The sequence below is a fragment of the Diplotaxodon limnothrissa genome, linkage group LG7 (assembly GCF_057381915.1).
Source record: "Diplotaxodon limnothrissa isolate DT_005_m linkage group LG7, D_limnothrissa_male_GT1.1, whole genome shotgun sequence".
NCBI classification, from domain to species: Eukaryota; Metazoa; Chordata; class Actinopteri; order Cichliformes; family Cichlidae; genus Diplotaxodon; species Diplotaxodon limnothrissa.
The window spans coordinates 4,890,476-4,960,764 of NC_140602.1; the positions used below are offsets into that span (position 1 = coordinate 4,890,476).

At 40.4% G+C, this 70,289-nt stretch overlaps 6 protein-coding genes across 7 annotated transcripts in view; 3 read left to right on the plus strand and 3 right to left on the minus strand.

The window, feature by feature from the left end:
• Positions 1-1,283: 1,283 nt before the first annotated feature.
• slc41a2a (solute carrier family 41 member 2a) lies at positions 1,284-27,979 on the minus strand. The gene is made up of 10 exons (XM_085357243.1): positions 27,629-27,979; positions 27,432-27,539; positions 17,207-17,278; positions 16,916-17,060; positions 10,263-10,409; positions 9,896-10,043; positions 9,585-9,664; positions 1,779-1,910; positions 1,552-1,700; positions 1,284-1,460 (listed from the first exon to the last, which is right to left on the minus strand). Exons 1-10 carry the CDS (start codon positions 27,977-27,979, stop codon positions 1,284-1,286), a joined length of 1,509 nt encoding a protein of 502 aa, XP_085213369.1.
• Positions 27,980-29,145: 1,166 nt separating this feature from the next.
• On the plus strand, positions 29,146-45,032 carry washc4 (WASH complex subunit 4). Its single transcript, XM_085359030.1, has 33 exons — positions 29,146-29,276; positions 30,082-30,221; positions 30,323-30,376; positions 30,482-30,547; positions 30,747-30,792; positions 30,903-30,970; positions 31,055-31,137; positions 31,419-31,461; positions 31,548-31,651; positions 33,391-33,511; positions 33,604-33,727; positions 33,823-33,950; positions 34,069-34,229; positions 34,303-34,429; positions 35,419-35,544; positions 35,633-35,740; positions 37,071-37,217; positions 37,834-37,913; positions 39,294-39,399; positions 39,886-40,002; positions 40,085-40,253; positions 40,801-40,955; positions 41,041-41,115; positions 41,195-41,299; positions 41,392-41,526; positions 41,679-41,787; positions 41,874-41,940; positions 42,093-42,179; positions 43,209-43,356; positions 43,452-43,548; positions 43,658-43,854; positions 43,972-44,068; positions 44,206-45,032. Exons 1-33 carry the CDS (start codon positions 29,216-29,218, stop codon positions 44,268-44,270), a joined length of 3,516 nt encoding a protein of 1,171 aa, XP_085215156.1. The 5' UTR covers positions 29,146-29,215; the 3' UTR covers positions 44,271-45,032.
• A 784-nt stretch (positions 45,033-45,816) lies between these two features.
• Positions 45,817-57,575, minus strand: cnot2 (CCR4-NOT transcription complex, subunit 2). The gene is made up of 15 exons (XM_085357244.1): positions 57,532-57,575; positions 54,448-54,576; positions 54,281-54,353; positions 53,966-54,113; positions 53,703-53,885; positions 52,436-52,512; positions 51,878-52,003; positions 51,567-51,691; positions 51,322-51,439; positions 50,827-50,983; positions 50,164-50,225; positions 49,641-49,690; positions 49,452-49,552; positions 46,837-46,981; positions 45,817-46,754 (listed from the first exon to the last, which is right to left on the minus strand). The coding sequence occupies exons 2-15, from the start codon at positions 54,562-54,564 to the stop codon at positions 46,668-46,670; spliced, it is 1,569 nt and encodes a 522-aa protein (XP_085213370.1). The 5' UTR covers positions 54,565-54,576; positions 57,532-57,575; the 3' UTR covers positions 45,817-46,667.
• Positions 57,576-59,681: 2,106 nt separating this feature from the next.
• lrrc10 (leucine rich repeat containing 10) lies at positions 59,682-60,551 on the plus strand. The gene has a single exon (XM_085357245.1). The coding sequence runs from the start codon at positions 59,682-59,684 to the stop codon at positions 60,549-60,551; it is 870 nt and encodes a 289-aa protein (XP_085213371.1).
• Positions 60,552-63,736: 3,185 nt separating this feature from the next.
• Positions 63,737-65,401, minus strand: LOC146627611 (seipin-like). The gene has a single exon (XM_085357246.1). It carries the CDS (start codon positions 65,220-65,222, stop codon positions 63,957-63,959), a length of 1,266 nt encoding a protein of 421 aa, XP_085213372.1. The 5' UTR covers positions 65,223-65,401; the 3' UTR covers positions 63,737-63,956.
• A 92-nt stretch (positions 65,402-65,493) lies between these two features.
• Positions 65,494-70,289, plus strand: part of fnbp4 (formin binding protein 4) — a 6,914-nt gene continuing 2,118 nt past the window's right edge. The window contains exons 1-12 of one of the 2 annotated variants that reach the window (XM_085357247.1): positions 65,494-65,693; positions 66,142-66,213; positions 66,332-66,462; positions 66,740-66,914; positions 67,326-67,473; positions 67,566-67,668; positions 67,774-68,118; positions 68,198-68,390; positions 68,484-68,623; positions 68,704-68,808; positions 69,148-69,281; positions 70,277-70,289. The exon at positions 70,277-70,289 is cut by the window's right edge and continues 148 nt beyond it. In XM_085357247.1, the coding sequence (XP_085213373.1) occupies positions 65,570-65,693; positions 66,142-66,213; positions 66,332-66,462; positions 66,740-66,914; positions 67,326-67,473; positions 67,566-67,668; positions 67,774-68,118; positions 68,198-68,390; positions 68,484-68,623; positions 68,704-68,808; positions 69,148-69,281; positions 70,277-70,289 (1,683 nt within the window). In that variant the 5' untranslated portion in view covers positions 65,494-65,569. The remainder of the gene's footprint in view (positions 65,694-66,141; positions 66,214-66,331; positions 66,463-66,739; positions 66,915-67,325; positions 67,474-67,565; positions 67,669-67,773; positions 68,119-68,197; positions 68,391-68,483; positions 68,624-68,703; positions 68,809-69,147; positions 69,282-70,276) is intronic. The other variant, XM_085357248.1, reaches the window with a different exon arrangement.

The following is a 70,289-nucleotide window of genomic DNA, read 5'->3' on the forward strand; positions in this document are numbered from 1 at the left end:
CAGCGTGTTAGTACGAGCTCGGGAGCAGCTTGGGAGAACAAGAAAACAGAGACTGCTTTAGGTTGCCTTCCCAATCGACTCAAAGGTTTATTTAGTACATAACAGCTTATATAGAGAAAAAAAAGGTTCGTGTGTCAGCAAGTTCCGGTACAGACCAAATAAGGAAACGTCTTCCTGCCTTGTGAGCAAAGAAGTATCCTGTGTGTAGTTTATCAGTTCAGCTACAATTTATGATCATCCCAGCAAAATACACTCCTAGACATAGAATACAGAGTTCTTTCATTAGTGAATTCTGAAACAAACCACCTGGCCTTTAACGAGCCTTTTTCTAAGAGATAAAGAAAAAGGGAGGATGGGAGTAAGGAAGTGGTCTCGTCTCTGTGGTGTTTTCGACCTTGGGGTACCAGCCTGTGAGTCTTACACATCAATTCTTGGGTCAGAGAGAAAGAGAAAAACAACTATTAAATGGGCCTTATTGAGTAACTCTTTTCTGTATAATATCACAATAAAACAATATCCTGTAAATGCTACCATGGTATCAAAATATCACAACAGTAGACAAAGAAAGATTAAGAAGAATTTGTTTAACATTCAGTAGCTTCATTACTAGAGCCCCCAGATAGGTTTACAGCTGCTACATAGTACGTTATTGTGTTGTTACTAAGCTGGACTGTTCTGCCTTTTCTGTGTTCATTCATCAGCCTTTCTATTATCTCAAAACTATCTGAAACGGAAAGACAAGAGACACAGTAGCTGGTTTCTACCACTTAATGTACTTTTTCAGACATAGCAAAATACACTGAATACAAATTTGCAACATTATAAAAAAAGATTTAAAATGCAATACATCTGAATAGGCCTCCACATAATGTTTCATTGCACTTTCATTTCTGTACTAAGAGAAATTACAGGGGGAAAAAAAACATATTGTGACAACACACACACACACACACACACACACACAGTGAAGCACAAGATGAAAAAAATTGCACTCTCGCTGTCATGGTTTGTCTGTTTTCGTGACGTCCTGACTTTGTAAGTACATGATGGTTTGCAGTGGATTAGACAGACACAAAGATGTGAAATGTGCAAAAATTAAGAGTATTTGTATGTGTCCTGTAGGTGTGTTTCTTGTGTTTTAAATAAACACCTTAAGGCAGAAAACTGTGTTACTTGTTCATAAAGGTGAAGGCACATTTGTGTGTTGCAAATCTTCAGTATTACTTGCATTTTGCCTTTTAAAATAATAAGCACTATAAGGGTTTTGTTTTCTCATTTTGAATCTACACACTGCCTGGATCACCAATGCACCACAGCATGAGAAAAGCAATTGAAAGTAGAGCAGTCCCTAGAAGATTTCCAAGGGCTGTGAGGTAAGGTATTGAGTAACTGTCGGGGTCTTTACCCCTCCTCCACAAACAGTGAACCAAACAGTCAGCCATGCAGAGCAGAATTAACACCTAAAAAAAACAAAGAATGAGACATAAGATCACAGCAGACTAAGTTGCTCTATGCAAAGAGAAATAGCCTGTCAGTGCACATTTGACTTACCTGAATCAAAGATGCAAACAAGAAGGCGATGGTGAAGAGAGGACTTGGCAAAGTGTGGCCTCCTTTGATCAGGTGAATAACATGTAAGAAGATCAACTGACCAGGGATCACCAGGAGAAGCAGAATCTTAGCAGATCGATGGTTTGCTCCTGCCCAACAAAGGTGAACGTCAGATTGTGTTGGCAAACTGTGTTTATTATGTAAATTGTTTCAAATTTGATTTTTACCTGAACCAAAGAATGTGTGCCAAGGGTTGGAACAGCTCTGTCGACCCTCAGGCAACTGCCCCAGTGAGTATTTCAAATGCAGATGAGTTGAAATACGACTAGATTGTATGGAAACGAGATTTCCGCCAACACCTCATGAGAAAAGAAAAGGAGCATTTAAGCCAGCTTTTGTGCAAGTAAAGAATAAAGAATATGAACAAAAAAGGAGAACATTCAACTGGTGACCAACCTAATGTATGTATGCACTGTCAGGAAAAAAATAAAAATAAATATATATATATATATTATTTTTTTATTTTATATACATAACGTTGCACTTTTGCTGTAACAAACAAATTTCCCACCTGTTGGACTAATAAAGGTCATCTTATCTTATCTTATATTGTGTGCTGTGACAAAACAAGGGAAACTGTGCCACAATTAGCATGAGAGTCAAAAACTTTTTTTTTTTTAAATTCATTTCAGGCACAACAAAATACATATATTGAACATAAAGTGCACAAAACAAAAAACAAAAATTACCTGAAAAGGAGTGGGACGAAGAAAACTTATTAAATCCCACCCCTATACTCACTCATCAACAAAAACAATAAGCTTCCCACAGCTACGCCCATCGTTACAACCAAACAAACCATCAACAGCCGCGGGCACATGCAAGCATCTCAACGGCAGCTCGCAAACAACAATTAGAACCATCATAACTAAATACAGAATATATAATAATTATAAATTGCGTTACCACAGGTAACAGGCAATAATAATTACATAGTGACAAACACACATACATACATACATACATATATATCTACACACACATGTAGTAGTAGTATTTATTTATTGTCATTGTCAAGAACAATGAAATTGCGTTTGGGGCTTCCATACAACCCAAAAAAAGAAGAAAATAATAAATACCCCTTAAAACCCAAGTGTACATATTTAACCCAGTGTGACTCCAATGCAATAAGACAATCCTTAGCAATAATGTTCGTAGAAATTCAGACAAAGACCTGAGAAACATGACAAAATACAACAATGCAACCCATTCAATATTATTGTACTGTGAGATATGATATCAGATATGATAGTTATCTATTTACGAAAGAGGGGGGGGGGGGGGCAGGAGGGGGAAGAGAATAAAGATATGATGCACCAATGCAGACCAGTTCATTGCTATTAAGAAGTTGGATATGGTTATTGTCCGTGAGAGGGGGGCAGAGAGTTCAGGAGCCTCACAGCCTGTGGATACAGGCTGTTGGCCAGTCTGGATGTTCTGGCCTGTATAGACCTGTACCTTCTCCCTGAGGGCAGCAGATGGAAAAGGTGGCGCGCAGGGTGATGTTGGTCCCGCAGGATACTGTGCACCCTCCTCAGACAGCGAGTGGGGAAGATATTACTGATCTCTGGCAGACTTGTTCCAATAATTCTGCCAGCTTCTTTCACCACCCGCTGGAGTGCTTGCTGATCGGCCTTGGTGCAGCTGGGGAACCACACTAGAAATCCATACGTCAGAACGCTGCTGATGGCACAGTTGTAGAAGTTCAACATCAGAGATCTGGGAATGTGTGCGCTCCGCAGTCTCCTCAGGTAGTAGAGGCGCTGTTGGGCCTTCCGTGCAACTGAGGTGATATGGTTGCCCCAGGACAGGTCCTCGGTCACAGTTACCCCCAAGAATTTAAAACTGCTCACCCTCTCCACCGCCTCACTGCCAATGAAGAGAGGCAGATGGTTGTTATGACCCCTCTTCCGGAAATCTACAATGATCTCCTTGGTCTTTTTGGTGTTTAAGACCAAGTTATTGTCGTGGCACCATGACTCTAGTTGTTGCACCTCTGTCCTATAGTTTGTCTCATCATTGTTGGATATAAGTCCGAGCACTGTAGTGTCATCTGCAAACTTAACAATGAGATTGGACGCGCAGGAGGAAATACAGTCATGGGTGAAGAGAGTGTATAGCAGAGGGCTCAGAACACACCCCTGAGGGGCACCGGTGTTGACCACAAGGGTGGAAGAGGTGTTCTTACCCACTCTGACACTCTGTCTACGGTTAGTGAGGAAGTCCACAATCCAGTTGCACAGAGAGGAGTTAAGTCCCAGTTGGTGGAGTTTGGGACGGAGTTTGTATGGCCGGATATACAAACTCCGTCCCAAACTCCACCAACTATATATATGTACATACATACGCACACTTTTTTTTTTTTTTTTTTGGAATCCATACCAGCAATGGTAAGAGAACAGACATTACAGAGCACACTAAACCATCATTGAGTATACTGTGACCAGACCAACTGTTTGTAGAGGAATTTAAATCTATGAATGTTTTTGCATTGTTTCAGTTGTAAACTCAGACTATTCCAGATTTTCACACCACATACAGACACACAAAAACCTTTACGGGTTGTTCGAGTTCTGGGTAATTTGAATTCCCCGAAGCCTCTCACATTATAAACCCTTTCTCGAATTTCAAATATAATTTGTAAATTTGTAGGTAGAAGTTTATTAAAGGCTTTGTATAAGATTATAGATGTATTGTAATTAACCAGATCCTGACTTTGCCTGAAGAAAGAGTTTGTGAGTATGATCTAGATAACCAGCCTTGTGAATAATACGCAGTGCTCGTTTCTGTACTGTGACTAATGGATTAGTTGTATTTTTATATGTGTTTCTAAGAATTGTACTGTCCCAAAATCAGACTTCTGGTCATGTTTCAGAGCTACAAATACCATAAAATGTGACACAAACAAAAGGAAAAAAATAGCATTTCCACCATAAGCTTCCTAAGAGAAAAACACAAAATGCTACTTTGCTGAAGGGAAAGTGGGAAGTAAAAATCCTCATTAATATTTTGACTAGTGTTTCATTGAATGAGAAATATTATGTGTGAAAAGTACCATAATTATTTACTCCACTATTTTCAGTTACTGTGTGTATTAAAATACATGTGTACAACTCAATTTGACCAAAGGACAGTTAACTTGTTAAAAAAATTCTAAAGCACTGGAATATCACATATATGGTACTAATAGATCATTTATTTTACATCACATGTATTTGTCTCACAACACAGAATGTTTTGAGAACTTTTTGAGCTTGAGTGATCTGTATCTATCTAAGACGAAGACTCTGTGTGGGTGTTGATGTTGTACTTAGACTCCACATGTAGCTTGGGAAATGGATTGTACCCATGCTGCTCAAGGGGTTTTTCATGGCAGAAGGATGGGCTGAATGGTTGCAATACACAAGGCCATGTGGCCTCATAAAAGGTTTATCAGAGCAAGAGCCACATTGGAGATACATTAGAGATAAGAAATAGGAAGAGAACAGTGAAGTATCTGCTCCATAGGTTGATTCTGTTCATCTGGACGTAGCGTTTTCAGTGGGAGAAAGATTTTGTCACTCATCCAAGTGACTTCTTCAGTCTCAGCTGACTGCAGGTTTCCCCAACCTTATAAACAGTACATTGCACCACTGAAGGAACAATGGGCTGGGAGGTCAGTTCCTTCATCATAATTATGCAAATTCTCATGACCATTGATCAACAACCACTGATCAATGGCCATGAGTACCATTCACAGAGAGTTGGGGAATGGCTGCAATCACAGCATTGTAAGATGGCGAAAGATGTACCCTTAGGCCCCCTCCTCGATTCAGAAATGGTCTTTCCCTTTTCACGTAAATGGCCTCCTGGACTCGGCGCTCAAACCTCCCTGTGCACGATGTGTACATCCTCATCATTGAAAGAGTGTCCACTGGCCTGTAGGTGTAAATAGACTGCAGAGTCCTGGCCTGACGAGGTAGCTCTTCTGTTTTGTGCCATCCGCTTCTCCAGAGGTTGTTTTATTTCTCTGATATATAAATCCTGGCAATCCTCCTGGCACTTAACAGCGCACACTATGCTCCTCTGTTTGTGTCAGCGGACCTGATCCTTGGGGTGGACCGATTTTTGGCACAGTGTGTTTTGGGTTTTAAAAGCCACAGAGACACGTATTTACTTACCTGGGTGATTGAGAATGCATCAAGATGTAAAGTATCAGATTTTCTGAACATCTGTCAGGGCAAGGAAATCACAGATTGGGCAACCTTGGTAGAAGCCGTGGAGCTGTTGATGTTGCTGGTCCGCATATTGATTTTGTTCAAGTCTGTTTGGTACAGCTTTTTGGTCCAGGAGTTCCTTTTGTTTATTTTCTCAACACATTATTAAAATTGTATTTCAGTAAATTATTTTCATGATTAAATTAGCATTTTTTTTTAATTCAGTTTAGTGAATACAGGACTGTGTGGTCATAAAATGATTTCAATCTTCCATTAAGTTAAGCCCCTTATCTACAAGTAGAACACTGCACTGTGCTTCATCATAAATACTTATGAATAAGATAAAAAATAAATAAACTTCATGCCAATGGAAATACAAGTGTTTTCTAATAGTGTTCCCTAAATCTATGGAGGAGCAAACCTAACAAAACTTAAAAGAAAGAAACAAATGAATAAACAAAGAAGCAAAGAAATATGAAAAGAATCAGGGTGATTATGCATGTAAAAGTGGAAAAGCCCTTGCACAGAATTCTAAAGAACTTCACATATTTTTGGTGTCAAAGACTTGTTGCCTACAACAAGTAAGGACTATGCATATTCATGTATTCATGTTTTGAAAAGCAAATTGCTTTTAAGATAAAAGATCCCAGTTGTAGGATTGACTGTGCAAATTACAGCTAAAGGAGAGAAGTCTTCCCCAGATCGCTCTCTGATTATCAGATTCTTATCCAGGTCGTCACACTTTCAGATCTTTAATAGGCCTTAAACTGTGGCGACAAGATAAAGTCCCAGCTGTGAGTGTGGAGTCCTTTTGAAATTTAACAGTCAGAGCGTCTGTGTAGACAGTGACGTGTGTTCGCAAGATAGTTTCATCACTGGGACCCGAGTAAACTAAGTTTTTGCATCTTTTTTAAATGCTACAGCTCTGTTCTAGGATGCCCTCTGGACCCAGTGGAGGTGGTGAGTGACAGGAGAACGGCGGCTAAGCTGTCATCCCTGATGGACAACATCTCCCACCCCATGCAGCAGACTGTGACAGCACTGAGCAGCTCCTTCAGTGGGAGACTGCGGCACCCACGGTGTGGGACGGAGAGATTTCGCAGGTCTTTCCTCCCCACTGCTGTCAGACTCCATAATAAAGACTTTAACTGAACAAACACACACATCCACACATGTGCAATAACACTAAGTGCAATAATCCTTTCTGTCATCGTTGTATTTTTACTCAGTTGTATATAGTATTTGTATTTGTATTCTATTTTTATCTTATTGTATATTTATTTTATTTTATTCTACTGTATATAGTATTTTATTCTATTCTGTACAGTTGTGTACTGTATTTATTCTTATTGTATTCTAATTTTTGCCTCATAACTTTTGCACTGTCCACTTCCTGCTGTGACAAAACAAATTTCCCACGTGTGGGACTAATAAAGGTTATCTTATCTTATCTTATCCACTGCGATTGGTTGATAGAGTTGTTGTTGTTGTGTCTTTCAATAATGACATATAAAGTATCTTAATCTTACAGGGAATGGCTGTCAGCTGGTCATGTGAGACATGGTTTACCCAACATTTTATAGATTTTGATCATTTTGTTTAAAGGTGCAAGTTGCATGCAGTTTAAACATTTGGATCCCTTTGCAGGATTTGACTTAACCAATAGCTTGAGCCAAGAGCTTTGGTTAAATTCCAGGTCACGTTGTTAATTGTCTAGACTAAACCTACAGTTGTAGTTGGAAGTTTACATACATTCATTGGGGGTCTTTCAACTCTCTTTTTCCAGGGTGGTATGATTTTACACCATACATCTGTAACGTATTTAAAAACAAGAATTAGGTGCACAGGTTTGAACTTGTCACGGCTGCCGAGGCGAGCCGTGTGGAGTTAGAAGAAGGACCCAAGATGCAGGCAGTGGATGAGATGCCGGTGAGTTTATTTACACAGTGGTGAGAAGGCAAAACAGGCAAGAGGGAAGACAAAACTAAAGACCTGAACTGGGAAAGCTAAATGACAAACCTGAGATGAAACAAAAAAGGGAAGAGAGGCAGAGAGACGAGCAGGACACCGAGGACCACAGACTGACGCGGAGTTACACAGACGAACCGGCAACAGGCAGGAGAACACACAGGGCTTAAATACACACACCAGTAATCAGGGGATGAGAGACAGGAGGGCAACACAGCTGGGAGGAATCTGGGCTGACGGGACAGGGGAAACGTAAACTGATCACACTCACATACGACACGGACCTTCACAATAAAACAGGAAACTCAGATACATGGAACCAGACAAGACATTGAACTAAACAGACAGATTCACAAACAGATGGGGAGACACCATAGACAGACAGATACAGACGCAGACTCAGAGGCAGATCGAAAATAACACAGAACTTAAACAATCATCATCTAGAAAATGATAACAAACTAAAAGCGCTGGGTCACCGACCCAGGACCATGACAGAACTTATTTTGGATTTTCCCTAATCCAGCAGTCCCCAACCCCTGGGGACCACTTTATCATTTTTTATCGTTATTTTGTAATTGTTTTTATCGTTAACTTGGTTTCCCTGGGTCTTTTCCCATGTGGTATGAATACATCTCTTTTTTTGATACCGATACTGGTTTTGTTTGTATTTTTTTGTATTAGTGCGCGACACCTTAAAGGCCAGTCCGTGAAAATATGGTCGGACATAGACCGGCCTGTGGCGCAACTTTACTTTACTTATTTGCCATTGTAAAAATGTCTTTTAGTGACTCTATCAACTAATGGAAAGGGATAAAAGTGGCCTTTTAACAAGACACAAAAATAGTAACAAAAAGAACTATAAAAACTAGCAATTAAAAAAAACTACATACAAACAAAAGGAAGAAATAGCGTACAAAGAACGGGAATATATGCAAAGATTGGCTTGTTGCTATCTATCAGCAATACAGAACCACAAATGATTTTTCAACTCATATTACTGGTCATATTATTTTACAAGCAGAAATATAATACTTCTTTCACTGGAAGAGGTTTGAGTTCCAGGTAATACGGATGCATACGCAAACATCCTGGGCGAACCAGCACAAAACTGTCCTCGGAGAGTAAAAGGAACACTGCTGAAGAATATACAGCAATGCATATTAACTTATCTATCTTGGCTGACATTTTAACTTCCTCATAATAAATTTTTAGGGCCTGGCTTCAGCTCACTAAATCACCTCAAGTCGCAAATTTTGACACAAAGCTGTGGTGGTCCAGCTTTTCAGATCCAATTAATATCAAATCACTCATAAAGATCTTTTGGAAAAGAGTAGAATTCTTAGAACAGAGTTTATTAAACATTGTCATATGAACAGCAGAACAGTACATTTTGCAGCAAAAATAACACGTAGAAAGCAAGCAAAGCAAACTAAAGTGAAGCAACCTTGGGGTGTACAGCCTTAAAGCACATCTGGCAAAGACATACCAAAGGACAGACAGGAAAAAGGCAGCAGTCTGGGGTATATCGACCTTCCTCTTATATAGGATCAGCATTGGGTACCCTTTCATTCTTTGTTCTTTCTTTTCATCTTCAACTTATGATACATAACTTTCTGACCCTACCCCATTATTTCTCAAGGACCGGTCTTACAGCAGGATTATTTTTTTCACATGTTCGCTAAGAATAGAAATTATGATTATGCGAGCATTACCAAATTATGTACAAAATGTAGAATTGTCCATACATTACATCAATATGTTGTTATGATCTCAAATACAAGAACACAAATAAAGAGAACAACTCACCATTTATGACAGGGGCATAAACTATAATCCCTGCCAAGTTTGGATCTAATACAGTCTTGTCCAGAATAACTCCTCCAATACTAGAAGAAAGACAATCAAAATAATACCAGTAAGAGGTATGTGAGGGTATTCATAATATTTTTCTATTATCTTTTTCTAACATAAAGCAAACGAGTTAATGGTATCAAATGATCAAATTGTTATTATAGAAATTATCCATATGATGACTTACTGTTTGTTTGCTTTATTTAAAAATTCACACTAGAGAACACCATCAGGAAATCTGAACATGTGAAAGCAGCAGAGAGTACCTGCTGATGAGCATTGCTATAATGATGGGTTCCCAGCCTGTGTGCAGCAAGATTTCACTGGCTGGATGTTTGGATGAGGCAGCCACCCAGGCAGGAATCAGGCATAAAAACGATAGATTTACCAGATACAACACATATGGATAAAGTTCTGTCAAAAAGAAAAAAGAGATTATTTTGCCTTTTATTTTCTATCAGGATTTAGTTGAAAAAGTAAAGGCTGTGATCTTGGTGGACTTGGGTGAACTGGTGTCATTTGTTGGCCAAAAGTAAAAAATACATGACTTCTAGCACTTGCACCAAATATACAGCATTACTCTTCACTGTTTGTACATTCAAACCAGACCATGTTATGGCCCTTATCTCTCACCTATAAAGGAGTAGAACCACTGACTGAAGCATGCCAACAAGGCAAGAGTGATGAGATCTCCAAAGCTGGCTGCTATCGGTGTGGCCACATTGTCAGGGTTGATTCCTATCCGCTTGGAGCCAATGATCACTCCCACCATAACGATACCTTGAAGAAGTTAAAGACAAGCTAAAAGTGTTCAGTGTTCATTCTGCTTGAGCATTTGACCTTAAAAGATTTTCATTCAAATATTTCAGCTTTAATAGAATAAAGTAATATAGAGTCAAGAATGAATGGAAAGCAAGGGCCAGAGTTCATTCAGTTGTAACCAAAAACACATTTTAATGGGGAAAATTAGGAAAATTTTTTATCATTTTGTAGTATTCAGGTCACTGCTAGAACACTACGCCCAATAAATAATAGTAGTAATTGAATTATTTTAGACATTAGACATCAGTAGCTGTGAATATGTACTGTGTGCATTGTAGCTACAGAGCAATAAAGATGATATGAAATGATGTCTGTGAAGGTCCTCAGTAATCCACGTCATCATAGTCTACGGAGCTAAAAAAAACTGTGACATCTCATCCGAGAAGCTTCTTTAGTTCTAAGAGCAATTGGTGGAGAGTCCTACATTTTTAAGCCCTATTGGGAATGTTAATAAGAGGGTCGTGGACCCCCTATTGATCCCCTGCCTAATCACACGAGCCAAGGTGTGAAAATGGGAGTGGGTCACAATCAGACAAGTTTTATGTGTGAACCCATTGTGAGATCTAGCCCCACCCTATCATGTGATTTACTGAGGTCGAATAGCCCAAGACGTGAGTGGGTGTTAAGGCATCTTTGAACAGACGTAGGGTTTTCAGTGGCAGAAAGATTTCGTCACTCATCCAAGTGACTTCCTCAGTTTCAGCTGACTGCAGGTTTCCCCAATCTTATAAACAGTACATTTGCATAATGACTGAAACCAGCCCACTGAAGGAACAATGGGCTGGGAGGTCGGTTCCTTCATCATAATTATGCAAATTCTCATGACCATTGATCAACAACCACTGATCAATGGCCATGAGTACCATTCACAGAGAGTTGGGGAATGGCTGCAATCACAGCATTGTAAGATGGCGAAAGATGTACCCTTAGGCCCCCTCCTCGATTCAGAGATGGTCTTTACCTTTTCACGTAAATGGCCTCCTGGACTCGGCGCTCAAACCTCCCTGTCCAGGATGTTACATCCTCATCATTGAAAGAGTGTCCACTGGCCTGTAGGTGTAATAGACCCATTTCTGTAATATACTTACATATCTATATTATTGCTAATATATATTGTAATATATCTATATCACTAAAGCACTTCTGGATGGATGCAAACTGCATTTCGTTGCCCTGTACCTGTGCATGTGCAATGACAATAAAGTTGAATTCTATTCTATTCTATTCTAAATAGACTGCAGAGTCCTGGCCTGACGAGGTAGCTCTTCCGTGTTGTGCCATCCGCTTCTCCAGAGGTTGTTTTGTTTCCCTGATGTATAAATCCTGGCAATCCTCCTGAACATAACATATGTTAACATATGTTAACTTAAGATAGGTTAACATACACTCAACAAAAATATAAACGCAACACCTTTGTTACTGCTCCCATTCCCCATGGGATGGACGTAGAGACCTAAAATTCATTCCAGATACACAATATAACCATCCCTCCCAAACAGTGGTCACAAATCAGTCCAAATGTGTGGTAGTGGGCACATCTGCTATATTGAGATAATCCATCCCACCTCACAGGTGTGCCACATCAGGATGCTGATCTGACATCATGAATAGTGCACAGGTGTACCTCAGACTGCCCACAACAAAAGGCCACCCTGGAATGTGCAGTTTTGTCTCACAGCAAAATGCCACAGATGCCACAAGCAATGAGGGAGCGTGCAATTGGCATGCTGACAGCAGGAATGTCAACCAGATCTGTCGCCCGTGCATTGAATGTTCATTTCTCAACCATAAGCCGTCTCCACAGGCGTTTCAGAGAATATGGCAGCACATCCAACCGGCCTCACAACCGCAGACCTCGTGTAACCACACCAGCCCAGGACCTCCACATCCAGCAGGTTCACCTCCAAGATCGTCTGAGACCAGCCACCCAGACAGCTGCTGGAACAATTGGTTTGCACAACCAAACAATTTCTGCACAAACTGTCAGAAACCGTCTCAGGGACGCTCAACTGCATGCCCGTCGTCCTCATCGGGGTCTTGACCTGACTCCAGCTCGTCGCCGTAACAGACTTGTGTGGGCAAATGCTCACATTCGATGGCGTCTGGCACGTTGGAGAGGTGTGCGCTTCACGGATGAATCATGGTTCACATTGTTCAGGGCAGATGGCAGCTGAGAATGTCCCAGTTCTTGCATGGCCAGCATACTCACCGGACATGTCACCCATTGAGCATGTTCGGGATGTGCTTGACCGGCGTATACGACAGCGTGTACCAGTTCCCACGAATATCCAACAACCTCGCACAGCCATTGAAGTGGAGTGGACCAACATTCCACAGGCCACAATTGACAATCTGATAGACTCCATGCGACGATGTGTTGCACTGCATGAGGCAAATGGTGGTCACACCAGATACTGACCGGTTCTGGGTCCCCAGACCCCCAATAGCGCAAAAAACTGCACATTCCAGGGTGGCCTTTTGTTGTGGGCAGTCTGAGGTACACCTGTGCACTACTCATGATGTCACATCAGCATCCTGATGTGGCACACCTGTGAGGTGGGATGGATTATCTCAATATAGCAGATGTGCCCACTACCACACATTTGGACTGATTTGTGACCACTGTTTGGGAGGGATGGTTATATTGTGTATCTGGAATGAATTTTAGGTCTCTACGTCCATCCCATGGGGAATGGGAGCAAAAACAAAAGTGTTGCGTTTATATTTTTGTTGAGTGTATGTTGTAACTTATGTTACTCTCACTGAAAACGCTACGTCCAGATGAACAGAATCAACCTTTGGAGACCTATTCTTGTTTTCACCCCTTGGCTCGTGTGATTAGGCAGAGGATCAATAGGGGGTCCACGGCCCTATTAGGGATACTCCCAATGCGTCTTAAAAATCTTGGGCTCTACACCAATTGCTCTTAGAACTGCAGAAGCTTCTGGGATAAGCGGTGAAACATCTTCAAGAAAGTCAAGAAATCCAGATGCTTTTTTTTTTCAAGCTCTTTAGACCATGATATGAAATTATATTGTTGGGTTTATCTAAGTACAAACCCTGCTGGAACAATTAGACAACCAACTGCAGCAGCAAAACAAGACACAAGACAAAGCTCGTTGTGTGATCACTCGCGAGGGAGGCCGACTAAAGCCAAGCGCTGTTCCTTCCACTTGAACGTTGTTGACCTCGGCCAGACTACAGGTGGCACTCCTTTTATTGTGATTACATGAATATGCATAGTTCCATTAACACGTGATAGTCTCAAACAGACATGTGCGTGTAAGACTTGTAACAGTCCAACTAAGACAAAAGACTGTTGTAACTGAACCTGAACCAAACCTGTCGTGAGGACTAAAAAACTGTGGAGCAACGAGGCTGTGGAGGAGCTTCACACGTGTTTGGAGTCTACAGACTGGGACACAATGAGGGCTCCTTCTAACAGCTTGGATGAGTTTACGGACAGTGTCACCTCCTATATCCACTTCTGTGAGGACAGCATTGTGCTATCACGCACCAGGGTGAGTTATAACAATGACAAACCCTGGTTTACTCCTAAACTCAAAAAGCTGTGGCTGGAAAAGAGAAAGGCGTTCAGAAGTGGAGACAGGGACTGCTACAGAGAGGCCAAGTACAGGTTCACTAAAGAAGTGGACGTTGCTAAACATCAGCACTCCGAGAAGATGCAGCAGCAGATCTCAGAGAATGACTCGGCCTCTGTGTGGAAAAGTTTTAGGAATATCACCAACTACAAGCGTAAAACCCCCCACTCCACTGCTGACTTGCTCTTGGCCAACACCCTTAACGACTTTTACTGCCGTTTTGACGAGCCATCAGGCAGCCTTCACACCTCCAACGGCCCCAACAATAGAGACACTTTGGACATTCATTCCCCGACCTCTCCCGTCTCCATAGAGATTGAAAATGTGACGTCATTCAGGGGTAAAACCGCAAAGGATTCTGGAAACGCGTGGCAAGCAGTACTAGCGCATGCAGGCTTTCAATTGAAATCAATTACACAGCGATAAAAAGAATCACAAGAAATGGCAAGAAGCTGTTGTATTATTAACTGCAATAGCCGGTCGCATGACAGCCACGGGAAGCCGACGGGTAAAGAGATTACGACGTTGAAGAGAAATTGTTCAATCATGTTTCCGAAGTAACAAAGAGGCGACGGATGGCCTGGATTGCAGCCATTCGAAGACCAAATATAACGTCCCAGAACACTCCAGCTCACAGGTTAGTCTGCTCCAAGCATTCCCACAAAGGTCAGTCTTCTGTTGTAGTTAATACGTCATTTTTCATAACATAATTAGTGATATAGGTTACAAGCAAGTCTGGCGCTGAACAGAAATTGTCGCGCTATGCTCCTTTGTTTATTGTGCATAAATAGTGAATTGTCCTGACACAATATTGCGTTTCGCTTCTGTTATTACCATGGTACATTGAGAAAAACATATACTTTTATTCACAGGGTAAAACAGTTGTTTTGTATCACTAATTGCCCAGTACGATTACAGCATACAGTATTATTGTCACTGCTACATTTCTGTAATGCGTACCAGAAATTATTTCCACTACTAATTAATTACCGTTAACCTCAAAGGTCCTATTAATAAACGGTTAACGAATGTGTATTTATGAAGACAATTTGTGAGACTGGTAAACTTACCTTTGTTCGTACAATGGTCTTTCATTCTACACGATGCATTTCAAGGTCCTGTACCCATCCGTCAGTAAACTGTACCTGGGCTTGTTGCAGTGACCTGAAGTTACTAAACTTCATGAGTGTATGCACTCACTCTAAGAACCGTATAATTATAAATCTGAGCGTGGTGAAAGTTGGGCAGCGCGCGAACGTCTTTTGTCCACTCTGTTTGCTCTTAAGGGTCTGACCCTTTCACTCCTTTGATTTTTTTCCTCGTATCTTTTCTTTGACTTTTCATCAAGTCTGTCTTTGTATGGACCGGCATTGTTCTCCTTCATTTTGTACATACCTTTTTTGGGGGGCAAAGAAAAAGCAAAAAGGTATTGGAACCGGAGAATGAACGTTTTGCGGTGCTGCAAATGCTTGCGTTTGATGCATTGCTTTGATTGTTTCCCACTAGTACCTGGCATGCAATGCGCGAAAATCACGTGGTCTGTCAATCTCTATAGAGCCATCACCACCATCAAACACTTCACCTACAACACCCCCCTCCACACCCCACACCAAGGAGGATTTCACACCACCTTCTCCCACTACAACCCTTCATATTCATGAAGCAGATGTGATGAAACAGTTCAAGAGTCTGAATGCTCGAAAAGCTCCTGGCTCAGACGGTGTGTCTCCTGCCACCCTCAGACACGAGCTGGCCCCAGTGTTCTCTGGCATTTTCAACTCCTCGCTGCAGGCATGTCATGTGCCTGCCTGCTTCAAGTCCTCTACCATGATCCCTGTCCCCAAGAAACCAAGGATCACTGGACTAAATGATTACAGACCTGTAGCTCTGACATCTGTGGTCATGAAGTCATTTGAGCGCCTGGTTCTCTCCTACCTCAAGACCCTCACGCCCCCCCTCCTGGACCCCCTGCAGTTTGCATACAGAGCCAGCAGGTCTGTAGACAATGCTATCAACTACACTTCATCCTGCAGCATTTGGACTCCCCAGGAACCTACGCCAGGATCCTGTTTGTGGACTTCAGCTCTGCCTTCAACACCATCCTTCCAGACCATCTCCAAGGCAAGCTTTCCCAGATGAATGTGCCTGATCCTATCTGCGGGTGGATTACTGACTTCCTGACGGACAGGAAGCAGCATGTGAGGCTGGGAAAGAACGTCTTAATGCTCAATTCTGATTTTTTTGATCAAATCCGATTTTTTTGTCTGCTTGTTCACACTACAAATAAAATGTGACAGCAAACGCGCTCTAGTGTGAAGCGGCCCACATGTGGAAAAGAAGATGATGGTCCTTAATATAAAGACTTCGGACTTCGGAGTCAGCTGCTATAAGAAGATCATTGGTTATTTTTATAAGTGCTGTTTCAGTGCTATGGGAGGGGCGAAAACCAGACTGGAAAACATTGATTGCAAATGAAAAATCCTTCATTTGCAATCAATGACCTCATGACCCTATATAAACAGGAAGTACTGGGGCGGCCCTTCCCACACACCTGGTTTAGATATAGGACCTGAATAAATGAACAAACATGGTAAGTGTAACCAAAGCAACATAAAGAAATATAATTTACCAGACATTTGCCTGTGAACAGAAGAAAATTCAAATGACCTGATGGTTAACAGTATTTGCTTTAAAAAACATATGCATGAATGTAATGGATGTAACTACTATTATGGTTGACTGTAAAATAACAAAGAATAAATTCTCAATATCGTTAAGGGACAAGTGGTAAATGAGTTCATGCCTAACCACTTTGTCACAGAGAGGTCAAGGACAGTGTAGTAATGGCAAGTTATTATTTACCTTGCAGCAGTGAAGCCACAAATGCAGTAGAAACACTGGTTGAGCATAGGAGCATTATATGATTAAAGGGCATCTGTCCTTCTGCCATCCAGCCCAACAGAGATGCCATTAGGGAAGCCAGCAGGCCCAGCACTGTAGCTTGTAGCTTGTTAAATGAAAAGAATAGTGAGAAAATATCATTCCTGGCAGACAAAATGTCATACTGCACAGATAAGCAGATATATTGAAATTTATCCATATATTTTGTCACAGTTTTTTATTTCCTTGTCTTTTTGAATGAAAATGATGTACCTGCTTGAGTGCCAGGTTTCCAGCAATCAGCATCCACTTTTCTCTGGGAGAGTCCATTTTTCCTGCATTCACCTGACAACATCAAACATTTTATCTCCTTAAAAAATGTGCTTCTACAATTTAATTACATGACAAACCCATTTAGCTGATGGAGATACTATCCATCTATCTTCTCTCGTTTATCCAATTCAGTGTTGCAGGAGGTCTGAAACCTATCCCATCTATCACAGGACAAAGGGTAGGGGACAGCATGGACAAACTTGTATACACTGAACATATATACTATATAATCATATATACTGACATACACTATATGCCTACACTAGCGTTTTTATATATTGGACTCACCATGTGTCAAGAGATGTATTCTAAATACACTTCTTCAGCTGAGAGTCAGAGAGTGGAGACACACAGTTTTACTTGCAGCACAAGAGTGAGGGCTCCGGGACTCGCACTCTGCCACTGCCCTGGTCTTTATTTATATACAACAGTAGGTGCGTTCGTTTATTGCATTGGAATGTGGATGTGTATATGTGTGTGTGTGCGTGTGCCAGGAGAGGCTCCTCTACCTGGTACAAAGTGAAACTGCTTGTTAAGCTCTTATCTAGAAGGTACTGTTCCTTCCCTGCATGATAACGGGTCACAGTGAATTAAAACAACAGTCTGAGTCATAAAGAGGTCATCATGCAGTATTCTATCATATGCAAACTTATATTATTAAAAGATTATCCTGACTACTAAGTACAATTTTCTATTGACACCATGTTAAGCATTTAACAGCATAATTAAGATTCATTTGTAACTTGTGATTGTGTTATGACCTGTGGTGACATGCCAAGACAAAGGGTTAATCGAAGTTGGCCCTGCTGAAGATGCACCTCTGACAGCCTACACTGTCCAAAGTTGCCAAAAACCTGTCATGAATAAAATTTATAGCTTACTTTTGGCAGCAAAACTGACAAAACTGTCAGGCAGATTAATCGTTTCTACTGCGAAGCCGTCCTTGCACCTGTTGTTTCTGAATTTCTCACTCACTTTGGCCATAAAAGGACTGATTAAAATGATGGATGAAAAGGTCTGGGAAGGGGTGCCAGGAAGTTATATAAGACAAGTGCTGAAGATCAAAAAGAGAACAAAAATGAGTAAAATCAACATATTAACTGGAGTTAATATGTTAAAGTATCGATGTTTGTAAAATTGGGAAAATACCTATCGTTTTAATTTAAAACTAAATAAGTAAAAAGACAAGAAATGGAAAGTTACCCAGCACCAGGATGATGGTTTGTGGACTCCTATAAAAAAGTCAGGTAAGCTTTTTCCATCAGTTACCTTGTATGTCTCTGCTGTTTGTGCTTAAAGGCTCTACACCCCATGGGTTTGCTTTGCTGCTTTGCTATGTGTTGTGATGTACTGTTCTGCTGTTCATATGACTGTGTTTAATAAACTCCGTTTAAAGTACTGTGCTCTTTTCCAGAGGATCTTTTGAGGCAAATTTGATTTTAATAGACTCTAACAAAACGGGATTTCCTCGTCATTAGCTGGATAACAGTTATCATGTTATCATACGATCCGACAAGATCACCAGTCTATTGCAGCGCTAATTCAGAAACAGACAATCATACGTGCACACATTCTCACTCTCAACTATGACCAGTTAACAATGACCAGTTAATTTGATTCTATACATATATTTGGGGTGGAAGCAAGAGTTACCCGGAGAGAACCTACAAAAACGTGAGGAGAGCATGCAAACTCCAGACAGTGGGGCCTCAGGTGGCCAGTGGATTCAAATCCAGGACCTTCCTGCTGTGAGGCAACAGTAAGAAGACCAGAGTTGGGTAGTAACGAGCAACAGTGGGGCAAAAAAGTATTTAGTCAGCCACCAATTGTGCAAGTTCCCCCACCTAAAATGATGACAGAGGTCAGTAATTTGCACCAGAGGTACACTTCAACTGTGAGAGACAGAATGTGAAAAAAAAATCCATGAATCCACATGGTAGGATTTGTAAAGAATTTATTCGTAAATCAGGGTGGAAAATAAGTATTTGGTCAATAACAAAAATACAACTCAATACTTTGTAACATAACCTTTGTTGCAATAACAGAGGTCAAACGTTTACTATAGGTCTTTACCAGGTTTGCACACACAGTAGCTGGTATTTTGGCCCATTCCTCCATGCAGATCTTCTCGAGAGCAGTGATGTTTTGGGGCTGTCGCCGAGCAACACGGACTTTCAACTCCCGCCACAGATTTTCTATGGGGTTGAGGTCTGGATACTGGCTAGGCCACTCCAGGACTTTCAAATGTTTCTTACGGAGCCACTCCTTTGTTGCCCGGGCGGTGTGTTTTGGATCATTGTTATGTTGGAAGACCCAGCCTCGTTTCATCTTCAAAGTTCTCACTGATGGAAGGAGGTTTTGGCTCAAAATCTCACGATACATGGCCCCATTCATTCTGTCCTTAACACGGATCAGTCGTCCTGTCCCCTTGGCAGAAAAACAGCCCCATAGCATGATGTTTCCACCCCCATGCTTCACAGTAGGTATGGTGTTCTTGGGATGCAACTCAGTATTCTTCTTCCTCCAAATACGACGAGTTGAGTTTATACCAAAAAGTTCTACTTTGGTTTCATCTGACCACATGACATTCTCCCAATCCTCTGCTGTATCATCCATGTGCTCTCTGGCAAACTTCAGACGGGCCTGGACATGCACTGGCTTCAGCAGCGAACACGTCTGGCACTGCGGGATTTGATTCCCTGCCGTTGTAGTGTGTTACTGATGGTGACCTTTGTTACTTTGGTCCCAGCTCTCTGCAGGTCATTCACCAGGTCCCCCCGTGTGGTTCTGGGATCTTTGCTCACCGTTCTCATGATCATTTTGACCCCACGGGATGAGATCTTGCGTGGAGCCCCAGATCGAGGGAGATTATCAGTGGTCTTGTATGTCTTCCATTTTCTGATGATTGCTCCCACAGTTGATTTTTTCACACCAAGCTGCTTGCCTATTGTAGATTCACTCTTCCCAGTCTGGTGCAGCTCTACAATACTTTTCCTGGTGTCCTTCGAAAGCTCTTTGGTCTTGGCCATGGCGGAGTTTGGAGTCTGACTGTTTGAGGCTGTGGACAGGTGTCTTTTATACAGATGATGAGTTCAAACAGGTGCCATTCATACAGGTAACGAGTGGGGGACAGAAAAGCTTCTTACAGAAGACGTTACAGGTCTGAGAGAGCCAGAGATTTTCCTTGTTTGAGGTGACCAAATACTTATTTTCCACCCTGATTTACGAATAAATTCTTTACAAATCCTACCATGTGAATTCATGGATTTTTTTCCACATTCTGTCTCTCACAGTTGAAGTGTACCTCTGGTGCAAAGTACTGACCTCTGTCATCATTTTAAGTGGGGGAACTTGCACAATACTTTTTTGCCCCACTGTACATTTACTCTGTTCCATTTACTTGAGTAAGTTTTTGAAAAAAGTATACTTCTAAAAGGACCATTGAACCATACTTTTTACTTTTACTTGAGTAAAGGGGGGCTTGAGCAGAGGGAGGGGGACTCTGTATTTAGGTGCATGAGGCCTGGTGCAACAACGGGACAATTATAAACAGTCACTGCTCCCCGAACCTCGAGTACATGTCAGTAAAATGCCGGCCTTTTTTTCTACCAAGATGGCTAACAGTAGTGATCATCACCGCTGTGTACATGCCACCTGACACGACGTGTAAACACAACGCTGTCTATCCTGCTGAACACCATTAACAAACAGCAGCAGGTCCACCCTGAAGGTGTTTACATATTTGCAGGTAACTTTAATAAGGCCGACATAAAGACTGTACTCCCAAAGTTCTATCAGCATGTAAAATGTCCCACCAGGGGAGAGAACACCCTAGATCATATTTACTCCAACATCAAGCATGCATATTGTAGGGATTAGAGAAATTATTTTACTGCTATTGTCCAGATTACCATTGCATTAATAATACAGTTTACAGTATTGATATTGTATTCAGATGTTTAAACATATTGGTACCCAATTAGCCTTTATTACAGGTGCAGCTATAACCACCTTAAACTGTTGAGTTGAATCTATATTCTTAAATGCTTTTGAATGCTTTTTATAATCTTAAATGTTTATAGGCAGATTACATTGCATTATATGAAAGGCTCACCTTTGAATATAATCTGGGCCTAAAAGTCTTGACAGGAAACTGCAGGTTTGCAGTTATATAAGAATATACTTTTATATTATTTTATTAAAGATCACCTCCTCCAGGGTGGAGAGCTTCCTGCCAACAACCACAACCAGGCTCCACCATCAGCCAGCAGGCCCAGCCAGGCTCCTCCATCAGCCAGCAGGCCACAGCCAGGCTCCACCATCAGCCAGCAGGCCACAGCCAGGCTCCACCATCAGCCAGCAGGCCACAGCCAGGCTCCTCCATCAGCCAGCAGGCCACAGCCAGGCTCCACCATCAGCCAGCAGGCCACAGCCAGGCTCCCCCATCAGCCAGCAGGCCCAGCCAGGCTCCACCATCAGCCAGCAGGCCACAGCCAGGCTCCCCCATCAGCCAGCAGGCCACAGCCAGGCTCCTCCATTAAGCTTCTAGTAGTGGTTCTTGCTTATGAGATTTATTCAATATATTACACATATAGTTTCAGTTGTGTACGTGCTGGCCTTCTGTCTGATGAAAGGTTATGAGCAGAGGTGAGACAAAGTGCAGCTGAGGTCGTGACATATACACACACACACACACACACAGTTGATAGATTTAGTTATAGGTGAGAGGTTAATCATGTTTTTCTTGCAACTGCAAAACTGTCTCTGCAAAAAAGAACAGTTTCTTGCAGGATGTGGGCCTGATGTTTCAGACGATAAGCGAGTGTCCGGCAGCGACAGAAAGACACCTGCCGTGGAGACGGAGACAATGTTCTTTTCAAACTGTGTTAAAAGTCATTGTGGTTTTGATTTGACGTATGCATGTATTGTATCTGATGACGCATGAGGGGGCGTTAACCCTGATGAATCAAAAGCAATCTGAAGTGTCTTTTTGGGTGGAGATCTACAGCTGATGTTTTGCAGTGTACATCTCACCACGCTGCGTGTGGTCATTAAAATCAATTGTTTGACCAAGCTCTTCTGGACCATGGTTGTTTTTACTCTCCTCCTCAATATTTGAACCCTTAACAGAGTCATACCCCTCCCCCACCTTGGCCAGTCCGACCACCTCTCCCTCCTGCTCTTCCCAGCCTACACCCCCCTCAAACACAGTGCCAGGCCCACCACAAAAACTGTTAAAAGCTGGCCTGAAAATGCTCTCTCCAAACAGCAGGACTGCTTCACAAAATCAGATTAGAATCAGAACACCAGGACCTAGAAACTTTCACAGGATCAGTACTGGACTATATCAAGTTCTGTATTGGAACTGTGACTGTGGACAAAAGCATTTGGGTTTTCCCAAATCAAAAACCCTGCATACTTTCACCAGAATCTTGAACCTCTCACTGATCAGGCAGCCATCCCATCCTAGTCACTCTTGGCCTCTCCCCTCTCACATGTGCCTGGATAAAGGACTTTCTTACAAACGGACTCGGCCCTCATCTCTCCTCCACTCGCACACTGAGCACTGGGTCCCCACAGGGCTGTGTGCTGAGCCCCCTCCAGTATTCTCTCTACACCCAAAAATAACCTGGAACTGAACACTAAGAAAACCAAAGAGGTCATTGTCGACTTCAGGAGGCACAGCACGGACTCAACCCCCCTATACATCCTCATCTCCGCTGACATCTCCTGGACAGACAACATCTCAGCAGTAGTCAAGAAGTAGTCAAGAAGGCCAAACAGTGGCTGCACTTCCTGAGGGTCCTCAGGAAGTACAAGCTGGACTCCAACTTGCTGCTGACCTTCTACCGCTCGTCCATTGAGAGCCTGCTAACATACTGAATCACAGTATGGTATGGCAGCTGCACTAAGGCAGACAGAGCGAGGCTTCAGAGTGTAGTCGAGGCAGCACAGAAGATCATTGGCTGCCCTCTTCCCCTCCCTGATGGACATTTATTTCTCCTGCTGCCTCAGCAGAGCAGCACACATCATCAAAAACCGTTCCCAGCCTGGTTTTAGCCTCAGCACAAAGACCCACAGCCTCAAGAACAGATTCTTCCCAAAGGCCATAACCACCCTTAACTCATACATGCGCCAATAACACAGTCCCACCCCCAATTTTTCCATTTACCTCTATAAACCACGACCGTGCAATACCAAATTCTATGTGCAATAACCCGAATCGTATATACATAACACTATTTATTTACATATTTACTTTTTTACTCTGGATTGTATATTTGTACATTTTATATACTTTTTCTGTTAATACTGTTCAGATGTATATAGTGCTGCAGAACTGTGCACCCCCCAGCCCACCCACACATGTTTGCACTGAGTTGGAGATGCTCTGTATCTCACTGTACAACTGTATAGTGATATTTGACACTTTTTTAAATAATTCATTTCACACATTAGATAACTACTAATAATGGATCATCCCGCCAGTGGAGTTACCTGTAACTCTTTCACCAATCAGATATAGCCATCCAGTCACATGACCAGTGTGGAGATACAGAAATTATTTTACTGCTACGATATAACCCGCATTATTAACATTGCATTAATAATATACCCTACAGCATTGATATTGCATTAAAGATGTTTATTAAAGCTACTGCCACCATATTAACCTTTTTATTACAGGTGCAGCCATAATCATTTTATACACATTGCATGTTTGTGCTCATTCAGAGTTGATGCTCAGTCTATTAAAGAAGGTTTTAAGCTTCGTGAAGCGCTATGTCTTCACATACTGTGTAGGTGACTTGGAGCACAGAAGGATTGCGTACATGCTTACGACACGCATATAATCCAGAAACCTGTCAGGCCAAAGGCCTGAAATTCATTTAGCTTCTAACCGCATTTTAGTTTGCTTAGTAACAGATGACAGAAGACAAGTCAAGAAAAGGACAAGTTCTCAGGGACCATCTAGGCTTGCAACTCATTGCCGTGTATGGAAGGTGTTATAGAAAGAGGAACTTCTGTGTCTGTTTTTAGCCATCTAAGATGTACCTTTTAATCTAATCGATGTATTTGATCTGTAGTCGACGTGAGAAGGGGCATTAACCCTGATGTTATAAAATCATTTTCAAGTGTATTCTTAGCAGGAGTCGTGTGCTGATGTGATGCTGCATACTTCTTCTCCTGCGTGTGTTTTAATAAACTCATTGTTTGATTGCACTCTTCTGGGCTTCTGTTGGTTTGTTTCATTGCTCAACATTTTTTGGATTCGGGACACCAGTTACAAACTGTGACGGGCAGGGCGGACCAAGCCTTTCAAACTAGCGGACACACGGAAAGAAGAAACACAGAAGACAACTGCCCCAAAAACTCTGTAACATAAAAATGAAACTAGATCTTATTGATTTACTGCAAAAGGACTCTAGAAGTAAAAGTTGCACGGCTTTTGTCTTGCAATCTAATCATTCAAATTAATGGGTAGTTTTGACAGTTTTTTGCTGCATTTTGACAGGTTTATGACTTATAGTTTGTAAACAAAAAAAAGGGGTCCAGATGGAGATTATTATTAGTTATGGATTACTTTGACAACACAAATTGTCCAAAGTTTTAGAAATTCCTAATTAGTAAGATTTGTGGTTAATTTTTTGCACTACAACTTATTTTCATAAAAGCCATAAAAATGTCAAGTAGGATTTATTACTTTTAACTGTAAGACTGGCACAACAGCCATTGTTTCTGATCCTACGAGCTGACCCTGACTATAAATCTGTCAAAGTAATGAAGACAGCCTATAAGGTCTGGGAATAATGCCCAGAAAGTTATGTTATGTTATTGGTTGTCATTTGCTTTGTGTTCTTTTCCTTCTCTGTTGTTGTAAAGTTTTGTTTTATTGTTTATATGACTGTTCAACAAACTCTGTTCTTTTCCAGAGGATCTTTTGGAGCGATTTGATTTTTAATTGGATCTTTAAAAAAATGAATCCACAAGTGACAGGTTTGATAAAGTTTATATACAAGATCCAACAGTTTCTCTCCAGCTAACTTAAGTGTCTGGTTTTTCAAATACATACTAAGCCTTTAAACAACATATGTTTTTCCAGATCGTCTTTCCTGTGCATCTCTGTGCATTCTTGTGTGTCATAAAATGCAAGTTGCAGAGTCAAATGGAGACTGGAATCTTTATTGAGGCAATGCATCCAAGAGAGGCATCATTAATCTCTGCAGGGAAGGGCAACAGGAGAAGATGCAAACTGAAACTTTAAATAGATACAGGAGGTATTTATGAAGAGTAGAAAGGCTGGGATTAAAGAGCACACCTTAAACTATGTGTGATGATAACAAAAGAAGCAAAGCAAAGGACAAGGCACCAGATACAGAGGACTAACAAAATAATACAGGAAGTAAGTGAATGGAGAATCTACAGTCGTTGCTCTGAACACTGAAAAGTCAACTCTGCTAGGTTTTACAATGGGTGATTTGCACTACCGTAACTCTTCGACCAGTTGGGACTTAGGAGACATTTCAAATGGTTAGTGAAAGAGAAGACGAGTTTTACGAAACATTACATGTGCATCATTAGAATGCACGAGCCATGACGGTTCAATCACAGGTAAGAATTGATGACGCATGAAGCAGAGATGCGGGTGTGGAGAAGTGGCAATGCCTAAAAACACCTGGAACTTTGTAATATAAAAGGGACAATATATTAAAAAAACAGAGTGGTCTTAGGCTCAAAAAATGTTTTTGTACATATTTAGTATAGTTCATATTTAAAGCTGATGTTGTGTTACATTTGTTCATGTTGAATATCAGTTTCCACTTAACTATAAATCTGAAAAAACTGAGTCTATTTTGTGTTTTTTCCCACTTTAAACTGTTCCATTGTCATAACAATACAATAATGTAAAATGACTGTCAGATATTGAAAGCGGAGGTTATTCTGAAAAGTGCAAAAGCATTCGCTTATAGTATGATTTCTGACCCTTTTACAGCCAAAATTACCAAATAAGTCCAGGCTGCCTGTATGTATATTAAGGTATACATAGCAAGAAAAGGAAGCAGTTTACTATCAATTATTTACTATCTATTATAAAACACTACTCTTAAGCAGTGGTGTTTCAAAGACATCATTATGTTCTGACTTTATTGAGTTGCATTTTGGTAAAACCTATATGGATTTGGTAAAGTGATCAGAATAGGATTCCCTTAACTGGCAGTAATGTGTTTGAAAGTTCTACTGTGTGAAAAAAGATCTTGACTTTCTTTATTTATAACTTTATTATTTAAGTTTATTTCTGTTCATACTTTTAACTGTTGAAAATTATTCTGATAATTTAATCACCAAAACCAATCTCTGATGATAACACCTCTGTGATGTGTGTGTGTGTGTGTGTGTGTGTGTGTGTGTGTGTGTGTGTGTGTGTGTGTGTGTGTGTGTGTGTGTGTGTGTGTGTTTGCATTATGCACTCGCTCCAGGGCACCGAAACACAGGGTAATGAATATCTTGGACTAATGCCCCCATATCCTCTGGCTTTTCAGCCCAAAAAAGAAAGACATGTAGCCATGTGTTGTTGCTATGGCCCCTTCTGCAGATAGAACAAAAGACAATACTTGATCCTGGCACGATGGCATTTCCCTTTGCCACCAGTTGACACTGATACTTGTGTCTCATGAACTAGCAAACATGTCTAGTCTGGTAGGGTCGTGCATGGGTTGAGGGGGTGGGGGTTTTAAATATCTACTACTGTAATATTAGTAACAGAAAGGGGAAAAAATGTGATTCTTGTGATTTGAAAAATGAATGTGCTCCAGTGTTACAGTGCAGATTGTGGATGTTAGGGAAAATGTTGCAAATAAATTTGGTAACAATTGAAAATGGTATTTTCTAAAAACAATGTGCAGTCAAATAAACATTTTTGGAGTATTGTTGGAATTTATTTGTCTCAGTATGATCCACATGTATGATAAAAAAAAAGGGGGGGGGGAATTATAATTGAGAATTTGGCTGTTGTCAGTATACCCTTCCATTGTATCATTTTTTTTTACTAATCTTTAACTTTTTAAATCATAACTTTATTTAATAGAATGAATAGTGGTTGTCTTTATGTTTTTAAACTCAAGCTTGTAGTTTTTCAGTAAAATATGTAAAATTACACACTCACAGCAGTCGAGAGTCTTGAAGCCAGAGTCATTTCCAAGTTTCCCTTCATGCCTAAAACAGCTGGGACCAGAATTAAGATCTCTGTGATTTCTTGGAACACCTCCCAGCTCTGCCCAAAAAACATATAAATAAAATACATATTGCAAAATATTTATGTAAAGAAAACAATTTTAAACATTGCAGTGTTCTGTTCCTGACCTGAGCAATATCGAGCAGTATCCCGGCAGAAACTGTTCCAAGCCCAGCCAACAGAAATGGCACCAGAATCTGCACAACCATGGAACAGATGGACTCTTCGGGTGCACCTGAGACATTTGCATCTTTTGGTTGAGGGGATCTGGTGAGCCGTGACCTGCCATAAAGCTGATTTGGGAGCAAAAAATCTGTCTCGGTGTACTCCTCTGGCTCATAATAGATATTTTCATTAGAAGTAAAATGCTGTGAGTTTCCAGAGAACTGGGATAAAGATGTGTTGGATCTGTTTTGTTGGCTTGGGGAAACAGAATCACTGTGGGTCAGTTTTGTATCCTGTGACTCTTGGACAACCATGGTGCAAACTTTGGTTCAGCGATATGTTGCTCCAGCTGCTCCTACGCCAATGATTAGAAAAAGTTGATCTAAATAGGAAATAGAAAAACTTGTGTCATTGCCAAGTGTGCAACTTTCATATAGAGATAGAGAGAGGGTTTCTTGTACAAGCCTGTTTCAGAATCATCTGATTGCAAGGATTGCTTGAATTATCATTCTTCATGCCCGTTTCACATCAGTATCACTGAGGCTGCATTGTCTTGCAGAGACAGTGCTCTTTATTTGAAATTCCTTAGACATGACCAGGTACTAAACCACTGAGGTTGGCAGTTTATAAGATGGGAAATGGACAAAATGTGTTACTTTTTAGCTACTTTTTATCACAAGCTAAAATAAAAAATTACAGACTATGTCAGAATCGAATTCGTCCTTTTTTTTGTTTTGTTTTTTTATTTTGTTATTCTTCTTTTCAGTTGGGAATGTTAATATAACAAAAATACAGTATCTTATAATCACAAGACATCCAACATATAATAACAAAGATATACTTTTATTAAGATAAGAGTTTAAGCAGGTTCTAATTAACAAACCCTTAAATGATCAAAAACATACAAATATCTAACAGTACTAATCCAAATATAAATAATTTTGTTCTTAGTTTTTACGGTTATCAATGCGGACTCTTGTATTGCTGAACCCACCAGATACACTTAAAAAAGTGTATCCGGTTTGAAGATTAACATCAAATTGGTTAAGGACAGAAAAAAGGACTCCGTTGAGAATTTTGCACTGCTTACTTTTTCCTGGTGTTTCGCCATCTCTCCAGTACCTCTGATAACAAACTCCCTTGATAATGAAACATTTCTTGTTTTAATCTAAGACACTCCAGTCTCTTTTTTTCCAAGTTAAAAAACAATGAAAATGTGCCTTACCCTTTTCTTACACCATAAGTGAACAACAGGAGGGCATCTCTTCTGGCACACTGCTGCTGAGCGTGACTCTTCCTTGTGGTTTCTGTTAATGTCTGAATGGTGTGTTCAATCTCCAGTGTGGCAATATTCTAACAACCCATCACCACACACACCTATCTGTCTGTCTATCCTGAGTGTCAACTCATCTAGTGTTCCTTCCTCAGAGACTCAGTTTCCCATGAGCATTAGCGGCCTTTCGGAGAATCATGAGATCCATCATGGGATCGTGTAGTACTACTTTTTAGCAGCGCTGTGTTTGGGGTTTTCGCTTATTCATTCTAGCACCATGGCGGTGGAAATCATCTCACCCGACTGGGAGTTTGACCGTTTTGACGATGGTTCACAAAGTAAGTGCTCAATTGAGCCCTGACATGCAAAGAAAGACTGTGGCAGGCTAAAGTTTACTACTTTAGCATCAACCGCTAGCTCAAGTTGCTAGCTCGATGCGTTGCAGCTGGGCTTCGTATTAGTGAAAGAAACTGCACACTGCTGTTTAATTCCCAAAATGTATGTTTAGTAAATGCCATCAAAATAAAAGTAAGTATTTACTACCCCCGGAATAATTAAAACTGAAGGAGTAAATTAGTGGAATTAATAGCTAGCTGTAGCTGGCGAACGTAAATCGACGCAGTTTGTCACGTACAGCTGATCGATCTGACAGCTGGTTTTGACTGTGTAGTTAACGCCGTACTCTTTCGCTTACTCACATTTAATTTACTTGTTTGTTTTTTTCTTTAATGTTATGTTTAGGGCGAGAAAACTGCCCAGTGCTTTCCTGTGTTTATCTCCTTGTGACTTTCCTTCTCAGGCTCTCAAAATATTTATTTACGACAACCTGAACGAACGACCTATATGTGCCGTTACTCAACTACATTTATTGGAAAATGTAGTTTGGTAACACCTTGTAACCAGGCATAGTGTAGATTTACGCATTTTAGGTTAAATTTAGAATCTATTGGGCATCTGAATCATGCTTTAAGTTTTAAATGACAGTTACAAGTGTCTCTTTCTTTAATGAAAATCTAGTAGTGCAAGAGCAGCATTGTTGCTTATAAAATGTTGTAAACTTGTAAAGGAAGGGCAGAAAATCAACCCATATTTTTTTTCTGGTTAGTAAAAGTCAGTAACGTTGTCAAACCTTCCTCCCAACAGAGATACACACAGAGGTTCAACTGAAGAACTACAGGAAGTTTCTGGAGGAGTACACCTCTCAGCTGAAGGGTATTGAAGAGGCTCTGGATGAGTCCATTGGAGATGTATGGGACTTTACTCTGGACCCCATCGCCCTTAAGGTAAAACCCCCAAATATACTAGCTTGGTTGAAAAGACTGACATTGCTTTTACACAGTTATAACTTGCGTAATTTCCTTCCTTATACTTTATGCCCTTTCAGCTTCTTCCCTATGAGCAGTCATCCTTATTAGAATTAATTAAAACTGACAATAAGGTAAGTAAAGACAAACAAATTAGTCATTTTTCATTTTCATATCCACAGAGTTGTTCTTTTTTAAAAAAACAAAACAAAAACAAATGTCACTTTGGTTGTGTGCAGGTCCTGAACAAAGTTATCACAGTTTATGCTGCTCTCTGTAGTGAAGTTAAGAAGCTTAAATATGAGGTAAGTGTGGTCAAACAGCTCAGTTACTTTGTGCATGGCTTATGATTATGTCATGTTTATATCGGCATGTCTGCATACTCTTGACTAAGGTGGAAGTAAAGCTACTGTTACTTTCAGCAATTTTAGTAGCTCTTTTTTTTTTTTTTTTACTTTGTTTTCTTTAAGATATTAATTTAGCCTCGTTTTGTTGCTTTTCAAGGCAGAAACCAAATTCTACAATGGCCTATTGTACTATGGAGAAGGAGGTAATCTGTCAACTTTTACTGTTTCATGTTGTTTTTGTTCTAGGTTTGCCCTCTGTGATACACAGTGCTTATTAAGATTAAAAAAAGGCATGTGTGAATTTCTCTTACAGTGTCTGAAACCAGTGTTGTTGAGGGGGAGTCCCAGATTCAGATGGGCAGATTCATCTCATTCCTACAGGTGGGTAGTAACTGATTTCTGCCATAACCTTATTTACTGATGTCTGGAAGACAGAAATATTTATTTTCCTTTGTCCTTTCATAGGAGCTGTCCTGCTTTGTATCCAGATGTTATGAAGTGGTGGTCAGTATTGTGCATCAGCTGGCAGCACTCTACAACAGCAACAAGTATGAACCATGAATACATGACCATAATGTTACAGTCATTGCACTATTTTTGCAGGATTGCAGAGAGAGGTTGTGTGCACTTTATATTTAATGAAAGTCCTCAGCTACTCTGCAATGACAGTCTCATTGTATCCAACCTACCTCATATTAGATAAGTGGTTGTGAATGGCCTGACTTGGGTATTTGCTATAGCGAATGAAGCATGAGCTGGTTCCCAGGCTGTATTTTGCTCTGTCATGGTCAAACAGAATGTACTAAACTATCTTTCTTCTAAATTACAGGGGTGCAACAAAAATCATAGAATCCTCTGGTGTCCATTTCCAGGTAGGGTTCAAATTTTGTGAGACCTTTAGTATTTGCAGATGTTACTCAGTCATTTATACCATGTCTGCCCTGCTTTTCCTTTGCAGATAGTATACGAACACCTGGGAGAGTTGTTGGTGGTGCTGCTCACACTTGATGAGATTATGGAAAATCACAACACACTAAAAGACCACTGGAAGATGTATAAAAGGTAATTACCCAGTAAGCTATGATGGCATGTGACATACAGTGTAAAAGATGCAATGAAGCAGTTCCACATCTCTGGCCAGAAATCACCACATTCGGACAGGAAAGGGTATAGAATGCTATAAAAGCACATTTCTCTTGTGGTTTTTTTTGTTTGTTTTTATTTTAGTCTAAAAATAGGTAAACGAGTTAAGTTAAAAACAAAAAACAGTTTGCATACATGATGCTGAGGAGCAGGCAGGACTCGCCAAACACAACAACCTCCATTCATGTATGTTGAGGTTTCTGTCCTTACCTTCACTCTAGAATGATCGCTGTTTTCCTCGTGTCACACAAGTGTCTCATTGCATAGTCATAGTTTATAAGCTACAGTTTAATGATCACTTGACCTGTTAAATAGTACACTGTAGACATGTGTTTTCATAAATATGAAGAGAATGTGACCTGTAATTATGAAAGTAAAGCAAAATATATCTGCCACAATACAGAACTGCATCCCAGTCTTTTGTTCACATAAGTACTGGGGTTTGATTTATCATTTGTAGGTTTTTCTTCCACACACTCACACAATCACACGTACATATATGTGCACTTACACTCAGTGGTAAATATATGCATCTGGTTTTGTTCCCTGCTTGGGTCGTGGAATCTATATATTCAGTTACAGACATGTAACAGACATGTAACTGAATATGGGGCAAATCTTATACTGGCCCCAAGATTTCTGGAGTTTGTTTTTTGCAAAGTGGCCTTCATATAGGCCAGCCCCTTAAGTGAAAACATATGTTAAAATCTACATACTTGTTGGAGTTAGCCGATGTTTTTCTTCCTTTTTCATGCGAGGAGTTCCCACGTATGTGTGGGAACACCTCGCACTAGATCTGAAAAGCATCTCTGTAGTCTTCCTCTTTTCCTCTGACCTGGTAACGCCATATTCAGCATTCTTTGTCCAGTGTAGTCATCTGCACGTCCAAACCGTCTCAGCCTTTTCACTTTGTCTTTACACTGCTCAACCTGAGCTGTCCCTTTTGATATACTCATTTCTAATCCTCCCCATTGTTAGAGTCAAATTGTTGAATGGCTGTAGCTCAGGTGGTAGAGCGGGTCACCTACTCACCGCAAGGTCGGTGGTTTGATCCCAGGCTCCTCCAGTCTACATGCCAAATATCCTTGGGCAAGATACTAACCCCATGTTTGCCTACTGGTGGTGGTCAGAGGGCCCGGTGGCGGCAGTGTCTGGCAGCCTCACCTCTGTCAGTGCTGCCCCAGGGCAGCTATGGCTACAGTGTAGCTTGCCATCACCAATGGGTGAATGACTGATTGTAGTGTAAAGCGCTTTGGGGTCCTTAGGAGCGCTTTACTTAGGGACTAAGTAAATTTGTTTAAGTAAATTTTATTTCTGTCACAGAAATAAAAGGCTGCAGAGGAAGCTGGTTCTTCGAAGTGTTCTGACACCGACGGCAGAAGGGCTGTTCTGAGATCCTTCCCTTGCTAGCATGTGAAAAACTGGTTGAGCTGTTCGTCTTGCTTCGTTAACAGGAATATGTTTCTGAAACAGCAATATGTTTCTGAAACAGCAGGGCCTGTGGAAGTGCAGACCCAACACCCATCCTGGTCACTCTCACTGAAAAACCCAAGCTCTACCTCTGTCTATGCCACCATCTCCAAACCATACATTATAGAAGGTCTCACGAGCATCTTGCAATCCTTCCTGTTCACTCTTGCTGTTTATCCCTTACACAGGTTACTGAAATCTGTGCACCATAACCCTGGGAAATTTTCCATTCCTGAAGACAAGCTGAAACCTTTTGAGAAGCTCTTGCTCAAGCTGGAGGGGCAACTGCTGGATGGCATGATACTCCAGGTGACTTTCCCTTAATTTATTATTATATTGGTGTTAAGTAGAGGTTTTTGGGAAGATAATATGATGAACATTATTCGTATGATCTGCAACAGGCCTGTGTCGAACAAAGATTTGATGATCCTGGGGAGGGAGTAGCAGTTTCCAAAAACAGTGCCTTTGCTGAGGAGTTTGCCTTCAACATTCGCACCATATTTGCAAGTGTTGAATCCAAAATTGGTCAGTTGTTTCTTCTTCCACAATAGACTAGTTTCCTTTAAGTTGTTCTTCAGAGCCGGACTTATTTCTGGTTGTGTTTCTTTTCTCTTTTTCAGGTGAACCTTCAGAAATTGACCAGAGAGACAAATATGCTGGTGTCTGTGGTCTCTTTGTGCTTCACTTTCACATTTTCAGGAGTGTTGACAAAAAGCTTTACAAGGCGCTGCTCGATGTCTGTAAAAAGGTGGATTTCTGTTCTTGGACTTTTTATTACTTGTTCAGTGGGAGTCCCTGCTCATTGTTTTCTTTGATCTGGCCTGAGAACTAAAAGTCTGCTCTTGTGTGTCAACATCTTCACTTAGGTTCCAGCAGTCACTCTGGTTGCAAACATCATCTGGTTTCCCGACACTTTCCTCACCAATAAGGTCCCTGCTGCAGCTAAACTGATGGATAGGAAGAGTCTACAGGCCATCAAAGCACAGAGAGACACATACCTGCAACAAAGGGCGCAGACATTAACAAAGTGAGTAAAGCTGAATGTCAGCCACATTTATTAAATATAAAGTGAAGTATCTAAACATATTGTTTGTGTTCAGGGACATTCAGTCCTACTATCTGTTTGTTACTTCTTGGATGATGAAGATGGAGTCCATCTTGTACAAAGAACAAAAAAGTGAGAAGTTGCAAGAGGACCTTAACAGCAGGTGTAATGTGTTTGTACAGGTGAGTAGTGTGTTGGGTTTATCTAGGCACAAACCCCGCTGGAACACAAGACACTCAACTGCATGACAAGACAAGACAAGAAGGCGCTCTCCGTGTTTAGTGGCTTGCGAGGGAAGTCAGCCAAAGTTGAGGAAAAGATTCCTTCACCCGAACTCAGCCAACTTCGACTGATTCCTTCGCTACAGCTCTTTTTATTGTCAGCGAGCAATCATTCATGAATATGCAATTACAAATACATGTGACATTCTTAAGCAGGCATATCTGGTGTGTGTGTGTGTGTGTGTGTGTGTGTGTGTGTGTGTGTGTGTGTGTGTGTGTGTGTGTGTGTGTGTGTGTGTGTGTGTGTGTGTGTGTGTGTGTGTGTGTGTGTGTGTGTGTGTGTGTGTGTGTGTGTGTGTGTGTCTAACCACTATAAATTGATATATGAACTTAAACTGTGTGTATGAGGTATGCAGGAAAGCAGAAGTAAGCGTCTCGCTAAATGATAGGAACAGGAACTTGCAACAGGTCATGTCTCAGACGAACATTTAAAGGTGTGAAGTCTTGCACTCTTAAGAAACAGAACAATCTAGTTCCTAAAGCTATAATGGAAATTATAACATCGAGGCTGCTTCCTCTCATCTCATGGTACACGAGTGCACACAGAATCTTATCAGACCTAATAAGGATATGATTTTTATCAGCATACAGATGATTATATATTTCTAAGCATAAATGATTGTGTTCCTAAGCACAAATGACAATATAAAAAATATCAATTCCAACAAATGACTTTTTATTTTGTATAATCTCTGAATGCATGAATGATTTTTTTCTTTCTTTTTTTTTTTTTTTTTTACATTGAGTATCTTCTCACCGCAGAAGTAACTTTATTGATTTGTCGTCTTCAGTTAGATAAATCTACTTCCTGTTTCATTTCATAAAGTTGTGTGGAGCTTTACATTCATGTTTGACCCGTTATTTAGCAAAGTGTTGTGTTTCATTTATAGGGTATTCTGTATGCTTACACCGTCAGTACCATTATCAAGACGACCATGAACATGTACGTGTCGATGCAGCGGCCCATGACCAAGACATCGGTCAAAGCTCTCTGTCGACTAGTTGAGTTACTCAAGGTGTGTGTGTGTGTTTGAGTGTTGCCCCTCTGTTTAAATACCTGTTGCATTGAGAAAAATAATGAATGTCATGTGACTCTCCTCTCAGGCTGTGGAGCACACGTTTCACAGACGCTCTATGGTTGTTGCTGACTCCGTTTCTCACATCACTCAGCAGCTGCAGGCGCTGGCGCTCAGTGCCATCAGCATTGCCAAGGTAAACGAAACAAGCAATAAATCCTGTCAATGTTGCCTTAAGGCAACTGTTGTTGTAATTTGGCACTATATAAATAAAATTTATGAGTTGAATTGATGATTACAGTTATGTTACCATTTCCACTACGTTTTCTGTCAAGGTTGCTCAGAGTTGAATTTCATAAACGTTTTTTTTAGAGATGAAGCTTGAGCAAAGAAGAACCCTGTCAGGGGTAGACATTTGTTCAAACACAAGTAAGAGAAATAAGACACTGCAGACCGACTCAGAGAGTATTAGAATACGTGCGCACGGGTGAATGTCTCTGGGAAGACACACAGAGTGCAGGCTCGGTTGCTTTATTTATAGTGAAAGTAAGTTTACATAGTACTTCCTCTTTTAACAGAAAGGGGAGAGGTCGGGCATTATCTCAGCTTATCTGACCTTGCACACATACACTGAAAATAACAATGCAGAAGTATATCATGCTTATCTGACATCACACACTGAGGTAAGGAATGCATTATGTTCTCTTTAACAATAAGCTTGGTTATGTGAAAATATATGAACACACAAAATATAAGGCACACTTGATTATATTGTATTATAGAGATTTGGTTATATTGTATAATGTAGAAAATCTCTTGACAAACCCCTTAGATTTCAGTACAGATGTGGGTTGCTGTCTTTAAAATGGTTATGATGGAACATTTCTAGTTTATTCTTTATTTGGGTTTAGGTGCTTAAAATTTCCATTGTAGAAGTTTTATGTAGCTTCATCTCTAGGTTGAATGACAGGCGTGCAAATATGACCTGATATAGCCTGCTTAACTTTGTTATCTGGTGACTGTTAGGGCATAGAAGGAGGAAACTCCCAGAAAGACCAGTGCCAGGTGCTTCCTGCAACATAGGGTGTAGGAGTTTGCTTCCTGCCCAGGTATTGCACAGCAACAGCATGGTGGGGGGGAGACAAGAAACTGCGGAAAGAAGTTCTTACAGGGTGTGTGTGTGTGTGTGTGTGTGTGTGTGTGTGTGTGTGTGTGTGATATTATAAAAGGGTTGCTGCAACGTCTTAAGGGCAGAGCTCTCATGACTGTATAACTGTGAATGCAGAAATAAAAGGCTTCCCTACAGCTGATCGCATTGCAAACTTTATTAACAGAAAATTCCATGACATGGTAAAACTGACATTAGTGCAGATGTGCTCTTTGAATGCGTTTTCTGAATGGTGTACCATTATTGTAGGGTCTACCTTACAGTATAAAGAGCCTTGAGGCAACTGTTGTTGTGATTTTGTGCTGTATAAATAACATTGAATTGAAGCATTTAATAAAAATGTCTTCTCTCCCTCAAGAAAAGGGTGATCTCTGATAAGAAGTACAGTGAGCAGCGGTTGGATGTGCTGTCCTCTTTGGTGCTGGCAGAAAATGCTTTGAGTGGTCCCAGCACAAAGGAGCGACGCCTTGTGGTGTCTCTGGCTCTCTGCGTCGGCACTCAGCTGGTAAGTCAGGAGGAGACTTCATTTTATACACAAACCGTCAATAGAAAATTGTACTTAGTAGTCAGTATAATCTTTTAATAATATAAGTTTACATATGGTAGTGATAGGATGTGCGATCCTTAATAGTCTGCAAAAGCTTTGCGTGCATTCCAGAGTGCTCTGGCATTCACCCCCACATCCTAGGAGCGTGGGAAAGGTCGTACCTTGTCTTATTGTTTTACGGTAGGATTAACGTAGCTATGTCGGTTTTAGTCTAAGTGCCTTTTTTACATATAGATGAACTATTGGATTTTCCAGACCAGCAGGTTTAAGGGAAGTCGTTTATGGGGTCACACTCTGACACACGCGCACACACATACATATACACCTCCACATTCCAATGTAAGGAACAAACACCCACTGATGTATAAATAAAGACCAGGGCAGTCTCTCAGTGCGAGTCTTTGAGCCTCACTCTTGTGTGTGAGCTCTGGTGGCTGCCCTTGCTAGCAAGAAAACTGTGTTTCTCCTCTCTGATTCTCAGCTGAAGATGTGTTTTAGAATACATCTCTTGACAGAAACAATTTTTCCTTCGTATTTTCTTTTCTTCTTCATTGTCATCTTAATTTTATTCCAGAAAACTTTCAAGGATGAGGAGCTTCTTCCGCTGCAGCTTGTACTGAAGAAGCTGGATCTGATTAGTGAGCTAAGTGAAAGGTGAGACCTTTTCCCTCTTTTGTCATGCGCCACAGTGCAGGACACTGTTTGGGGGATGGATGGAACCAGCCTTAAGTTGAAATGACACTATTATTTTGCTGCTATTGTTAATGGTCATCGTCATTACCATTGCATTAATAATATAATCTACAGCATTGATATTGCATTCAGATGTTTAAACAGTGTGTGTCTTTCAGAAAGACTAAGTTGCAGGCTGACAGGAAATTGCAGGTTTGCAGAGTGTGCCTTTTGCAGAAGTGAAACTAAAAGCAGAGTCTAAGTGCAGGTTATTCTGAGGATTACATGTGAGGATGAGCCTCTGTTCTGGTGAAAGGTCAGAAGTGCAACGGGTGAGATGAGAGAGCATTTAAGGACGAGACACACATACAGTTAGTGGGATCATTTATAGTTGAGAGGTTAGTCATGTTTGTTTGCAACTGCGAAATTGTCTCTGCAAAAGAGGAACAGTTTCTTGCAGGATGTGGGTCTGGTGTTCCAGACGAGAAGTGAAAGTCAAAAGGTTGACAGGAAACATCTGCCATGAAGATAGAGACAATGTTCCTTTTTAAACTGTGTTAAAAGTCACTGTGGTCTTGGAACCTATGCATATATTGTATCTGATGACGCATGAGGGGGCGTCATTAAATTCAAACCCTGATGGTATAAAATATCTGCTTATGCTTTGATTAGTCGGAGATCAGCGCTGTCTGCGAACGGAGCTGGTCCCCCCACGCGTGTATTTCATTAAAATCAATTGTTTGACCAAGCTCTTCTGGACCATGGTTGTTTGTACTCTCCTTCCTCAATTTTGAACCTTAACAACACACAATTGTAAACTCATAACAATAAAAAAAGAAGAACTAGAGCAGGTTGACAAAGTGGGGGGGAAAAAAATGACGATCAAAAAAATCAAAGCAGCCTTTTATAATTAGAAGTGGTTGGAATAAACCACTCTAGTGGTCTACTCTATTCACTACAGCATACTTCGTGCCAGTGTGTGTGTCTAGTGCTTTGCTGAAAACAGTGCAAGTGTCTACACACAGCAGGACATACTTACAGAGGTCCAGTACCACGTGTCGGAAGGACAGAAGAATCCAAAATGCACCATTTAGAACTCTCATGTGTCTCATGCCCACTAATCTAAAGCCAACAAACACATCCATTCAGACACTGATCCAAATGTTCAGCACAAGCACATGCTGGCAGGTGACTCACTGATTATTTGTTGAAGCTCACAGCCATCTGGCATCTCGGTGAAGTTTCCATTAGATGGTGTGGAAATATTTGGCGCAGATGGGACTGATTCAGTCTCATCTTTCACCTACCTTAAGATTATCCCTGCATGCTAAAATATTCAACAAAGTGTTCTTTGTTCCTCAGGGTCAAGCTTCAGTGTGACTGCAGTTTCCTGTACTGGCACCGAGCTGTGTTTCCCATCTATCTAGATGATGTATATGACAACGCCGTAGACGCAGCACGAATACATGTAAGCAGACAGACCTGTGATGAACATGACACAGTGAAACTCTGAAACATTGTGGTGTAACTCAAAAACAGTTGAGGAAATCTCTAGAAAATGTACAAAGACACTTTACAAGTCCTTGGCCCTCAACTACAGCAACATCTGCTTTCATTGCACCTTTATAAGGGCTGTTTATCACACAGGACTGAGTGCAGTGTTCACTGGGTCAGATTGACCCTGGCAAAACACATTATTCTTTCCCCGCTAATTTCTTAACTCACACTTGTTGAGTAGAGTACACACATACCAGCAGAAAGTAAGAGGTGTAACCATACACAAGATAGAAATGTATGAGTAATAGGTTACATATTGCTTCACATCATATTCACTACACAATACTTCGTGCTAGTGTGTGTATTTTTTGTCTTTATTTTAGTGAGGTTTTGAGTGTTATCTCATTTTTGGCTATTCTGCTGTTCTGTCCATCTGCACGGTGATTGGCGTGAGCAGTACATGTTCAGTGCACTAAGGGACAGTGTGCTGTCTATGATGCACTCCAAACACATGGAGTCATGTGACCAGCTGCTGGAGAGCTACGACAAGGAGATCATGGACGTGTTCAAGGAGGTGAGAGCGTGCTCTGAACAGGCTTCTTTCGTGGCTATTTTAAGGCTTTTATTTGTTAAGATTCTTTCTTCCTGTGTTGTAGCACCTGCTCGACAAGCTGTGTAAGGAGATTGAGAAGGACCTGCGTCTCTCTGTTCACACGCACCTGAAGCTTGATGACAGGAACCCTTTTAAAGTTGGCATGAAGGATCTGGCCCACTTCTTCTCCCTCAAGCCCATTCGATTCTTCAATCGTTTCATTCATATCAAAGGTGCAAAAGAACTTTTCATACGTCTGTGCCCTCAAACCATGTTTACTCCTGTTTTTTGCTTTTAGTTTTAGCCATGGGAAACACTTAATGTTTTTTTGTGGGTGGGGACACTTTAAAGAATATATTTTTAGTCACCTGTATGGTTATTTGTGAAGACATCTGTTATTTTTCTAAAGTCATTTGAATTTTTAAAAAGTGTCCTATCATTTTTATTCTTTTCATTATTTTTTTAATGTAAGGTGTGCGTTTGATTTGCACTCAAATTTTTAATAGTACAGTGACTTCTTATGCACCAACAACATGAACTAAACTCTTGTCTTGTGCCATTCTGTGCTGTGGCACACACACGTTTTTTGCATTGCAGAAAAGCACAATACAAACATCCCTTTTTGCTCTCTGAAGGTTGCTGCTATTGCTTTCTGGTGACTTAGTCCCAAGTTATAGTAAATATAAAAAGGTCCTCCATAAGTGATTTGTTCTTTGCATGAATGTTTCTTTAACAGTAAACCGTTTACTGCAATACTGTAAGGTTTTTAATGTGCTACAGCCTATGTGACGCACTACCTGGATAAAACGTTCTACAACCTGACGACTGTCGCTCTGCATGACTGGGCCACCTACAGTGAGATGAGAAACCTTGCTACACAGCGCTATGGACTCACAATGACAGAGGCTCATCTGCCCAGCCAGACGCTAGAGCAGGTCTGTTTGGTTACACCTCCTCCCTCATGAGCAGAGGTGGAGATTTACATAGACAAATTAACTAAATCCTCCTTGTTCTCACCAGGGTTTGGATGTTTTGGAGATCATGAGGAACATTCATGTTTTTGTCTCACGATACCTTTATAACCTCAACAACCAGGTCAGAGTCCATACGGATTTTTCTCCCATTGAATCGCAAAGTGTTGCTGCCTCTGCAGTTATAATTGTTTTTGTGACAGATCTTCATTGAGAAGGCAAGCAACAACAAGCACTTGAACACCATCAACATCCGTCACATCGCCAACTCCATCCGAACACACGGTACAGGAATCATGAACACCACTGTGAGTTTCCAGCAGAAAACAACAGCATGTGTTTTGACATTCTCATATGTGGATGTAAGGCCTGTTTTATATTTCCTCTATTCTTCCGTCAGGTGAATTTCACCTACCAGTTTCTGCAAAAGAAGTTTTACATCTTCAGTCAGTTTATGTACGACGAACACATCAAGTCCAGACTCATCAAAGACATACGTTTCTTCAGAGAAACAAAGGACCAGTCTGATCAGAAGGTGCAGTCTTCTCTGTCTTTCCATTTTCAGTCATTTTAAGTGAACAGAAGTTTGGCAGAGGGGGAAGACCCTGGAGCCAGGGAGTAAAAGTAGAGCTGTCATTGCTCGGGCTAAGCTGTCACAGTACCATATGTCTTGTCTTGTTGTTACAGTATCCGTTTGAGCGAGCAGAGAAGTTTAACCGTGGCATCAGGAAACTGGGCATCACTCCTGATGGACAGAGCTACCTGGACCAGTTTAGACAGCTGATCAGCCAGATCGGTGAGGATGCTTTTATTGGTTTCTGGTATTAAACATTAAACTGCAGTTGCATGCAAAGACAACACAATTTCACACTGTTCTTTCAGGTAACGCCATGGGCTATGTACGTATGATCCGTTCTGGAGGCCTTCATTGTTGCAGCAGCGCAATCAGGTATAATAAAAGGAATTTGAGTGAAAGTTTATATGGCTTCAGTTAGAAGGAATTACTGATATATTGTGTAAACGTGAGGTTAAATGTGATTTTACATCAGAAACATTTTTATCTTGCTATTGGAAACATTTTCTTTTTCATTATTGCTTCAGATTTGTCCCAGATCTGGAGGATATAGTCAACTTTGAGGAGCTGGTGAAAGAAGAGGGACTGTCAGAGGAGACCCAAAAGGCTGCTGGGTGAGTTATCTGTAAAAAGTCAGTCAGTCGCTTCTTGTGTGTCACTGTTTGCTGAGCAGGCCCTTTATTTTGGAAGGACGGTGCATCAATGAATTTTAAGTCATATGTCAGCTTCAGAGTGTAATCCAACAATCCTGCACCTAGCAGTTAGTGTTGTGTGCATTGCTGTTATTGTACCAGCAGGGGGCACCAAAGATAGGAAAAAGATAACTGAAGTGCTTCCCACATTGTTTTCAGTTTATCATTTAAATTCTAAAAGAAAAGGGAAAGGTTTGATGTTGATAAATTACAACTCTAAATTATAGCAAAAGAGTATGATTGTTGGAGTGATATTTTATGATTGTCAATTGTACTTAGAAACATATAATCGATTGCATAGTGATACAATGTCTGATCCTTAGTAGTCTGCAAAGAGTCTGTGTGCGTTCCAGAGTGCTCTGGCGTACCACACACATCCTAAGGTCATGAGAGAGGTCGTACCTTCTCTTTCTGAGACATAGTATGGGAGGACACCTGCTCTGTATCTGTTTGAGTACAAGGGCCCTTTGTTTAGGTGGACCGCTGGACTCCTGGCGCCAGCTTTGGGGAGTCGTTCTTGGGGTCATATTTTAAACCCCCCCCCCCCACACACACACACACACACAGACTGGTACTCTTTGTTCACATGCATGCCTGTTTAAGATGTCATATGTTAATGAAACCATGCAATGATGATTTGTAATGATGGAAAAAATGTAAAGGAAATAAATCACATCACATCCCGGCCAAACACCGGAGTGATCTCTGCCGATGGCCACCGCCGTATTGCAATGTTACATAAAAGTTATATGTAACATTGTTATATATAATCACAATTGAATTGAAATGAACACATACTGTATTTTTCCCATATAGTTTCATATATTATCTACTGTGGGGGTAATAAATTCAAGTTTCACCCTGCACTTTTCCAAACTATGTATTCCTTCAATGTAATTCCTTCTTTGCTGTCATTTATTTGCTTTCTATTATGATTATTATGCTTCACAGCATCCTGGACTCTGTTTTGGGAGATCTGACCAGCAACTCTGCCGAGGGGACGGAGTACTTCAAGATGCTGGTGGCCGTGTTTGCGCCTGAGTTTCGCAGTGCAAAGAACATGCACCTGAGGAACTTCTACATGATTGTACCACCGCTGGTCAGTGCTGATGCTGTTTTGCTACATGTCATGTTCTCTTCACTTGAAATCAGTTTGTACTTACTTACATTTATTGCAACAAATCTCACTCCTAGACGGTGAATTTTGTGGAGCACTCCATCAGCTGCAAAGAGAAACTCAACAAGAAAAACAAATCTGGAGCTGCTTTTACAGACGACGGCTTTGCAATGGGTGAGCAGACAAACCTGATAATACACACGGACATCCTTAATCCTTTCTTCTGTACTGGCCTTGGACGTACTCTCCTCTTTTTCTGTCCCCTCTCTGCCTCCTCTCTCAGGTGTGGCGTACATTCTGAAGCTACTGGACCAGTATCTAGAGTTTGACTCTTTGCACTGGTTCCAGTCTGTCAGAGACAAGTACAAGAAAGAGATGAATGCAGTGGTGAAAGAGCAGAGCGTTCAGTCTGCCAACCAGGATGAAAAGTTGCTGCAAACCATGAATCTCACCCAGAAGAGGCTGGACGTGTACCTCCAGGTACATTTTGTTTTTTTTTTAATGTCAGACTGAATTTCAAGAAGTTTAACTGCTGGTTGGCGTGGTTGTGAGCCTGGCACTGAGATGTTTCTGAACTGTTTTCCCTTTTCATTTCAGGAGTTTGAGCTTCTCTACTTCTCTTTAAGCAGCGCCCGGATCTTCTTCAGAGCTGACAAGACAGCAGCTGAGGAAACTCAGGAGAAGAAAGATAAAGGTTAGCAGTTTGTGGGGTTCTTAATAAAGTCCTTTAATTATGCAAAACCACTGGCACACTCCCACCGTCATGTATGCTTTTTGTAGATAATTTTTCAAGAGATGGAAAGATTAAAGTTGTCATTTTATTTCCAACAGAAAATGCTGCCAAAGCAGGAAGTTCTGCAGATAGTTCCACCCCCGCTGACCCTGCCTCGAAGTGAGCCTCGCTGTCAGATCACTGTCACGTACTGAAGAGGAGAGCTCAGCAGCAGGCTGCGTTCGTGTGTCCATTTCAGGGATTTAAAATAACTGGAAGATGTTGAAAACGGTAGAAAGACAATGCCTTTAAAACGCTTTGTGTTCTGTCACAGCACGGTCGTCTTCATTAGACAAAGAATGTGTACTTAAAGTGCTAATCAGGATATCACCCCTGCATCTAATAACTCACTTTGTATTAGTAGCATTTACAAATGCAGCAGCGTTTTAAAAAGATGAGCCGGCTTAACAAATCTAATGTAAAAGTGTATCTTTTGATATTTTTACTCAGTCTGGATGAACGTATTTTTACTACTGCACTGTCAGTCATGAACTAGTTTGGATCTTTGTTTCAATTAACTGGTGTGCTGCCTATTTGTTGGTGTCCACTGTACTTATTGTGATTCTTTATGGCCTTCAATGGAAACTTTGAAATGAAGTCTCTTGTGAATGTTTTCAATGTATAATTTCACATTTGTGTGCCATAACGGTGTACCATTTCTTGGTCCACTTTATACATTGTATGAATTAGGGCGTGTATGTGCCTTTCTAAACTGTGGATACTTGTTTTGATAACATAATTTGGAAATAATTCATCCGATGCAAAAGATACAGCGCTAAAATTAAATTATTTTATACTGCTGCTCTGAAGGTGTATCATTACATTTGTTTTCCAGTTTTGTATCTTAAGCATGTGGTACATGTGTAATTACATTCCATGTATTAACTAAAGGAATAAAAAATAAACTTTGCATTTTCAGCAGAATTTAATGGCTCATTTCAGAGTCTGTATTAAAAGGTGTGAAAAGTCGAGTGTCTGCTGTGGATGATTTCTCTAAACTGTCTTACAAATTTGAATTTAATTTTCTCTGTTGCACTGCACAGTATTAACAAATCAGAGGCCAATTTTAGTAAGATACTCAATAAACAAGACACACGGTTCAGGAAAGCCTTTTTCTGCTTTAATACAAAGAAATTAAGATTTTAAATTCAGAAAATACAAGATTGGTCTGTTTTTTTGTTTTTTTTCCTCATGTCTTTTTTCCGTTTGCTATGAAATGCTGCTGTCCACCACTGTTCAATCAGCTTAAAATGAAATGCATCCTTTTGGTTGTGTTTGAGTCGAAATTCAGGGGATGATAATGATCTCTAGGTTTATTTAATTTTTTAATGGTGGGGCTTAGATTCAGGCCTTTCCTCATGTGACATTTTAATATTTTTTAGTTTGATGCAAGTGCCCAGTGTCATGTGACACCCTGTCCAGCAGATCCCGAAAACTCCTGTCGCATCCACATATTGCATCCATGCTTACCTCATAAAAACGAGGTACAAGTCAGGGCAAAATTTCTTCCAAAATAAATGTCATATATATATATATGTATATATATATATATATATACACACACACACATACATATATGTAGCAATCATATATACACATTCGTACATACATATACTAATTTATGTGATGCAAAGAAAAAAAATGTACACATTTCTTACAAAATTGTAACAAAGACTGGAAAGAGTTCTGTTTGCTCTGGAGCAAAGTCGTGTAGATGTTCAGCCTCTGAGGACTTCTCCATCAAAGTAGTCTCCTACATTTGTGTCCATGTTTGGGCAGCACAGACGTCACAGAGAGACGAAGAAACTGTATGTGACAGAAAAGGTTTGGTGACGCAAAAACAGGGTGGAAGGATGAATGTAAATTGAAAGGAGGGAGGCTAAAAAGGTGAAACGTATAGATGTGGGAGAATTGCATGAGCTCCCTGACTCAAAACATCAACAACAAAAGAAAAGCAAATAACAATAGAAAAGAGGGGGAGAAATTATCAGGGGGTGTTCACATAAAAAAAGGACAAACAAATTTTGTGTTCTTTTATTACTAAATATAGTGCAACAATAAACATTGCATTTCTTTCACCCTTTAACTTGCTTCCTAGGATGTCAACGTTTCTTTTCCCCGTCTTTAATTCAGTTAACACTTGGTATAAATACAAAGAATAACCTTTGTTCTGTCACTGCCCTGTGCCACAAGGTCAGTCCTCCTTTCAGAGAAAAAACAGGCTTCAGATTCAGAGACGTAAACATAACACAGACCCTGCTCAAAACAAGAGAGGAGGAAAAAAAAACAAAAAAACAAAAACAGGAGGAACATGAAGAATAAAAACAAAACATTCGTTGGTGTTTTGGGGCAGCTTGTAAATTTGAAAATGCAGGGCAGTTTTAATGGTGGTGATGACCCCTACAGTCAAAGAGCCAAATCCTCGAGGAATAAAAAAAACCAAGCTGTGTGGACCTCCTCGTCCCTCCTGGACAACGGTGTCGTGTACAGGAACAGCTGCGGCCTTTGGACTGGTTGGGCCTTAGAAGGCCTGCTGGGCTGGGTTGTAGTTGAATGTTGTTGGCACGTGAGGCCTCTCTTCCAGCTTGTCGTACTCCAGATGAAATTCCTTAGAGAAACAGATAGTTTTAAGATAATAGCTCTAATCCTCAAAACTAAAAATAATAAAACTTGATAATATCAACTCTTACCTTGGCTACTTTCCTCCAGTTAAGACAATCAAAAAAGTAGTAGGTACCCCTCTCATAGGTGTTAGTCTTCAGTGTAGGCTCCATGCCAGGTGCCCTAGTTATCCAAACCCGTTCCTCTTTGTGGTACCTCCAGTCCCGGTTAAAGCTGGAGAGTGAAGAACACATTAATAAGTATTACAATAAATAAATAAATAAAACGCTGCCACCTGGTGGCTAACCAGGGACCAAGAAAGATTCATTTCAAGAGTTTCACTCACACTTCCAGCTATTTCTACAAAAACTAAAAATGATTATGTTCATACAAAAGAAGAAAAATTATTCCATAAACAAACAATATTGTACCTTGTTAAGTGTTAATCTAAGAGTACACAGCAGAATCGATCATCATTTTAAAGCTTTACAAGCGTTTTTTCCAAAGGTTTGTTTATAAGAGATGTACTTGTGTAGTTCGACTTTAAAACCCTGACTTGGCCGTTTCGAGCACTGCCATGTAGGGCTGGGCCATATTATACCGTTCACGGTAATACCGGTATAATGTTAGGCAACGATAGGAAAATGAAATATCGCGATAGAATGGGAGTAAAACGCGCATGCGCAGTGCCTTTGTTTTCATACGCACATGGCCGATTGTTGAGTGAAACAGATGAACCAGAATTGGTTTGTAAAAATGGTGCAACTTCCGTGATGTGGAACTGGTTTGGTGTTTGTCCGTCAGATACACGACAAAGCACATTTTTTGCAGAACATGCAAGCGGCCGTTGTTATTGTCATATTTGTCGGACTAAGATGCTCTTAAATCTGGGAGTAATCTGGGTCCTAAACTCCGTATTCTTCAGGTCAAACAACACTGCAGCATCACTTAGAGTTAAAAACTGTCTAAATTCTTTCATCTTTAATAAAACGATCAGCATTGCTGCTTTACCAGGTGTAACTATGAAGTTTAACTTCCAGGCATCCATGAAAACAAAAGTTATTACATTTAACGGAGTTAGAAGTTAGCAGGAAGCTAGTGGAAGTTAGCTCGCTAGTTTCGCTAGTTACCTAAGCATGATATAGCATGTTCTGACTGAGAGATTTCTGAAAAAAATCAAACGTACAGTTCTGCTATCACTTCCAACATAAATGAAGACAGGAAACTAAACAGCAGTGACGTTTGTAGGGTTACTGAAGTTGGGCTAGCTGGTATATAATGATGTGCTACGTGATCGCTAGCGACACAGCTATGTTAGCATAACATAAACAGTGAAGCTGGAGGACGAACACTAACACTTTTCCACTTATAAAAGTTAACGTGAAGGTTCTTCATGGTTAGAGACAAATGCAATCGCATGGCAGGATGCTGTAAACGGACCAAACTTCAGTCAGGAGAACAACTGAGATAATCCATCCACAATACGAGGTTAGTCATTAATAGACTGCAACAACATGGGAATAGAGCAGCTGCCAGAGAATTCAACATTAATGAATCAATGGTACAGAAGTGGAGGAAGCAAGAAGAATGAGTTTAATAAAGTTTGATTTATCTGACTGCTTTGTTTCGCTTAATGTGCCTTATAATCCCGTGCACCTTATGGTCCGAAAAATACATACTGCACACTGCAGTTTAATGTTGCAAAGCACCTCTTTTTAACTTCAGTGGATATTATACATGGTTATGCTCAGGATATGTCAGCCCATTTCTACTGGAAATGCCTTTTGGTTAAACTTTCAGCAAGGAATTTGCATTTGCACTGTTACATTTTTATAAAGCTTTAATGTACATAAAAACCAGCTTCTTGTTTAAGTGAAAATAAATGGAAGGTTGTCTTTTTGCGCTAGTAATGTTGTGGAGTTGTATTTTGTCTCGCATCAATTATATCGTCGGTTATATCGTTATCGCAAATTTTCAAATATATATCGTGATAAATATTTTTGGCCATATCGCCCTGCTCTACTGCCATGTAGTGTTTTTGAAATCTGGTCACAACTGAGGGGTGGAAATAACAGAACCTGTTGTGTCATCTATTCAACTCCAAATAGGACAAAAAACAGAAACTGAGATAAACAGATTACCTCAAGTGATGAGTATGGTTCATTTCCCCCCCCATGGACTTCTACACAAGAAGAAGTCATTAAGAATGAATGCAGATTTGAAAACACTTCTGCATACCCTTTACTTTTTAGATCAGCAAGCTATGTTCATCGTTAATAAGTAGTCTAGGCTTTTTCTTAATGTGCGTTGGTTCAACCCTCCTGGCTTCCGCTCTCAGTTGTGTCTTCCGAGGCCTTTGGACTGAACGGGCCTTAGAAGGCCTACTGAGCTGGGTTGTAGATGAATGTTGCTGAACTTGTGTGTCAGGAAAAAGTCAATTATATTTGCATCTGCTGAGAGAATCCCTGTGGTTTAGAATTTAGATTCAGTTTTATATAATGTTCTAGCTTGTTTTTCTGTTTACGGATTGCTTAATTTCCTCTTCACAAAACTGTCTCATCTGCTCGCCAGTGAAACGTTTTTAATACGAAGCAGCAACTGCAAAGACTGTCGACTTTACACGACTCCTTTAAACTTCTTTGCTAAGTAAGGTGATCATCTCCTGGACAGACAAACACCTTTCTAGCAAAAAGTCAGTACTCACAGCTCCACTGCTGCCAGAAGCTGTAGCAGATCTCCTCCATTCATGTAGTACAGGTAGAACAACAGGTCTTCACCGTATCGAGACAGTTTGATGGCAGCCAACTAGAGTCAAGACAAGACAGTATAGATTAATTTTATTTTACTACATTAATCTTTGAACCGCTTACATTGAGCTCAAGTTCATGGTTACCTTGTCCCTTATGTGGATATTTGTTAAATACTCCGATGGAACATGGAAGTCTAAAAATGCAGATACAGATATAGGTTAGCAGCACACACAAGAGTGTCTAAAGCAGTGTGTAACTGTTTTAATTCACTGTGGCTTTGAAAATTTATGCTACCGATATGCCAAAAATGTGGTCTCCAGGTCGGATAAAAAAAGCAAAAACCAGGAGGCCTGCCAGAATCTAAATCTTATTAATTAACTCTGTCAACAGCCAACTACTTGTAATAAAATAGTTGAAGGTTTTTTTAGCTGCACTAATTTTAAAGGGCCACATGTATGTCTGTACTTTAATTTCCACAACAACAGTTTTTGTTAAAAAAGAAAAAAAAAAACATGACTAAAAATGTAAATATTTTACAAAAATACTAAGATTGCATTGCATCCTTTCTCTGCTCCTCCTCAGCACTAATGCAAATGTCTTGACACCTGCTCTGACTCTGGTCTTGAAAGCTACTCAGGACTGTCATACATCAAATTAATGTCTTACCGATGTCTTGAGGTCGACAAGGTGCGGAAGCCCAAGGAGAGGCAAACTTGGGGTACAAGTTTCTGTCAAAGAGTTTAGTTGCAATCAGTTCTTGCTAGTATTAATATCAAAAGCAGACTGTTTGCTAAACGTTTTAGATAAAACAGGAAGAAATGTCAAAAACTCTGAAAATACCAACTTTTACCAACCTACTGATGCAGTCAGCAGGGGGCAAACTTAACTAATGGAGTCTCTTTCCTCTTATTTCTTTATTACCTCTGAGTAAGAATGAAATTTGATGTATATCAAAAATCATAGACCCTGAAACTTAAAAGACCAGCGTGTATGATTTAGTGCTCCTCCCGTGACTGTTACAAATGCAAAAGGTTCCTAATGTATAAAAATGACAGTGAAGGGACTCACCCCTTCTGCAGATAATAAAAAGCTAATTCTAAGGCAACAAAGACACTGCGCCTCTTGTATTCAGCCACTGATACATTAATGACAATACGATTACATCCATCCAAAGAAACGGTGGGGAACTAAATAGATTCATTCATTAAAAATAAAAGCAGACAGATGTAACATGCATTATTGGACTAAAAATTTTTATTGTTTCTTTGTGTGTGTGTTTTTTATAGGAAAAATCAGTATGTATTTGCAGGGTAATGAAATTTGTCTTACTCTGGTGAGTTTAAGTTGAGTCCCAGTGTTGTGAGGTCACTTCCTAACGCCAGATGGACCATCCCCGGATCAGTCTCTGCTGCCCGGATAAACGTCAGTAGGCCAATCATGCCAAATTGATCCGTCACCATTCCTGCGGGAATGTTCGTCACCCGACCTGCAGCAGCAAGACAACTCAAGATTAAAACAAACTGTAGAAACTGGACTCTGAGCTAGATTCAGTACTTAATGTCAAATCACCTCTGCATTAATAACTACACTTTGTGAACAAACCAACTAAATACCTCTTTGAACTCATGATCACAGGTAAATTAATGGAAAAGTGATTATGGCTGTGTTACAATGAACGTTATTTTGTTGGTTTCCTCACTGTAGCTTAGTTGATAATTATCTAACCCCAAATGCAGGTTAGCACGTCCAACTGCCTCACTCAAGGCAATTAAGAAGGGTTGTTTTGGTGGAATAGCAGCAATACGATTGGCAGTGAAGACTCACCATCAGGCAACACCTGAATCCCTTTCTTCTGGTTGTTGTTCTGTGCTGAGGCCGTCTTGTCTCCGGGAAACTTGGGCCCATCTGCATTGGATGTGCTCTTGTTTGTGGAGTTCAAGTTCTAAAGGGAAGGGGGAAAAAAATCAATAGGCAGGAAAAATAATGCATGTATTTATTTCAATTCTTTTGATCTGTACCCTTCTCACAAAAAAAATAAAAAAGTTCTGCCAGTGTGCTGTGTGACTTACAGTTTTGCTGTCATCGTTGTTCAACGTGGGATCCTTATAGTTTGGCCCAGGCAGTGCAGGGAAGTCCTCATTGTGGATGGAGAAATCCTGTGTCTGCTCAGTTGATGGCTTTGTCACCATGCCAACTTGATGATGAAAGTGTAACAGCAAAGAAAAAAACAAAACAAACAAAATGGTACAATCAGCAATGATAGTCTGTCGTGTGCAGTGTAACAAAAGCTTAGCTAACATTATGAAGCTCATCTGATGGAATGTGCTGTCAGTGATTCATGTGAGGAAAATAAGACACTTTCTACAGTCTAATGGCTTACCATAAGGCGCTCGTCCAGTCAGTGGGTTGAGAACTGGTGTAGGGTTTCCGGTCCCTTCTCTCCGACTCCTATCTGCTAATGCAGGGAAGTCTGACAAATCCAGTCCTGTTACATTTTCACTCCCATCTGTTACACAAGGACAATACAAACATGTGAATCCTTAAATACACTATTTTTGTAAATATGTAATAATGTAGCCTTATTGTAAAGTAGATTAAGGATGTAGCAGCTCTCCCCTTTTTTGATGTGTATTTATGTAACAGTTTAAAAAGAGTCAGATCAGTTTAATGAGATTTTTATTCAGACCTAATTTCCTGCAATTCATTTCAAGGATACACAGTTTATGTATGATGGGTAGCACTGTTTGCTGCTGTTAACTCTTGTAAGACCCTAACAGCAGCATTAATGGAAAGCTGTGATTTTGTGCAGGAAACAGTATTATTTATCAGGCTGTGGCTGTTTTTTATGCTTTAAACACACACAGACAGAGCAATGTTAGTCTAAAAGTAGCTGAAACCTAATGGTTACCTGATGGTTAGACAAAAGTGAACAACCAACCTGTGCCGTTGAAGATGTTGCTTGATAATGAGTTGTTCATGAAAGCTTGATTGCGGTTCATCCCAAATCCTGACATGCTGCACAGACAGAAAAAAATAAGAAAAAAGAAAGAAAAAGGATACAAACATTTCCTTAATTAGAAAAAGATGTTTTAGAAAGCAACTGTACACACAAAAGGACACACCGAAGGTAACCCATGCCAGCACTATGAAGCAAGATTTGAGCTCATCCAGGTAACTTCAAGGTTAACCCTGGCTTTTCATTATTACAAAGGTGGTACATCACCATGGTAACTTACATCCTAACCTGTTTCAGAGCATGTTACGTTCACAGTTAAAGATAAACAGGTACAAAACCAGTGCCTACTCATCAATCAGTTTTCTGCAAAATGTCACTGTTCCTTGGATTTCAGTGCATGGATAAAGTTGTGTAGTTCACTGTGTTGGATTAGAAACAGATTCTTAGACATAAGTTTATTTTTCCTGTTGGGTGCAAACCATTTTATTGTTCTAAATTTACAAACGGGGCGCCTATTTTTACTTATTTGTTTTGAACTTTTTTTGTTTCTTTTTTTAAAATCTCAGACCGGGATAAAGCTGAAAGATTAAAAAAAAAACAAACATCTTGTGTACATCGAAACTTTAATGTAAAGTAAATATTCACTGTATTAGTTTCTCCTGTTCTTGATTGAGCTGTGATAGCTGTGAGGTGCCTGTTAACTTCAGCAGCTTGCATTCTTACCCGCTTTCTTTCAGGCTGTAATAGGCTAAACTTTATTAATACAGTAGGACTCTGGGAGTCTCCCTGATCAAACACTTAAAGCGCACATACATTCATATGGCGCTTTTAATACTACGCTACTATTTAATAAAAATTAAAAAAAAACTCTCTCTCACACACACACACCACACACACAGGTTTGGGTTCAGCATGTATTATTTTCTTCAGATTTTTCCTCATATTACAGTTTTGTCATTTTCTGCAAAATCAGCTGCTCTGCTGCCAACAGACTTATCCACATTTCAGATTGGTCAAAAGCTGTAAACAGCACCTCTTTCATGCTGGTAGCTAGATTGAGAAACCCTGGGTTGCCTTGTTAAGTTGATAATCAGCTTCTTGTGACTGCTTGGCTCAATCACCAGTTTTAAGATAACTGAACCCAGATAGCAGAAAGACATCCTGTGTATGTTGAATTTGCATCATAGTACAGGGCCATGTTCCTTTGAAACACTGGTGGATATGTGCAATAAATACTAAATCCATCTACCTGTTTATGGTAAAGGGCTGGCGTGCTGGCTGCTGTTTGGGCATACAGATGATACTGGGTGAGCTACGGTTGGGGCTTCCCAGCCCCGAGCTGCCCATGCTGTTGGTCCTGCCGCTTATCCCAATGCCTTGACCGACCTGAGAGTGATTCAGCACGTTCCTCGAATTCATCGGTAACGTCCCCCTGTTAAAACATCATCGTCCAATTTAGTGAATTCAAAGTTTTCTTAAACAGCACGATTAATCAGTCAAGTTCACACTCACCTGCTTGGTGATGGTGGGGTATGGAGAGACATGGTGGGGACTCCTGTTGTGGGGGTGATATGACTCGGTAGCTGCGACCCTTGCGTTAGACTTCGGTTTAACTGAGGTGTGTTGTTTCCCATGCCTCTTACTGAGAAGCCGAGTGCACCTGCACAAAGACAAAAGAAAGCTTTTCAGTTATCTGTTCAAATAACACAATCAAACTTTAAGTAACTCTAGTTCAGAGGTAAAAAGCAGAATTGTCTTTACGATTTTAAGTCCATCACAAATGACAAAACTGATGTAACAGGCTGTAAGATAAAGGTCAGCACTCACTTTGTGGACCATATAAACTCGCACCGAGCTGCGACAGCTGACCCGATGACGATGGTGAGGGAGAGGACAGCATCTGGAGAAAAACATTCAAGGACAGAACAGAGTAAGATAAATGTGGAAAAAAAATCTCAACAGGTAAGAAAGGTGTACCAGCACACAAAACTCACATCTTTATCCGACCGATGTGGAAACATCGTCGGCTGGTTGTAGTACATGCTTTCATCGGTAAAGTCGTTATCGACAACGTCAACGAACTCTACAAATTTCTTTCTAGCACCAAACATGCCTTTTGTCACCTGAAGAGAGAGAAAGGAACATTAATTAAAATGTGCATGTGAAAGAAAGCAGACGCTCAAGAGTGAACTTTTTGAACTTATACTGTGGCTTAGATTTGAATTTTAATTCTCTTTAGATTTCTACTTGAACTAGATAAAATTCAGAGCCAGTAAGGTTCAACCTATATATATATATATATATATATAGTACATATATTTATTAGTTTCAGATGTAGCCATTCTTGTATTTTGCTTGTTTACATTATTGTATTTTGCACAACTCTGTTGCTTGTGAAGCTCGCACACAAGAATTTCACTCACATGTGCTGTACCAATGTACCTGCACATGTGATGTGACAATAAAAGTGATTTGATTTTGATTTGACCTATACAATATTTTCTGGTCAACTTCTACACTAGCCTAAAAATGTTATGGTTTCAAAATTGGACATTAAATTTTTTTTTTAGTTTTAGTATTTATAGAATAATTCTTGCAGCATTCATTCAGGCAGTCAGCGTGGCAATTGCCTGATCTCTGCTCACAGTTGCAGCAGCAGGGTAAGAATTAGGAACAGGGGTACGCATTTTCTGCTAAAGACTCTCTCCGAAATGGTCCGTCGGCCAAATTGGTTTGGTCAAGATAATGCACAGACAAACATATGTCACCACTAGTACCCTGCACCTTATACTACTCTACTAAGTCTGTGATGGGGAGAAGAAATTAGCAAGGAGACATTGCAGGGATCAGAAGTGGATAATAAATTGGCATCAAGCAATCCAAACCACCCGTTAAGGTGTATTGTGTGTCCTAAAACCCCCTCAGCATTCCTCTGGGGTAAGGAAGGTGGAAGCAGGTTCAGAAGGGTAAGCAGGCAGGGGGTGAATCCCAGTTTTGGTTCCTCCTGGGTTTTGAATAGGAGTCAGCTCAAGGCATACTGGCTAATAGGTAAGGATTAGAGTTAAAGAAGCACATACGGGGAATTAAGATTAGAATTTAGCTCCTAGGGTTAGAGTCTTGTATCAGACTGCCAATTGCACCTTGTGTTGATGGCAACTTGGCCTTGGAACACTACTGACTCATTACTCCTGTTTTGCTATACTTATTTGTATTTGGGATTTTATTTTATTTTTTACATGAGTACTTGTTGCATTTTTAATCCCTGTGACTACATTTTAAACTTAGAGCAAGGGTCAGGGAGCAAGTGAAAATAACAAATTTGCATAGATTATGTTTAGCAGAAGTACTTTCTCAGTTATAATGGGAGCACCTTGGAAACCAGAGAAATCTGTTCTAATCTGGTAAGACTACTGGGCTGAAATTTTTGTTATGCAGTACAACTTGTTAGGCTTCCTCAATCCAGAATGGTAGCTGAATAAAAATAACTATTTCTTCATTTCTGTGATTAAGCATTCTACATGTTTGATTTTGTACTATTGTGAAATATGTCAATACCTTCCAGAAACTGTCTCTAACTAATAACTAATGTTATTCTTTTTTGTTAGTCTATGAGACGGTTTTTTTTAAACACATTTGAATAATTCTTGGAACTTTTTACTGTATTTGCTCCCATTTAAAGAACCTGATTCACTTTCATGGTAAAAGAAGCCAGTTCTCTTTAACAGATTCTCAGATATTCGAGTTCAAACACTGCTTTAGATATCAAATCAATGTGTGGGGGGAAACACACACGTATATATCATCGACAAGCCTAAATCCACAGACGATCTGTGGTTAGTTGTCCAAGATGTTTAGAACAACCTACCAGCCGAGCTCCGTCAAAAACTGTGTGCAAGTATACCTAAAAGAATTGATGCTGTTTTGAAGGCAAAGGGTGGCCACACCAAATACTGATTTGATTTAGATTTCTCTTTTGTTCCTTCACTGCATTTTGTTGTTTGATTAAAATAAATGATTAACACTTGCATTTTTGAAAGCATTCTTTGTTTACAGCATCTTTCCTCACCTGCCTAAAACTTTTGCACAGTACTGTATATCTCAAGTACTTTATATTTAAAGTACTTCCTATGCGATGCTGAAATTTCACAGCAATCAGTCTATATGTTTAAACTTTGGACTACACTTTTTTAGGCAAATCAAAGACGGCTGAGCAGAAAATGTTGTTAAAAACCCCCAATGATCTGAGACTGAATAGCCCATGTCTGAAACTAACAGCACCGCATTGTATTGTTTGTGCAACTGGAACTTTACTGCCGCCACACAGCGTTGATATTTCATAACCTTTGTATAAACAAAAAGATATCTTATATGACTGCAAGGCTAAGTTAAATGGAAGCATCTGGAAATTCAATATGTTATAATTTCTTTGTAATTCAATGGGCTACAACTGGCACCTTACGGTTCTTAAAATAAACTTTTGAATAGTTGCTTTCTCTACGAATTTAAAATGAAGATTGATTTATTTGACTTTTACAACAAAAAAAACAAAAACTGCAGCCCTACGATACCTGTTAACTAAATGAGATGACAGCAGAACTGGTTGTTAAGTTCCATCCCGTTAAACTTTACTATTGATGTGTTTAACAGCAACAAAGCTAACAGGCTAGCCAACACTAGTTTAGGTAGCTAACATTAGCAGGCTAGGTGCTTGTCACTTTGAGTTAGCTTAGCTAGCTTAACGTCAGCTTGCTAACTGGCTACTCTAAAAACAACCAAAGTAACAGAGCGTTTAAACTGAGAAATACACAGTGGTTTAGCTACCAGTAACACTGGCCCTCTTTGCCTCCGTTTATCCACTGTCAGCTGTGTGTTTTCACGGCTCAGTTTATGCTCCGATTGCAGGCAGTGGCAGTAGGAGCAGATAGACCAATAGCGACAATCTGCGGATGCTAAAGGCTAACGACGTGCTACGTATTTAAACGAAAGAAAGCAAGGGAGGTAAAAAGCTCCAGCTGACGGAGTTTAATTTACATAGGGCAATTTTAACATAAGAACAAAAATAAGTAAAATAATCTCACCGCATCAATTTCCCTTCGCTTCGTTAGATCCAAGATGGCTGTGAGTATTCTCAATCGAAAGAGGTCTAGCCTTTACCCCCTGACCTTACAACCTGCTGATCACTTCCGTACACAAAAACGAACACATCTGATAGTTTCCCTAACAGGGTGCTGGGAGAAGAACCAACAGATATCCAGAAAAGTACTTCACGGAGGGGGAAAGAAAAAAAGAAGATTTTGCAGTCATTTAAAGCAAATATGACACTGTCGAGTTTTTGTCTCCCTCGTGTGAACATCAGGTGTCTCACTCCAGTAAAATAAATGTGTGGATTTACATACTGCAGAGGATGTGATTGTCAGCAATAAAAGTTTGGTTACCAACCACATTTGACACATATCTCATAGAGTATCCCAAATCTCACAGGTTTCTGTGCAAAAACATGAACTTTGCATGTTGACAAGGGCCTTATGTCACAACTGGGTTTTTGGTTGTTTTTTACTTAACGTTTTTTGTTTGTTTGTTTTTACTCTACATTTAATCAAATTAGCACACAACAAACTGGGGGCTATATCTGTTCATATCTTACATAAAATGAGTAGTTGAGAAAAGCCTGGTAGTCAGAGGTATTTTAAAGTGGACCTGCAGGAGCTAACACTGTTCACAGTGGCATGAATTACTCAGTGAGGTTGGAAAACAGCAGCTTCACATGAATTTAATATGGCCCGGAAACTTAAAACCACATTGTATGGACTTCCTCAGCAGATGGCGTCTTAAGGCTGTTATAATGATCCTTTATCAGTTAGTTTGCCAAACACTTAAAGTGTTTGGCAAACCATCAATCATCATTATTTATCTGCTGAGGAAAAGAACTGGACATAGCTGAAAGCTTTGGGAACAACAAGTAAGCCTAGTGTAAGGGGGGGAAATAAATGGGTTTTACAGTAGAAAAGGCAGGTATAAAATTAATGATGTTTCCATTCCAGTTACTTCACCCTGGAACCATATATTATATCTGTGCTTCCCTTCCTGTGAGATATCCAGATTTTTAATATGAACAGGATCTTTTATGACAGTCACACTATTGTGCTCTGGCAGTAAGTGGCTGCGGGAAAGTGATAAAAACAGTGTGTCAGTGAGTGAAAGCAGATGAGGGTCAACTATTGCCCCCTCAGATAAGGACAATGAAATCCCTTCCTAATTTTATCTAGTTGGAAAATAGCCCCAATGAAGATATGTCAGATAGCATGGACACTTCACACCTCTTGTAAGATATCCAGCTTACTTACAGGATATTCATCTTTGAGTATAAGCTTGCATGAAGATTGTTTGGATTTGGAGGATTTGACTTGCTATGTGTTCATTCTAAATGAACCCATTTCCAAGACTATACAATGTGGCATTGGCAAAACACAGATCTACAGAGATTTTCCATAACTGAAAACATAGTATACTCTAATCAAAGTAATCTGATATGCCTGCAAACACTGGCAAATTGCTAAGAACATTTCACCTGTTGAGCCCAGTGGCTTCCACCCAAGACTGCCTCTGGGATGATTACAGCAGAATGCAAATGACCTTTGTTGCTCTTTCATCACAAAGCACTTATTCTGCTTATCCATGTCACCCTGCCCCTCCCTGTTTCTCTCTCTCCCACCTCTGTCATCTCAGAGAAGAAGAGGGGAAAGTCATTAGGCACAAATGGGGAGGAGAGAGCTAGTGGTTGCTATAGCCATGAGAGTCTGGCAGAGCTTGGAGCCACAGAGAGATAGTGAGAGGACTGCACTGGGAAATATCTGCCCAGGGAATACAATAAGTTTTCAGCTCATTAAGTTGGATAAACAAATGGCTTACTGTAGGAGATACTGGGAGTCATACTGGATATCATCAGCAAGACATTAGAAAGAAGGTATTTTGAATTTTTTGTATGAACATCTTAACACTTACAATGTTTTTCTGTTTAATTTTATTATATATTACCTTGACACAACACCCCCTTTATTACATTAAAGGATGCACTTCATAATATAACTGATGTGTCATCCTCCTTCCTAAGCTGTTGTATGATTTCACTGTTTCTTTTTTCTTGATTATCAAGATGAATAAACGCAGAGGGGAAGTGGAGGAGTGTTAATGGAACACCATGAAATTCACTTGAAGATAAAGGAGATGGATGTCGAGTAACAGTCTTGTGGCAGAAACAGTAAGAAAAATGGGCAATGCCATGAGAAGTATTCTCGCCTTCATTCCTTCTGAACGCTGCCAGCGCTTCTTAGTTGGGGACCTGAAGGAGATGCCACTAGATCGGACCCTGGACCTGAGTAGCCGACAGCTGCGAAAGCTGCCTGTTGCTGCCTGTCTCTTCAATGAGTTGGTGAAGCTTTACCTGAGTGACAACAACCTCAGCAGCTTACCGGCTGAAGTGCAGAGCCTGAGAAAGCTGCAGCTTCTGGCCCTTGATTTTAACTGCTTTGAGGAGCTCCCACTAGCCATATGCAGGTTGCCCCAGCTTAGTATTCTTTACTTGGGTAATAACAGGCTTTATCACCTCCCCGTAGAGCTGAGAGAGCTTAGGGAACTTAGCACTCTGTGGCTGGAGACTAATTGCTTCACTGTTTTCCCTAAGGTTGTTTGTGAGCTCTCAAATCTAAAGACCCTGCACCTCGGATATAACCAGATACGGAGTTTACCCAAAGAATTTGGACGGCTGCACGAGCTGCGAAGTATTTGGCTTGCTGGGAACCAACTGCCAGATTTCCCACCAGTGTTGCTTGAAATGCACTCTCTGGCTGTTGTTGATGTAGATCGGAACAGAATACGTCATTTTCCTAGCCTTTCTCACATGCAGGGGTTAAAACTTGTGATCTATGACCACAACCCCTGTGTTAATGCCCCAGCAGTGGCTGAGGGAGTCAGAAGGGTTGGGCGATGGGCTGATAGCTCAGATGACGAGCAGGAAGATGATGCTTCAAAAGCAGCAAGTGAGACTACAGCTGAGGTTGTCGAAGTCCATCCTGAAGAGCAACAGAACATTCAAGGTTAAGGACCAAAGTGACCTTCAGCTGTGGGGAGGCGGGATTGACTGGCCAGGCTCGAGTGGTGTCCTGGAGCACTTAAAGCAGAGTGGCATGACAAATACCGTCAGGGTGATGGTATTTGGTCCATATATGGTAAAGCCAATCATTTAAAAGGGAAAGCTCACCTCTGAAATCAAATCTACACACACACACCCTCAACTGGCCTGCTGTGCTACTTGTCTATCAGATTGTTTGGTGAGAGTTGGCCAGTTTTAGATATACTAGTTATGTTTGCATTTACATATCTTAGGATTATGACTTTATTTTGGATTGAACTGTCCTTATAAAGGCCATAAAGTAATGAAATCCAAAATGCATAGTCTGTAAAATGGGATATTTGAATCACGACATAAAAGCAACATTTAAAAAAACAAAATAAAAAGACTGCATGCCTTGAAATTATTCATTTCAACACCGTAAACTTTTTAATTGATCTTTTCCCTCTGGAATGTTGCATGTATTATATTGTTTGTGTATTGCCACGTTCACATAGTATGTTTGCAAGGCAATGTGTCAAAACAGGCATTAACATTATTCTAGTAAATCAGCCATGCAGCTGTTGCTGTCCAGTGATCTGAGAATTAGTTTCTACTTTTATACTTTTATAGTCAGTATAATTCACAGTTTGTGACTTCTGATTTTACAATGCAAAGCATTAGAAAACATTTTGTTCCAGCAGTGCAAGATAGTATCTGCACCTGCTGAGGATTTTAATACCAGAGATGGATAGTTTAAGTCAATTAGTGCACTCTGTATCCAGACCAATGCATAATTCATCGACTAGATTGGAGCTGTGGCTTTGAATAAAGACTGCTAATGGGCCATAATGTCGTTGCTGTAAGGTTCTGGTTTGAAACAGATCATACATGCAATTTTGCAATTCCCCTGTGTACCAGGAAAATGTTCTGTAAACAAGCTTAAAAGTAATTCCACGATATATGATCTGGGCATTTGGAAACTTTCTAAACAAAATGCATAAAAAAAAAAAAGATTGAAAGGGCTTGAAATTGTTTTTTCTTCTGGAAATGTGATTATTTACGACTGGTTTCTGTGCTTCCACCTTTCATAGATCTTTATATTATTCTATAAATATGTATTTGATTTTTTAAATATATGAATGCATAATATTTTACCTAAATGTATACTTATATTACGTTATAGTATTTATTATGATTTCAGGTAATCTTTTACATTTGTATGGTCCTATTATAAACTACATATATATCAATCTGATTTTGTTATGTTTTATGTGCTTAACATTATGTTTTAATGTAACAATGGAATAAACTTATTTAATCTTATATTAAACACAACACCTATTTTGTTTTTTAAATCAGTATAGTTAAATTTGGTTTGTGAATGTATAAACATCTTTATGTTTAGTCATTCAAAAGCATTCACCAGAGTTTTGGTACGTTTTTACCTTTATAACAAAATCAGACGTCATGTGAAGTTGCAGGATTTTTTTCAAACCAATAGCTGTAATGTTATTTAATCTATGCTTAAGTGTGACACATACCTATATATAGATTTCATGCTTAATACAAGCCAACAGCATCAATGTTAACCCTTTAAGTATCTGCAGATCACAACTTATTACAAACCATTTGAGTTTGCATTGCTGCTCTCTCTGCACACACACACTCACTGACCACTTTATTGGGTACACTGTGCTAGCACCAGGTTCAATCTGCTTTTCCCTTAAAAAACTGTGTTAATTCGCATAGATTCAACAAGATGCTGGAAACATTCCTCTGAGCTTTTGGTCTATGCTGAAATGATAGCATCACATGATAAAAATCTCCTGTAGCGCCACATGTCAAAGGTGCTATGGGATTGAGATCTGATAAGTGTGTAATTCACTGTCAGTTTGAAGAAACGAGTTTGGGCTTTGTGTACCCTGCTGGAACTAGCCATCAGAAGTTGCTTAGAATTTCCAGTAAATTATCTGTACAAGAGATTGGAACAAAAAGAAGTAAACATATTTTTGTTTAAAATGTTAAAAACCCAGTATTCAGGACATGTTTACTGGAGATACAAGTTAACTTATCTTGTCGATGATTTTACATTTCTCAAATGTATATGTAATGTAATGTAAATTTGTTATTAAGTAATTTACTGTAAGACTGCAAGACAGTCATCAGATTTCTCTATAGGAATTAAAAATTCAGTTGGTAGCTAGAGTTGCTTTATTATGGTGACAATAAAGAAGTTAACTGTGTTTAATTTGTTTAACACATAACATCTACTCGTATTTTCTCAGGATACAAGATGAGAGATTATGAGTGCATTATATTACATACATAAATATCTTTGGTTCAAAGTCCAACGAAAACACAACTTGCCCACTTCCTTTACTTAAACTTACTTGGATCCAAAGCACCCCTGAAGTGCAGGTTAAACACATGGAGGCTGAGCCACATACTAACATCAGCTTCAATTCTACAGTAACTTTACTATTCCTCTTATTCTCCATAGTCATTAATGATAAATAAAGAAAGTTTCACATGTATCAATAAACTTATATTACTTAAAAGACCCATCTAAAATGTTCTGGTGCTTGGTTGTGATGAAAACTGAATAAATAATATTTTTTAACAAACAGCAGAACGCAAACTGCACTTAATAATAAAGACCTCATAGAATGAACCACAACTGTATAAGAGTCAAGCTTTAACTAAATATGCCACACTAGGTAAGTCATGTGGTACACTGAAAAAGAACATGTATTTATAATATTAAAACAAACAAAAAAACAAAACATAATTTTTTTTAGATCCCTCAGGCGGGGCTCTTTGCACCTTTTACCATAGCTGTCTTTTTACACCAAAATTTCCAAATCTAATTGGTCTCTCAATGACCCTTTGAGAAAATGCATCAGTCTTTTGCAGTTTTGTTTCAATTGCAAAGCATTTACTTTCAAAAGTGGCATCATATTTAATGATGTTTGAACTGAGAAGTAAGGGTAACACATGAGGAGATTGAACTGACTTAAAAGGGTGTGTTAAGCTGTTGGCATTATGTGACGATAGAGAATACTGTTAGACAAGCCAGATCTGGAATGTAGCACCTCTTGATGTGGGAAAGAATAAACTCAAATGTAACAAAGACAAGAATTGTAAGACCAGAAGAAAGAAATAAGCAGCACTAAAAGTTACAAAAAAACCCCTCTTGTCAAAATGAGAAGTGTTCCAGCTAAAACAATGTGGCTAGTACTGATTACAGTCATGCATGTGAATTTGATCAAATTGGAACAGTAGGTATGCTTCAATCTATCACGATCTGCCAAATCACATTCAAACTGCTAAAGAGTGATAATGGAATATATAAGCATATCCTACAGGTACTGTAACTGTGTGAGGTGACAGGGTTCAAAGGCTCATCCAGGGTCCAGGTCTCTGCCGTAGTACTGTTTCACCCAGCTGAGGTGGAGAATTCTCTTCCACCTCTGGCCCATCAGACTCATGAGACTCCTCTTCCTTGCTATCTGGAACATCAGGCCCCAAGGAATCTGGGATTACAGAGGCATTCTTTGACAGCTCAGTGCCTGTGCCAGTCTCCTGAAAATCAGATGACTCACTCACAGATCCAGTCACTTTAGAAGAATTAAGTTCCTTCTGAGAGTTTTCCCTCTCCATGCGCTTTCGGACCTCTTCTCTCCTCTGCTGGATGCGGGTGTCGTCTCCCATCATAACCCTGACTCTCACTTGATCTGGAGGCCAGAGTCCACCCCATATAAACTGCAGGTAGCTGAACAGCACAATGACACTGAGGAAGGCAAAGTTGGTCGCTACGCCAATCACTGCAGATGTCAGGGGGAAGTTATACAGAACATATCGAATACCAGTGAAGTAAGCGTGGATACGGAGCTGAGATGAGTAGATCTGAACCTGTTTTGAGTGGATCTCAATGACTGCACCAATAGTGGGTTGATAAGCGTTGGTCTTGAAGTCTGAGAACAGCTCCACCTCTATGAGCTGCTTCTGCTCCGCCATGCCAGTGACGAGAAGAGGAGCGAACACTAAGGTACTCATAGTCTGCAGAAGCTTAGAGCGGTAATGCAGCATTGTAGATCTTCCAACTGATGAGACAGTCGTTCCACCCTTGGTATAACAAGACATCTTTACCATGAACATACCCAGCTCTTCATTCACTGGCGATTCAGGCATTTCCAACTCCAAAGATATTCGGTAAGGCTGACCATTGGCCATCACCTGATCTCTGCCATTCTTCATGAAAGAGATGTTGGCTGTGGGGAAGGAGCAAAGTCTCGTCTCCGAGGTATCACAGTCAGCAGTGTAGAAGAAGTGCACTGGGGTGGAGAAGCTCACGGTAGGCATATAAGAGTAATAAAAGCTCCCATAGAGAAAGATGGACACCCAGAGCAGCAGCACTAGGACACAAAAAAGGATGGCTGCCTGAAGCAGTGTCCGTCGGGCTTTGAGGAGCGTGACAGCTGCCACATCGTGCAGCCAGTGCAGAAGTGGTCCCATGGCACCTCCTAATGTTTCCGAACCGGAACTCACCGACCTTCTTCTGGTCCCGTTCTGGACAGTCGTTGCTCCTTGGATTCCCGTGGACCGCTGCCTCAGCGGAAGGTCCCTACCTTGATGCATCAGTGGGTGGGTCTCCTCCATAACCGTGTAATCGCTTATCTTCACCCTCCATTTCAAGTCTGGTTAACCGGCTACATGCTAACCGTGATAGTTGCAGCTACCGTCACGGGCGAAATAAACTACTCGGCAAAAACAAATATCCTGTTTTTCTAAAGTCTGGACTGTGTTGGTTTCACTCAGACTGTGAATTTAAGATAGCAAATTAGCCTACCGGGTTACACAGTGAATTTCCGGAGACTATGCTCAAAACACTACACCGTGAACCGGAAGTGAAAAGCTTTTGTGCCAGCTCGAAGCAGCGACGTAGAAAAAAAGCAGTAATTAACGTCGCCAGCGAAGGAAGCAGGCCTACAAACACATAAACAGAAATGGGGAAGAAAAGTCGCCTCCCTGGAGGAGCCGTCGGTCGGAGAACTATATTGCAGCTTTCCCCACCCGGGAACCGCGGCGTGAATGTTGGAGAGAGAGAAGAAGCGCCCTCGGGATCTGATGGTATTTTATCTCAGTAGCATGTTAGCGGCAGGCTAGCCTAGTGCTAAATACCTGAGGTGCGAACAACGGGCTCATCTGATTATCATTAATTACAATAATACTGTTATTTTTATATTTAGCTGTCCAGTTACTTAACATATGCTGCAAATATACACCGTCGCTGAGAAACTGCAGCTGAGAGCTGTAGTTATTATGAATTATTTTTCTAATTTTAGCTTCTACCAGAAGCTATAGGCTAGTGCGCTAAGCTAACAGTTCGGGGAACATCATCACTTTATCTTACAAAATATGTTAGAAGATAGGATAGGATCAGCTAGCCAAAAAGAAATGGGGGAATGATCTGTGGGATCGATACCCTTAGACCGCGATGCTTTTTATTTAGTCTATGAATACCTGTAATGTTAAAAGCGACAATACTTTACTACAAAACTTTGTTTTTTTTCCCCAGATGAACAGGATGGGGATGGGCATAGATTCGTGAGACGCACAAACATCAAGGCTCCAGCAGTAAAAGCTACAGGTGAAGTGTTTTTCTCTCCCTCTCTCTTTTCGTGTGTGTTGCTGCAGTCATTCTCAAGCAGCAGATTCAAGACTTTATTTCATTTCGCTGAACAAAGCTTTTTTGCTTTCCCTTGTAGAGGGGTTGTCTTTGCTCGGAGCCTATGAGGATAGTGATGAAGAGGATGCGGGAGATTCTCATCGGTCAGCCGCAAATTCTCAACACAATCAGTCAGGTGACATCGACAGCACACTGGCCAATTTCATGGCTGTAAGTATGATGAGGATACTGTAAGCCAGTCTCTTATTATTTATGTTGAGCTAATAAAGGTGTAGATTAATGACAAGTAGGTTAAAGTCAACTTCTACTTCATAACTTTATAAAATTGTTTGTTTTTCCTGATTTTTCAAATAACTTATGCAGATTTTATACTCTCTGAGCTCCTTATTCATTATTAAATCATATACTCTATGTAAAGCCTAGTGCTTTGACCCGTGTGGTTTATTCACGCAACTAAAAACTTGCCGTCTGTGTTTTCTGGTTGCAGGAAATTGATGCAATCACAACTCAGCCAAGTTCAGATGATGCACCAACTCATCAGTCAGTTCCAAGTGCTACTCCACCCAAACCTGAGGTTAATACTCAGCAGCCAGCTGCTGGTGAAGGACAGAATCAGCAAGGCACAGACTTTGAGTACAATACACAGTACTCACTAGCCGGCGGTAATTATCTCTGCTGCATTAAAATATCAAGTGTGCATGTCCTTAGTGAACTGATTTATATTTCTTCACCAAAAATAATTTGTATATTAATGTATTTATATTCATATGAAAAGAAAACTGTATTTTTCTAATGTTATAGTCTTGATTACATAAAGTATTTAACAATGTGCTACATTGATTATATAAAGAGATCAATCACGCAGTGGTTACTTTCAAAAGGGACGGTTTGATATTGATGTCTACTAACCATTAAACGCAGCCGATTTATTTATTTTTTTGTTAATATCTTCTTTGCTCTAACTGAGAACACTGGAGGGTTTTTTTTTTTTTTGTCTTATTTTGTTTGTTTGTTAATTTTTGAGATTATGTTTTGGTGGTTTTTAAAGTCCCATGTATTTGCTTGTATTTCAGTGGGTGTAGAGATGGGAGACTGGCAGGAGGTGTGGGACGAGAACTCTGGTTGCTATTATTACTGGAACACACTGACCAATGAAGTGTCCTGGGAGCTGCCACACTATCTAGCTGATCAGGTGCAAAGCCTGGGACATTATACCAACAGGTAGGAGACATTAAGAGTATTAAACAAAGTGTTTGAAAATTATGTTTATTTCTGACACCTGATAATTGTGGGTATTCTGCTTTTATTTATAGCTCGAGTGTCAATGGAAATGGCACAGCTCATGCAGGTTATTGCACAGAAGAAAATGCTGTATCTGCTGCCACAACAACATCAGCAAAAGAGACAAAAGTAAAGGCATGTTCCATCTGTCCCCAATTCAACTATTCAGCTAGTTTCTGTTTTGTTTAAATACTCTCACTTTGATACTAAATATGACTTGCACTGTGTTTTTCTTTAAAGGAGGTAATTGAAAGCGTTGTAGGCCTCACAAGTGAAGAGGAAGAGCGCCAGGGAGTTGCTGCAGCACTCCTCGCTCCTCTGATCCCCTCTGAAGTGAAGGAAGCAGAAGAGAAATGGAGGAAAAGACTGCTTAAAGGCCTGGATGAGAGTGAGAATAGCTTGGATTCTGACGGAGATGGCGTTCGTCTTACAGGATCTCCTTCTACCCCTCTGAGGGACTCAGACTCAGCTCCCATTGTCCAGAAAGATGGATGCACCAAGAAGCAATCTGGAGACAACTCTGAAGGTGATGAAGAGGCAGAAGAGGACACCATGGAGTTAGAACTGGCTCTGGAAAGGAAAAAGGTGTGTATTTAATGCAGCAAAAGGAATATCTTTGAAACTTTCTTTTGGCACACAGAATAATCAAACACCTGACTCTTAGGCTGAGCTACGAGCACTGGAGGAGGGTGATGTCAGTGCTGGGGGCTCCAGTCCTTGTTCTGAGAATAGCCAAGAAGCCTCCGGTCCTCGTGGTGTTCTGCTGAAGAAGAACCGGTGGAAGACTTCTTTCCTCAGTGCTGCCAGCCCCGACTCTAACAGTAGAAGCTCAGATATACCGGATAACACAGAGACCGGTTAGTTTAAACATTAACACATGAGAGAAGTGGGTGGAATAACATAAAAAAAATTCTATCTACATAATTTTATGCCTCTCTTGTTTCTTGTAGCACTTCCTAAAGTCTTAGAAAGTGTTGAGGAAGGAGAAGACAATGAAGTGGAAAATTCTGAGGACAAAATGGGTTCAAAACCTTCCGTGAAGGAGGAGGGGGAGACATCTGAGCTCAAAGAGGAAACTCCTGAGCTCAAGGTAACAACACTACTACTATTAATAACAAACAGTAATTGTGCACTCTCTTTTGAGAAGTATTTTAATGGTAAAAAATGTAGTTTCAGATCGGTGAACTGGCAAACACCTTAATCAGCAAGATGGAGTTTCTTGGGATAAATAAGAAAGGGATCTCAAACTTTCAGCTGCTTCTGCTACAAACTGAGGTGCGTGGATATTCATTTTCTAAGCAACGTCATCCTAACTTCCATTTGCTGCTTTTCTAATGCGACTTTTAAAATATTTAACATTTAATTTTGTTTCACATGATTTTGCACAGGCACGCGGTAGTATTTAATATTTAAAATCTTCATAATAATTCATCATAAGGTGTCATTCTGGAAACTTACTGTAATTACTCTTCCATATTACTCATCTATCCTGCAGCTCTTCTGTCTGTATCTGTCTCTTGAGCCCTTTAGTTATATTTTATGGGCTTTTGTCTAATTTTTGTCTCTGTCCCTCTTGTCTTTCTTCTTTTGTTCTTTATTTCATTTTTCCCCCAGACACGGGTTGCTGATTGGAGGGAGGGCGCTCTGAATGGAGTCTATCTTCGCCGCCGGCTGCAGGAAGCTGCCGAACACATAAAATATTACGAACTTAACGCCACCCCTAAAGGCTGGTCCTGCCACTGGGACAGGTACGCGCTCCTTACCTTTCACATCTCTAAACTCCCCAGCCCCCCAAAAATCTTACCGTGTGACTACACATCCCTCAGTGCTGAGGTTGCAGACTTTGTAACATGACTTGGGGAGAAGCTTAACCAGTCCGAGTGGATCAAAATACTTACCAGAAACAGACTCTTCAGGTTTTTGTGATGCAGTCCTTTGCGTACACTGATAAGGGAGCATCCACTCTGGGCCTGCCTGCTTCGTGTTAAATACACCTGCCACAGAGAGGACTCTTAGTCCCTTAACAGACTCTTAAGCCTTTTGTTGTAAAAGGGCATTTGTAAACTGATTATGGGTCCAGTCAGTGGAAAAACTGGGAGGGGGTGTATGGTAGGAAGGTTTGGTTGCGTGGGACAGCTTTGCACTTTACAGGACTACAACCCCCTGAATGCAATGCTGAAAGAGTGATGCCCTGGAAGCGACGAGTGTCACGCATCAAATAAAAGGTGAAGATGGAGCAATGACGGGAATCCAGCAGGTCAGACCAACTCTATTTCATATGTTTTCCTGTTTTTCCATTTACTTCTTTCTGACATAAAATGAGTTGAATTTGTGCTTCTTATTTTATGCCCTATGGTTGTTGTTGCTGCTGCTGATAATAATAATGGTACTTCCTCCCCGGCGTCTTCCTGTGTCTGGGAGGGAATGGTTGTCTAAAACAAAAGAAATGTGACAACCATGGTGTGAGCTGCTGAATGCTGCTTTCAGGACCTAGAGATGATTTGTTTGTTTATTTATTCCTGAGAGCAAGGTGGGTTCCCTATCCACAACCATAACCACACTCTTAATTCGGCCTTTGTTCAGGACAGTTAAAAGCACTGTCCATACCAACATTCCTAGTCCTTAATTGTGGCCATACTGTCCACTCCCTTGCCCTTCTGTCCCAGGGTATCAAGCTACACAGCAAGTATGTAGACCAGTGGTTGAGACTTGTGCCTTCTATCTCTGTTGTCCCACTCTCTAGAGAGCACAGGCGG

Bases quoted from the DNA above. Each gene is read 5' to 3' on its own strand.
- washc4 (XM_085359030.1), top strand. From the start codon at position 29,216: ATGGCGGTGGAAATCATCTCACCCGACTGGGAGTTTGACCGTTTTGAC. The intron at 40,254-40,800 runs GTGCAAAAGAAC...AATGTGCTACAG, and splicing joins TCGTTTCATTCATATCAAAG to CCTATGTGACGCACTACCTG. The intron at 43,549-43,657 runs GTGAGCAGACAA...CTCCTCTCTCAG, and splicing joins AGACGACGGCTTTGCAATGG to GTGTGGCGTACATTCTGAAG.
- slc41a2a (XM_085357243.1), bottom strand. From the start codon at position 27,979: ATGGTTGTCCAAGAGTCACAGGATACAAAACTGACCCACAGTGATTCT. The intron at 27,540-27,628 runs GTCAGGAACAGA...TTTTTTGGGCAG, and splicing joins TACTGCTCGATATTGCTCAG to AGCTGGGAGGTGTTCCAAGA. The intron at 1,461-1,551 runs GTAAGTCAAATG...TGTTTTTTTTAG, and splicing joins TGTTTGCATCTTTGATTCAG to GTGTTAATTCTGCTCTGCAT.
- lrrc10 (XM_085357245.1), top strand. From the start codon at position 59,682: ATGTCGAGTAACAGTCTTGTGGCAGAAACAGTAAGAAAAATGGGCAAT.
- cnot2 (XM_085357244.1), bottom strand. From the start codon at position 54,564: ATGTTTGGTGCTAGAAAGAAATTTGTAGAGTTCGTTGACGTTGTCGAT. The intron at 54,354-54,447 runs GTGAGTTTTGTG...GTTTTTCTCCAG, and splicing joins CACATCGGTCGGATAAAGAT to ATGCTGTCCTCTCCCTCACC. The intron at 49,691-50,163 runs GTAAGACATTAA...CTGCATTTTTAG, and splicing joins TTGTCGACCTCAAGACATCG to ACTTCCATGTTCCATCGGAG.
- LOC146627611 (XM_085357246.1), bottom strand. From the start codon at position 65,222: ATGGAGGAGACCCACCCACTGATGCATCAAGGTAGGGACCTTCCGCTG.